General features: G+C 46.7%; 1 protein-coding gene across 3 annotated transcripts; it reads left to right on the top strand.

The window, feature by feature from the left end:
• The first annotated feature begins 38,458 nt into the window (after positions 1 to 38,458).
• LOC141074135 (uncharacterized) lies at positions 38,459 to 54,891 on the top strand. Of its 3 annotated transcripts, XM_073561664.1 has the most exons (4): positions 38,459 to 38,728; positions 44,248 to 44,354; positions 45,103 to 45,250; positions 51,564 to 54,891. In XM_073561664.1, the coding sequence occupies exons 3-4, from the start codon at positions 45,226 to 45,228 to the stop codon at positions 53,603 to 53,605; spliced, it is 2,067 nt and encodes a 688-aa protein (XP_073417765.1). In that variant the 5' UTR covers positions 38,459 to 38,728; positions 44,248 to 44,354; positions 45,103 to 45,225; the 3' UTR covers positions 53,606 to 54,891. The 3 variants fall into 3 exon arrangements, with proteins under 3 accessions (XP_073417765.1, XP_073417767.1, XP_073417766.1); XM_073561666.1 differs by lacking the exon at positions 45,103 to 45,250 and having other exon boundaries at positions 38,460 to 38,728; XM_073561665.1 differs by lacking the exons at positions 38,459 to 38,728; positions 44,248 to 44,354; positions 45,103 to 45,250 and adding an exon at positions 45,715 to 45,837.
• The last annotated feature ends 17,198 nt before the right edge of the window (positions 54,892 to 72,089 follow it).

Here is a 72,089-nt window from a genome sequence, read left to right as displayed (position 1 = left end):
ATAGGATTGCATAGCATCATGTTCGGGTACTGATAAGTTGAAAAGCCGACCCTTGGGAAATTTACACCCAGGCATAAACTCAATTGAACAGTCATAACTCCTATGAGGAGGCAAATATGCAGACTTACTCTCACTAAATACATCAGAAAAATCGGCCAGATAATCAGGAATATCATGAGACTGAGGAGAGGTGGAGAAGTCAGGAGCATCCCTAAGAACACAATGACAACCCCAACTCACCACAGTCCCAGATTTCCAATCCAAAACTGGATTATGAGTTTGCAACCAGGGAAAACCCAGAACAATAGTATCATGCAAATTATGCAGCACCAAAAATTTACAATTTTCTTGGTGGTCTGGCGCAACTCGCATTATCACCTGGGTCCAAAACTGAGGTTTATTCTCTGCCAAAGGAGTAGCATCAATACCCCTCAAAGGAATAGGCGTCCACAGAGGCATCATAGAAAAACCTCAACTTTTAGCAAAGTCCAAATCCATCAGATTCAATGCTGCTCTTGAATCCACAAAAGCCTTAGTGGAAAATGTGGACAAGGAGCAGATCAGAGTAATTGCCAAAAGAAACTTAGTTTGTACACTGCCCACAGCAAATGTGTGTGCAAAACGTTTCTCTCGTTCAGGGCAGACAGAAATAGTATGAGAGGCGTCTCCACAGAAAAAACACAGCTTATTACGCCTTCTAAACTCCTGACGCTGCGCCCTAGACAAAACCCCATCACATTGCATAGGTTCAGACGTTTGTTCAAAAGGTGGCAGCGCCTCCTGTGTAGTTTTACGTTCACGTAAACGCCGATCAACTTGAATGGCTGGCATAGAATCATCCAGACCAGAGGGAACAGGAAATCCCACCATAACATCTTTTACGGTCTCTGATAAACCCTTCCGAAAGAGAGCTGCCAATGCACTATCATTCCATGTAGTAAGGACCGCCCACTTTTGGAATTTTTGACAGTATAACTCTGAAGAATCCTGACTCTGGTTTAATGCCAACAGGGTTCTCTCAGCTTGATCAACAGCATTAGGTTCATCATACAAGAATCCTGAGCTGCTTCCAAGCTAGCCTGCTCTGGTACCATCTGTAATCAGGACCCTGGACTGCATTTATCAAGTAAAGGTACAGAAATTGCACCCTGCTGTGTCTTTGTCTGCTTCCTACCCTTCCGGCACTGCTACATCCCCGTGCCAACCACATCTACACTGCCCTGGGACTACAGCTCCACCTGTGGGGAGCTTCACGATCTTGGCTGCAACACACCACCAGTCCCAGAGGATCTGCATGCAGCATTGGCTTAACATGTCATTTGTCGAATACCACAGGTGGCGTCACGAACTATTCATTTAATCAACTACATTCCACCATTTCAATTCCCCCATTACTTGGGTGCCCAGGGCCACGGACCGGGTCACTGCTGCTGTGACACATCTCGCTGACACCGGCCCAGTACCGAGTACCCCACAGCCCTGGGAGGGCGACCCAACTTGGCGTCACGAACAGAATTACGGATCCCGGTACCCCCCCGGGTCCTGTGTGCCATAGTCTGTGTTTGTGAAAAAGACTGTGTTGGCACCAATTGCCGCCATTTCCGCGCTGCTGCGCGCGCGCGGGAACCGAAAGAGGCGGACCTTCGTGGGCGGAGCCTGCCAGAGAGCGCAAAGAAGTGAAGTGCTGCGTGGGAAGAGAGGACAGCGTGTGAGAAGTGGGAGGAGCTGAGGCCTACAGCCCGGAGCATCGGGCTGCCGGTAAGCTCACTCAACCCCCGGCCCTGGCTAACGTTAACTGGGGGGGAAGAGAATGTCTGTGCCACGCAGCAATGCAGCGGCGGACGCCAGGGAGTAGCGCCCGCCGCAGCGGTCCCCATAATGCCGCTGTCTATGCCCTACCTTCTGGGAGCAGCCTGGCTACCGCAGTACTTAGGTGAGTCACATACCCTGAGTGAATTTAAAGAGAGTTTGTGCAGTTTGTTTAAAGTATAACCTCTGTCTGAAAGCCAGAAAGTGAACATCCTTATTGGACAGCTAACGGGTGCAGCACAGAGAGAGGTGAAAGCCTGGCAGGACACTGACAAAGAGACTTAAAAAGATTCTAGCCAAGCTGAGAAGCACCTTTGACACCCGCACTGCAGCTGAAATCAAGATGCGATTCTTTGCATGTAAGCAGAGAACACAGGACAGTATAAGGGACTATGCTCTTAACCTGCAGGAGGCGCTGCGAGCAGCTAAGCAAGTTGATCCTGACAGTGTGAAGGAGGAAGATAAACTGTTAAAGGAGCAGTTCATTGAAGGACTCTTATCCAGTACCCACAGAGGACAGTTGCACATCATAACCCTGCAAAACCCTGATCTGGACTTTGCTGATTTTAAGGACAGGGCTATTCGGGTCCTGCAGGAATCAACTGACAGCCGTCCAGCGCCCCCTAGGCAGCCAGCTATCACCTACCATCAGGAAGCAATATCTTTTCCTTCCATCCCTGTGGAGGCTGATGCACAGACTCTGGATAAAGATACAACTGAGGAGCTGCGTCTTCAGGTCCAGGAGTTGACCAGGGGTATGGCTGCACTTACTACAACCGTGCAGTCCCTGCAGGTGTCCTCCAAAGAGAAGATCAAGCTTGCTTCCAGTCCAGAGGATGTCCTGTGGCTCCGGAAGAGGAGAACCCCGCCACTCCGAGGAAGTAACAACGACCTCTATGACCAGGACGGACGTCCCATCTGCCGTCGCTGCTACAAGGCAGGTCATCTTGCAAGATTTTGTCCTTTAAACGAGCGACCCCTGGGGCAGAGGGCCAACCCCGAGGAGTAGGACCACCAGGCCCAAGGAACTGGCGAGCGAAGTATGTTGGAGGGAGACCGGTCCTTCCTGTGGTGATTGACAGCATCCCCATGAATGCTTTGCTGGACACTGGCTCCCAGGTGACCACTATGCCCTATATCCTCTACAAGCGGTATTGGGCTGACTCTGAACTCACCCGTGGCCCAAATGATGAACTAACAGTACTAGCCAGTAATGGTTAGTCTTTACCACAAGTGGGATGTAAAGAAATTACTGTTAAAGTGGGGAGGGTGGAGTTAAAATCTCAAGGTCTGATAGTTGTGGATATTGATCGACGAGAATGTAATCCCATGATGACTCTTGGTACAAATGTAATTGAAAATTGTCTTTCCGAGGTTATTGTCTTGTTACAACAGGTGGCTGAGACTGCTGGTTCCAGTGAACAACGAGTCCTGCAGAAGGAGATCAAGGCCCTGATGCAAAGACAGAAGGTAGAACTCTCTGGCGGAGAAATTGGTAGTGTCAGAGTGAGTGATGCTTTCCCCATTGCAATACCCCCCAGATGTTAAATGTTGATTTGGTGTCGGGCAGCCATAGGCCTCAGAGGGAAGGATTACCAGGCATTGGTGGAACCAGTGTATTCTGATAGCAGGCCCACTGTCCTGACAGCCAGAGGGGTGGTTGATGTACGTAAAGGGAGAGTACCTGTACGCCTTTTGAAATGTGGAGAGGAGGAGGTCACAATACCTCGGTATGCCACAATTGCTAAGCTGCTCACTGTTAATAACAACTCTTTGCAGGCAGCAGAGCCCTTGGTCTCATCCGATCAGGTGAAGGACAATGGCTCTGTGAAGCAGATGGAGGAGTGGTGCCAGCAACTGCAGGTGGGGACTGACTCTACACCTTCATACCAGAAAAATGGGGTTTACAGAGTGACACAATAATATGAGCGGGTATTCAGTAAGCACCCACTAGATTTTGGACAGGCAAAAGGGGTTCAACATCATATCCCCACTGGAGATCATCCACCCATTAAAGAAAGGTACCGGCCTATACCCCCAACACAATACCAATGTGCTAAAGGGATGTTGAGAGAGATGAAGGAAGCTGGGGTTATCAGAGACAGTTGTAGCCCCAGGGCAGCTCCAATAGTTTTTGTAAAGAAAAAGGATGGTACCATGAGAATGTGTGTTTATTACAGAAAAATTAACAGCATTACACATAAAGATGCCTACCCATTACCCAGAATTGAAGAGTCATTAGCTACACTTAAAACTGCTAACTACTTTTCCACCTTGGATCTCATCAGTGGGTATTGGCAGGTTCCCGTGGCAGAGGCAAACAAGGAGAAAACCGCATTTACCACCCCAATGGGTCTCTGTGAGTTCAATTATATGCCATTTGGGCTCTGCACCGCCCCAGGAACATTTCAACGGCTGATGGAGTGCTGCCTGGGACACATGAACTTTGAGACAGTCCTGTTGTACCTTGATGATGTCATTGTTTTCTCCAAGACTTATGAAGACCATCTGGAGCACCTGGCTGAGGTGTTTGAAGCCTTGTCCAATTCTGGCCTAAAGGTGAAGCCTTCCAAATGCCACCTCCTGAAGCCCAAGGTACAGTACCTCGGTCATGTAGTGAGTGCAGAAGGTGTGGCACCAGATCCTGACAAAGTCACAGTCATCCGGGACTGGCCAAAGCCCAGCAACCTCCATAAAGTACGTCAATTCCTCGGGTTGGTAGGCTACTACCGAAGGTTCATCAAAGGCTTCACTGAAATAGCCACTCCTATGCAAAATCTTCTGGTGGGGCAGTCCAAGAAAGCCAAACAGAAGAATTCCACATTTGACTGAGGAGTTGGAGAGGTCCTTCACCGGACTGAAGATGGCTCTCACAGGAGATGAAGTTCTGGCCTATCCAGATTATGACAAACCCTTTGTGTTGTATACTGATGCCAGCAACGTGGGACTGGGAGCAGTACTGTCACAGGTACAGAATGGCAAAGAAAGGGTGATCTCCTATGCCAGCAGGAAGCTTCGCCCCACTGAAAGGAACCCAGACAACTATAGTTCCTTCAAGCTGGAGTTCCTCGCCATAGTCTGGGCTATGACTGAAAGATTCAAGCATTACCTAGCTTCAGCCAAGTTTACCATTTTCACGGACAACAACCCGTTTACTCACTTGGACACTGCAAAACTAGGTGCACTGGAGCAGCGATGGATGGCTCGGCTGTCTAACTATGAGTTTACCATCAAGTACCGAGCCGGGCACAAGAATGCCAATGCTGATGCGCTGTCCAGAATGCCTAATCTGCCAGATGCAGGAGAAGACCCTGAGGCTCTTGAAGAAATAGAGTTACCTCCCTTCCACCGGCCACTTGCGGCCCAGCGTGCGCAAGGAGTGAGAAACAGACGGTCTGGCTTGAAAGAGGTCACCCTAAATCCATTGCCCCATCATGACTGGGCAGAAACTCAGGATAATGACCCCGTAGTCTGCCTGGTGAAGGAGCTACTGTCACAAGCTGATTCACACCCAGAGTCGAATGCTCCGGAGGAAACCCAGCAGTTGTGGAAGGAGAGAGGCCGGCTGTTCACTTATGAAGGAAAGCTGTGTCGGAGGAGTATCAATGCCCGCACTCATGAGCTGGTTTGTCAGGTGATAGTCCCAAAGAGAGAGGCATCAATGGTCCTGGAGGCATACCACAATGGAGCTGGCCACTTCGGATGGAAGAAGTTGGAAGTATTGTTCCGGGAGAGATTCTACTGGGCTGGTATGAGGAAAGCCATTGAAAAGTGGTGCCGGGAGTGTGGACAATGTAACCTGCGCAGAAAGGATCGAGACAGCCCGAGAGCTCCTCTGCAGCCAATAGTGACCAAGCAGCCACTCGAGTTGGTTGCCCTGGACCATGTGAAGTTGGTCCCAAGCCGGTGGGGCTACATCTATGCTCTTACCATCGTGGATCACTACTCAAAATTCCTGGTAGTTGTGCCTGTCAAAGATCAAACAGCCAGGACAGCAGCCAGAGCCTTTCAACAGCACTTCTGTAGACCACATGGGTATCCTGAGCGAGTGCTTACAGATCAAGGTCCCGCTTTTGAGGCCGAAGTGTTCCAGCAATTCTGATTGTAAGAAGATCCGGACAACACCGTACCACCCACAGACCAATGGCATGTGTGAGAAGATGAACCAGGTGGTGATCGACCTGCTGAAGACCTTGCCTTTGGAGGAGAGGAATCTGTGGCCAGAAAAGTTGCCAGATCTGGTGGACCTCTACATTCACATTCCTGTGAATTCCACCAACTGCACTCCAGCCTACCTAATGAGAGCAAGGCCTGGTAAGCTGCCTATTGATTTGGATATCGGAGTCCTGACACCTGAAGTGACATCACCAGATGCTGAGTGGGATACAGAGAGGCAGCAACAGTACAGAAGAGTACAAGAATGTGTGGAAAAGAATACTAGCTCAGGCAAGACAAAAGCAAGAAAGGCACTACAATCAGCATGCACCTGCAGTTCCCTTGTCACCAGGAGAACAAGTCCTCAAGAGAAAAAGAAGACTGTATAAATTGGATGACCAATGGGAAGCTGAACCCTACACCATTCTACCCTCAAACTTTGACAATACCAAGGTGTGCCTTATTAGTAAAGATGGAGGAGAAACCTCAGCAGCAGTATCAAGGGATCATTTGAAATTATGCCCTGATCAGTTAAAAGAAAGAATGGAAGAACAAGATAACATCCAACCCATAGAAGAAGAAAAGGTCAGCACCATACTTGGAGAATTCCCTGCAAATTGGACTAAAGTAAATGATGCAATAGTGGTGCCAGTGTTGACATTTCCCCACCTGGTAGCACAGGAAGAAGTGACTCAAGAAAATCCTGAAGATTAGAAAAATCAGGCAGCAGATGCCACACCAGCAGTGGAGCCAGAGAGTCCTCGCCCTGCCAGTGGTGAACCTGTTATACCCATGGTGAGTCTAAGAGTTCGCAGACAATCTAGTATCCCTGTGCCATGCAGAACCACCAGTAGTGTATCCAGTACATTACACACTACACCAGTAGTTAGCCCCAGACAACCAGTGTTACGCAGGTCTACCCGTACTACACAAGGTATACCACCCATCAGATATCGTATATAGCTAAGTTTATGTAAATGTTGAAATTGTATATATCTATGTAACTGTTCTCAAGTTTTGTGCCTACAGGTAATCTGTAAGAGTTTCCTTTGAATTTTCCAGTTTTTACCTTGTTTTATGGACACTGAACCACAGGACTGTGTGTGGTCAAAAACTTTCTTTGTAATTAGTTCACAATTTGCCCAGGAATGGACCATGGACATTGATGCTTGGACTTGTCATCATAGGACTGTTTTTGGAGCTTTTGGATTTTGTACATTTTTCATTTTTTCAAATCTTGTAACCTTCATATTGTTTACATGTTTATATGTTTTTCATCAGCCCAGGAGTGTTGACTTGCACTAGGGGGAATGTGGCGCCCCCAGGAGTATGGCCGCCACAGTGGCTTTGCCTTCCTCCAAGGAGGGTAATGCCAGGCTTGGAAGCAGTGAAGGGTTTCTCTCGCAGTTAACCTATACATGCAACACAGTTCCACTCCAGGCCAGCAGGGGGGACTCTGAACCGGAATTGAAGGGAGGAGTGCTCTCTGAGGGCCAAGAGGAAGGAGTGGTCAGTTAGTGTGAGGAGGGTGAAGTGTGCAGACATGAGGGAGAAGCGCAGAGATCGAGCGGAGAGAAAGGCTCATTTCCAGTGAGAGCGCATGAACTGGAGCCTGATCTCCATGGTTGTATGGATACTAATGGTCCTGCAATAGACACCAGAGGAGTAGGAGGCTGTAAATGCCCTACCGCCATCTAAGACTAGGAGGCACAACAGCACGGAGTGAGCCAAGAGAGGAATAGCAGCTACAGCTGTCTGCCATACGAGGAGTGCTAGTAGAAGAGAATTAGGAGGAACTTCAGTGTAACTCAGTACTAGGAGTGCTTCACTCAAATAAGCGCTAAGGAGACTGTACAGCCCATCTGCTGAGAGAGAATCCTGAGCTGCTTCCAAGCTAGCCTGCTCCGTTACCATCTGCAATCAGGACCCTGGACTGCATTTATCAAGTAAAGGTACAGAAATTGCACCCTGCTGTGTATTTGTCTGCTTCCTACCCTTCCGGCACTGCTACATCCCCGTGCCAACCACATCTACACTGCCCTGGGACTACAGCTCCACCTGTGGGGAGCTTCACCATCTTGGCTGCAACACACCACCAGCCCCAGAGGATCTACATGCAGCGTCGGCTTAACATCTCACTTGCCGAATACCACAGGTGGCGTCACGAACTATTCATTTAATCAACTACATTCCACCATTTCAATTCCCCCATTACTTGGGCGCCCAGGGCCACGGACCGGGTCACTGCTGCTGTGACACATCCCGCTGACACCGGCCCAGTACCGAGTACCCCACAGCCCTGGGATGGCGACCCACAAGCATCTTTGGTTTTTGAGATAGGTTACGGGAAGTACCGCTCACCCGACCCTTACAAAAACTGTAAGATGTCAGTGAATAGTAAAGTTGTTACAGGAATGGTAAACACTGCAGTGTCCCTAAAAAGATCCAGATCAGGGATCCTTGAGGTCGTCAGATCCTTCTAGTCACACCTCTTGGGGAAGAGGGAGCTGGATCAGGATGAGATATTGGATTTCCTGGCTGAAGCCGTCCCCAATCCATGGGTAGATCCCTCTCTTGATGTTTTAATAGAGATGATCAGGGAAGAGGAAGTTAAGTTGGCGATGATGGGCTTGCCCTTAAGAAATCGCCCGCTCCAGATGGCTTAACATCTTAATTCTATAAGACCTTTAAGGACACCATGGTTCCCCCCATAACTGAGGTATTCAATGAGTGTCTTTCCTTGGGCACTCTGCCAATGAGGAGGTCTGCCCTGATCATCTTGCAAAAAGGTAAGGAGTAAGGACCCGTCTTGCATTGAGAATTGGCATCCCATTGCGCTTCCCAATGCAGACAGGGAGGTTCTGGCAGCGGTGTGTTTAATTGGATGGTGAAAGTTGCACTTTTAGAGACCTCTGCTCCAGGTTGCAGCACATTTAGTGTTGTGCTCTGTGTCCAAGAGGCAGCAAAGCAGGGTAGGGCTGATTAATGGAAGGGATACATGATGTGGATGTGAAAATTAGTGTGGGTGCTGGTGTTGTGGAATGTGAAATGGAGATGGGTAACAATAATGTTGAAATGAGGAAACTCCATTAATACAAATTCACATGATTAACGGTGCGCACACACCTGAAACGTGTTGATGCATGTCATGTGAATTTGTATCTCTGTCTGTGTATGTCCTCCAAATCTCTTATGTGAATGAAAGAATCACAGTTCGTGGAGCTGGAGTTTCCACATTTCTGCATTTTCTACACCTTGACAAGGCACTTCCGAGCTCTGAACACCCTCAAGATGCAATCACGGTGAGCTGGTTTTAAAGTGGCTCGTAGTCCGAAGAGAAGGACAATAAAGGAAAACAGTATGTGACACCAAATCTGAGGGGAAGGAGAAGAAGGGAAGTAGGAAGAAGAAAGCTGTCTAACTCAATCACCAAGGATGGAGGTACCCACTCTGTTGACGCTGACGTCCATTAACCCCTTAATGACCAATGACGGGCAGAGTCCGTCATTGAACGCCTCCTTCCTGTTTGGTGTACGCTCTGGCAATGAGCCTGAACCTTTTCCAGCACATGTGCGCCTAACAGCCGCAGGTGGAATCGCGATCTACCCATGGCTGTTAAGATGTTAAACGCCGCTGTCAAACTCTGACACCAAAATGATACCAATAAAAACGTCAGATCGGCATGCAAAAAATAAGTCCTCACCCGGTCCCAGATCCCGAAAAATGGAGACACTACGGGTCTCGGAAAATGGCAACATTTTTTTTTTAAAAACTTTGAAATTTTTTTCACCACTTAAGTAAAAAAAAACCTAGACATGTTCGGTGTCTATGAACTTGTAATGACCTGGAGAATTATATGGCTGTGTGCACACGCTGCGGATTTTGCTGCGGTGTACAGTACCATGATTCCCTATGGGAATCAAAAACCGCAATGCAGACAGTGCGGAATTTTCAGCGCGGATTATCTGCGGTTTTCAATCCGCAGAAAGAATTGACATGTCAATTCTTTCTGCGGATTCTGCTGCGGTTTGCCATCTCCTCCATTGAGGAGATGAAAAACCGCAGGGCAAAACCGCAGAGCAATCCGCAGGTAAAACCGCAGGTCTTTTGACCTGCGGTTTCATCTGCGGATTTTACAAAATCCGCGCGGATGAATCCGCACATAATCTGCAGCGTGTGCACACAGCCTATTGGTATGCCAGGTTTAGCATTTAGTGATCATGGTTAAAAAAAATTCAAAAAAACAATTGTGGAATTGCACTTTTTTTTTTGCAATTTCACCACATTTCACCACTTTTTCAGTACATGATATGGTACAACCAATGGTGCTATTCAAAAGTACAACTTGTCACGCAAAAAACAAGCCCTCACATGGTCATATTGATGAAAAAATAAAAAAGTTATGGCTCTGGGAAGAAGGGGAGTAAAAAATGGAAACGCAAAAGCGGAAATATCCCTGGTCCTTAAGGGGTTAGTGTAGCCAGCATAAAGTAAAATATGGTGGGATTTGTGGACTTTGATCATATCAGCCGGGTGCTGAGATCAGGCTGCCAGATTCAGCAGCTGTGTTTAAAGCTAAAAGGGAGTGGAGACTTGGGCCCTTCTATTGGTCTCTTGCGGCAGAGCCATATACCGGTGTGGCGGTCCTTTTTACAGCACCTGTGGAATGTCGACAAGTTATTAAGAAAAGGGTGGTGCCTGATCTTAGATGTCCTCTTGAAGGGACAAGAGATTCAGCTCATCAACATTCATGGTCCCAAATCTAAATGGGATGGCAGGTCATCTTTGGAGAGGACTTCAACACTGTCATGAGGACACGAGATAGAAGAGGTTCCATAGACACATAGACGTCGCCCTTAATAGTATAGCTAGGGAGGCTCGCCTGGTGGTTGCCCACATTCTGCATACTCCAGGCCACGAGGGTTCACCTATCATAGAGGGAACTGTAGGTCTACAAAAGATAGGTTATATTTAAAGTAGGAAGCCGTCTCTTCAGCAGTGTCTGTTGTTGAGATGGATTTCTCTGACCACTGTTTAATTTTGCTCTCTGTGAATGTTACAGAGACCCTCCGGATGGGAAGAGGCTTTTGGAGGCTAAATTTGTCTCTCTTGGGAGAAGTGGAGATAAAACAGTCCTTTTCTTCACAGCAAGGTGCCCTTACTGGATCTTTGTAGTAGTAGGGCAGAGTGATTGGAGATGTTCAGGAAAAGGGTGGCAAGATACTTCCGCCAGTTCTCAAGCCTCAGAAGTCTGGATAGCTACAGCTTGTATCAGAGCACAAGGAGAAAACTGGAGTATCTTGTCTAGATTGGTGTCAGGAAGGTGTCACGTCCCCCTGGAAGACTTAGAATTAGACGGTAACATCGGGTAATGAATCGCAGTCCTCTTTAGAGACTGTCTGATTCATGTCCTAATTTAAATGGATTTCCCTTTCACTGACACTATATACAGAGCTCCTCTGTATAATGTCACTGATGATCACTGTATTGAACTCTGACTCTATATACAGAGCTCCTATGTACAGTATAATGTCATTGGTGATGACTGTATTACCTGTACACTATATACAGAGCTCCTGTGTATAATGTCACCGGTGATCACTGTATTATCTGTACACTGACACTATATACAGAGCTCCTGTGTATAATGTCACCGGTGATCACTGTATTTTCTGTACACTGACACTATATACAGAGCTCCTGTGTATAATGTCACCGGTGATCACTGTATTATCTGTACACTATACACTATATACAGAGCTCCTGTGTATAATGTCACTCATGATCCCTGTATTACCTGTACGCTATACACTATATACAGAGCTCCTGTGTATAATGTCACTCATGATCCCTGTATTACCTGTACACTATACACAGAGCTCCTGTGTATAATGTCACTGCTGTTCACTGTATTATCTGTACACTATATACAGAGCTCCTGTGTATAATGTCACTGCTGATCACTGTATTACCTGTACACTGACACTATATACAGAGCTCCTGTGTACAATGTCACCAGTGATCACTGTATTAGGCCGGTTTCACATTTGCGCTTCAGGGCGCAGCGACGGCCTGCGCACGGCCACTGCTAAGCCCCGCCCCCTGCTGCGCCTCCACCAGTAACTCCGCCTCCGGGCGCATGACGCTGCATGCGTCATGCGTCCCCTATCTTTATCACTGAGGACGCAGGCCGTGCGCAGTATGCGTTTGGCGGCGCCTGCGTCCTTCTGATGGTGCGCCGACCAGCGCCAAACGCAACCTGTTGCAATTTGGTTGCGCTCGGCGCACCGTCAAAAGGACGCAGGTGCCGCCTAACGCATACTGCGCACGGCCTGTGTCCTCAGTGATAAAAATAGGTGACACATGACGCATGCAGCGTCATGTGCCCAGAGGCGGAGCTACTGGCGGAGGCGCGGCAGGGGGTGGGGCTTAGCGGCGGCCGTGCGCAGGCCGTCGCTGCACCCTGAAGAGCAAATGTGAAACCGGCCTTACCTGTACACTGGCACTATATACAGAGGTCCTGTGCATAATCTCACCAGTGATCACTGTATTACCTGTACACTGACACTATATACAGAGCTCCTGTGTATAATATCACTGGTGGTCACTGTATTACCTTTACACTTTCATTATATACTGTATGCTATGTACAGCAATCCTATGTATAATGGAACTTATGGTGCATTTTTTATTAGTATTTGGCTCCTTCCCTGTCCCTAATGCTAGGGGTACCATAGCTCACCTTGTTCCCTGGATTACTTCTCATGGCGAAGACGCGGGGCCACATACTTTGCCTTAGCTGCTGAAACTGCCCTGAGTTTGAACTCTTCACACAACCAGGGAAGAGGGGCGTAGTAGTGTACCATAATACACAAACCAGACTAATAATGTAATACAAATAGAGATAAAGGAAAATACCAATTATACAACTATACTCACACAAACAAAAAAAGTAAACACCGAGGAGTGGAGGATGGGGAATAACCAAAGTAGGAGAAGGAATTAGCATACAACCAAAACCTTGCAACAGTGTCAGATAAATCCACCAAACACCTTCTCAAACAAGAAAAACAAACCACCATCTCCTAACCATGCAGAATGAAGCTAACCCTCGCAATGAGTGCCTGCTAGGGCCCAGAATACATAGGATAAGGGAGTGGCTAACAGTGAATAGCAGAGCCTTAATGCAGGAAAGCTTCCAAGAGCTCTCAACTGAGCAGATTAATCCCTGCACTGCTAAAAGAAACCTGCACCATTTAATATGAAGAAGTGCTTCTAAACAGTGCAGGAGTAGGAGAAATCAAATGCTGCAGTCTTCTGGATCCTTTCTATCGCAGTAAACCTGTGACACCTAGGATGCAAACCCAGATTTCTAACTCTGGGTACTATATTGAGACCCAAAGTCCTTTGGTAATCTTCAGATTTCATGATGCCTTCCACACAGTCAAAGCACCCAGTGCCAGAGGCAGCAAAACAACCCCAAAACATTTGAACCTTCATCATGTTTGATTGTAGGTACTGTGTTCTTTTCTTTGTAGGCTTCATTCCATTTTCAGTAAACAGCAGAATGATGTGCTTCACCAAAAAGCTCTATCTTGGTCTCATCTGTCCACAATAAGCTTTCCCTTAAGGATTTTGGCTTACTCACATACATTTTGACAGTCTAGCTGCTTTATGTCTCTGCATCAACAATGGGGACCTCCTGGGTGTCCTGCACTGGCATCAATGCACCCTGAGCCTGCAGGACAGCTTGAATTTCTTTGGAGCTTGATTGAGGTTGTGTATCCACCATCCGGACAATCCTGTGTTGCAACTTGTCATCAATTCTTCTCTGCAGTCCACATCCAGGGAAATTAGATATAGTGCCTTGGGTTGGAAACTTCTTGATTATGTTGTGCACCGTGGACAAAGGAACATCAAGATATCTGGAGAATGACTAAAGCCTTAAGATTGTTGATATTTTTCAACAATTTTGGTTCTCAAGTTCTCTTTTCTTCTCATCCTACATGCTTAGTGTGGCACATACAGACACACAATGCAAAGACTGAGTCAACTTCTCCCCTTTTTATCTGGTTTCAGGTGTGATTTCCATATTGTGCACACATGTGTTACTTGCCACAGGTGAGTTTTAACAAGCATCACATACTTGAATCAAAGTTTACCCACAATTTTGGAAAGGTGCAAACAATTTTGTTCGGCTCATTTTTGCTTATTTTTTGTGTAACATTATGTCCAATTTGCCTTTTTTCTTTTTTTTTGTGTTGTTCCAGTACATACAAAGGAAATAAACATGTGTATAAATAAAACATGTAATTGCAATATTTTTTTGTGAGAAATACTTAATTTTCTGGAACAATTCCATGGGTGCCAATACTTTCAGCCATTGTTATTGTTATGTTTTTCATTTTTATAATAACAGATCTGCAGGATGTAACTCAATGATACAAGATAAGTCATGTAATATATTTACAAAGTGATGAAACTTTTCATATGGAGCATGCTTGGAGTTGTAGTCTCACCACAGCTGGAGAGATACAGGCTGGAAACCACTAATCTGTCTCCGGATGACTAAGACCAAGGAGCGTTTCATCCTGCACAGGTCGAGATGACACAATGACTATTCTACTTTCACAGTCCCTCGTTATCTAGATGTTTTGTTCTGATGCTTTCTTCCACCACGGAACCTGAATGTAGAGCAGCCTGGAGAGGTTTCCTGATGGGATTTGATATTTAGATCATGTTCCGCTCCGGAGTCTGTCTCTCAATTGTTTTCATCCCGCTAATGTGTAACACAAGATTCAAGGTCAATCCTCCAGTGATAACATAAACGTGTCAGTAAGTCAACAGAAGCTCCTGAACATATGTGCCAAGACATCTGTGTCTCCGTTAGCACATCATCCAGTAGGGTCATTGACCCAGCACAGTATCATTGTCCTTGTGAGAACATGGAAGTCTATGAACCTTGTCTTGTGCGGCTAAACTCACAATCTAAGGTGAAGAACAATGGTGCTGTGATTGATGCAAGGCAGGGACTACTGGAGGGGACTAACCATAGGGGACTACTGGAGTGGACTACGGGAGGGGACTACAGAAGAGGATTACCGAAGGGGACTGCTGGAGGGGACTACCAGAGAGGACTACTGGTTGGGACTACTGGAGGGGGCTCCCGGAGGGCAATAACAGACGGGACTACTGGCGGGTGTAGTGTCTGTCTAATGAAGGAAACCGTGTATTATGTCCTATTTGTTACAGTGGTTTATGAGTGGATAATAAACCGCATGGACTTTGTGAAGAAATCGTTCCTGTGAGACTGAATCCTGTTTCCAAATGAGTGGCCTCCAACAAACTCAGTAAGCGCTGTCATACACCATGCACCCCATGTTTTTACTGCACCCCCTCTGTGTCATCTTCTTCATGGACCAGACATGATTGAGGAGGACTCTACCGTGCCCTCTTCTGTCCATGCACCCCATGTTTTCACTATGCCCCCTCTGTGCCATCTTCTTCATGGATGAGACATGATTGAGGAGGACTCTACCATGCCCTCTTCTGTCCATGCACCCCATGTTTTCACTATGCCCCCCTCTGTGCCATCTTCTTCATGGATGAGACATGATTGAGGAGGACTCTACCGTGCCCTCTTCTGTCCATGCACCCCATGTTTTCACTATGCCCCCTCTGTGCCATCTTCTTCATGGATGAGACATGATTGAGGAGGACTCTACCATGCCCTCTTCTGTCCATGCACCCCATGTTTTCACTATGCCCCCTCTGTGCCATCTTCTCCACGTATCAGACATGATTGAGGAGGACTCTACCATGCCCACTTCAGTCCATGCACCCCTTGTTTTCACTGCGCCCCCTCTGTGCCATCTTCTCCACGTATCAGACATGATTGAGGAGAACTCTACCATGGCCACTTCTGTCCATGCACCCCATATTTTCCTTGCGCCCCCTCTGTGCCATCTTCACAGATCGGACATGATTGAAGAGGACTCTACCATGTCCACTTCTGTCCATGCACCCCTTGTTTTCCTTGCGCCCCCTCTGTGCCATCTTCTTTACGGATCAGACATGATTGAGGAGGGCTCTACCATGCCCACTTCTGTCCATGCACCCCATATTTTCCTTGCGCCCCCTCTGTGCCATCTTCACAGATCGGACATGATTGAAGAGGACTCTACCATGTCCACTTCTGTCCATGCACCCCTTGTTTTCCTTGCGCCCCCTCTGTGCCATCTTCTTTACGGATCAGACATGATTGAGGAGGGCTCTACCATGTTCACTTCTGTCCATGCACCGCATGTTTTCACTGTGCCCCCTCTGTGCCATCTTCTTCACAGATTGGACATGATTGAGGAGGACTCTACCATGTCCACTTCTGTCCATGTGCTCCATGTTTTCCATGTGCCCCCTCTGTGCCATCTTCTTTACAGATCAGACATGATTGAGGAGGACTCTACCATGACCACTTCTGTCCATGCACCCCATGTTTTCCTTGCGCCCCCTCTGTGCCATCTTCTTCACAGATCGGACATGATTGAAGAGGACTCTACCATGTCCACTTCTGTCCATGCACCCCATGTTTTCACTGTGCCCCCTCTGTGCCATCTTCTTCACAGATTGGACATGATTGAGGAGGACTCTACCATGTCCACTTCTGTCCATGTGCTCCATGTTTTCCATGTGCCCCCTCTGTGCCATCTTCTTTACAGATCAGACATGATTGAGGAGGACTCTACCATGACCACTTCTGTCCATGCACCCCATGTTTTCCTTGCGCCCCCTCTGTGCCATCTTCTTCACAGATCGGACATGATTGAAGAGGACTCTACCATGTCCACTTCTGTCCATGCACCCTCACTGTGACATCTTCTCCATATATCAGACATGATATAAAAAAAACCAGGGGAAGAGTCTTGAGGAGATCATTTGCATATTCCCAGTGCCTTCTGGGATAATTGAAGAGTCTCCGCGAGCTCAACGATCACTGGGTTTTGGCGGTTGCAGCTGAAAAGAGGAAATCGGAAAACCAGGGGAAGAGTCTTGAGGAGATCATTTGCATATTCCCAGTGCCTTCTGGGATAATTGAAGAGTCTCCGCGAGCTCAACGATCACTGGGTTTTGGCGGTTGCAGCTGAAAAGAGGAAATCGGAAAACCAGGGGAAGAGTCTTGAGGAGATCATTTGCATATTCCCAGTGCCTTCTGGGATAATTGAAGAGTCTCCGCGAGCTCAACGATCACTGGGTTTTGGCGGTTGCAGCTGAAAAGAGGAAATCGGAAAACCAGGGGAAGAGTCTTGAGGAGATCATTTGCATATTCCCAGTGCCTTCTGGGATAATTGAAGAGTCTCCGCGAGCTCAACGATCACTGGGTTTTGGCGGTTGCAGCTGAAAAGAGGAAATCGGAAAACCAGGGGAAGAGTCTTGAGGAGATCATTTGCATATTCCCAGTGCCTTCTGGGATAATTGAAGAGTCTCCGCGAGCTCAACGATCACTGGGTTTTGGCGGTTGCAGCTGAAAAGAGGAAATCGGAAAACCAGGGGAAGAGTCTTGAGGAGATCATTTGCATATTCCCAGTGCCTTCTGGGATAATTGAAGAGTCTCCGCGAGCTCAACGATCACTGGGTTTTGGCGGTTGCAGCTGAAAAGAGGAAATCGGAAAACCAGGGGAAGAGTCTTGAGGAGATCATTTGCATATTCCCAGTGCCTTCTGGGATAAGTGAAGAGTCTCCGCGAGCTCAACGATCACTGGGTTTTGGCGGTTGCAGCTGAAAAGAGGAAATCGGAAAACCAGGGGAAGAGTCTTGAGGAGATCATTTGCATATTCCCAGTGCCTTCTATCGGCGCGCGAAGTTTGGCTCATCTTTCATCGTTTTTAAGAAATCTCAAGATGGAAGAGGCCAGGAGCCATTTGGTGAGCTGCATTTCTTGCTACATGTTCACAGACTTACCAGTGGAAAAGCCAAACTTCACATGCCACAAATGCAAGCTTGTGTCCCTGTTGGAGGAAAAGTTGCAAAATCTCGAAGAGAGGTTAGCTACGTTGAAGATCATTAAGGAAGGTGAAGAGTTCTTGGACAGAGCAGAATTATCTCTTCATGTTACAGAAAGAGAAGAAATTCGAAGTGCACCTGAAGAAACAGAGGAATGGAGACATGTGACCCAGAGAAGCAGGAGGATCAGGAGGCAGTCAGCACCCATACTGCTCAGAAACCAGTACCAGGCTCTCACGCAGGAAAATGATGAAGAAATACATCAGGATAAGACTTTGCCAACAAACAGCAACCTTGTACGCCCTCAGAGTCCTCCTGGATGGAGAAAGAAAAATGTTGTGAAGAAGAAACGGAGAGTGGTGGTCATGGGGGATTCCCTGCTGAGAGGAACAGAGGCCGCTATCTGCAGACCGGATATAACTTCAAGAGAAATGTGCTGTCTTCCAGGTGCAAAAATTAAAGATGTGTCTGACAGGATATCAGGACTCTTCAGACCTACAGATGACTACCCATTCCTGCTACTACATGTGGGGACAAATGACACCGCAAGAAACGACCTGGAAACCATCTGCAGAGACTTTGAAGACTTAGGCAAGAAAGTGAAAGAACTGGGAGCGCAGGTGGTCTTCTCTTCCATCCTCCCAGTGGATGGCCATGGAACCAGGAGGTGGAATAAGATTCTGCAGGTGAACAAGTGGCTACGTCGATGGTGCCGTCAGCAACGATTTGGATTTCTGGATCACGGAGTGAACTACTTATACGATGGACTACTTGCTAGAGATGGGGTGCACCTTACGAAGACTGGAAAGCATGTATTTGGAAGTCGCCTTGCTACACTTGTAAGGAGAGCTTTAAACTAGAACAACATGGGAAGGGAAGCAAAAGACCAGAAAAAGCCATACACCTGACAAATGCTATTGAGAACTCTGCTATTAGAAGTGGAAAGGAAGAACAAAGACGAAAGAATCTAATTAATAAAAATATTGGAGAAAGAGAAACCAATCACAAACTAAAATGTTTCTATACTAATGCACAAAGCATGGGCAACAAACAAGGAGAATTGGAACTACTAACACAGGAAAAGAAATATGATGTAATTGGAATCACTGAAACTTGGTGGGACAATACACATGATTGGAATACAAGACTAGAAGGATACAACTTATTTGCAAGAAACAGACTTGATAAACGAGGAGGGGGTGTCGCATTGTATGTTCGAAACGCGTATATCTGCACAGAGATTGAAGCTTCAGAGACTGGGAGTTCTGTGGAAACTGTTTGGGTAAGAATACAAGGACGGAACAATGGAAAGGACACCATTGTAGGCATTTACTACAGGCCGCCTGTGCAAGCCGAAGATATAGATGAACTCTTTATGCATCAGATGGCCAAGTTCTCCAAAAAATATGACATAGTTGTCATGGGAGATTTCAACTATCCAGACATTTGTTGGGAATCTCTCTCAGGCAAAACTAACAGGTCAAGGAAATTCTTATCCTCTCTTGCTGACAACTTTATCTTCCAAAAAGTAGGGGAGAAAACAAGGGGAACTGCTACCTTGGATCTAATCCTTATAAACAGGGAGGAAATGGTTGAGGAGGTAAAAGTGGCTGGGACCCTAGGAGGTAGCGACCATGCTATTTTAGAATTTTGGATAACTAGAGGTGGAAGACCTGTGAAGACTCAGACGTCAAGGTTAGATTTCAGAAAGGCAGATTTTAAGGGATTCAGAAAGAGAATTGGAGGGATCCAATGGCTGGATATCCTTAAAGACAAAAATGTCCAGGAAGGATGGGAAATCTTGAAAAATGAAATTCTCAAAGCACAGTTGTTAACAATTCCGAAAAGAGGGAAGAATAGGAAGCATTTAAGGAAACCAGGATGGATGAACACAGAACTTAAGCACATGCTAAAAAGGAAGAAAAAAATGTTTATAAAATGGAAAGAGGGAGGCATATCTAAAGAAGAATATAATGCTGTCTGCAGAACCTGCAGGGCACAAATCAGATTAGCTAAAGCTGAAAATGAACTGAGGCTTGCAAGAGATGTCAAAAGCAATAATAAAGGATTTTGGGGATATGTCAAAAGTAAAAGAAAAGTCAAAGATGCTATAGGATTTTTACAGGATGAAAATGATGAAATGGTAAGACAGGATGTTGAGAAGGCTGAACTTTTAAATTCCTATTTTGCATCTGTTTTCTCTCAGAAAGGAAATGCAACATCAACTGTTATTCACTGTCCTATTAAGGGAATAGAAGAATCCAGGATATCTATAAACAGAAAGATAGTGAGGAAACACTTAGCTAACCTAAATGAATTCAAGTCTCCAGGTCCAGATGAATTACACCCCAGAGTACTGAAGGAGATAGCAGAAGAAATTTTTGAACCCCTCTCCATAATCTTTGAAAATTCTTGGAGAACAGGAGAAGTGCCAGAAGACTGGAGAAGAGCAAATGTTGTTCCTATCTTCAAAAAGGGGAAGAAGGTGGACCCAGGCAACTATAGGCCGGTGAGTCTGACTTCTATACCAGGAAAGATCTTTGAACAAATTATTAAACAACATGTATGTCAATACCTGGATAAGAATGAAGTGATCAAACAGAGTCAGCATGGGTTTCTAACTAATAAGTCATGTCAGACTAACTTAATTTCCTTCTATGACGGTATCACTGATTGGGTGGATCAAGGAAATGCTGTAGATATAGTATATCTTGACTTCAGCAAAGCATTTGACAAAGTCTCTCATACAATCCTTATTGAAAAAATGACTAAGTATGGAATGGACAAGGCAACTGTTAGGTGGATTCATAACTGGCTTAGTGATCGGACCCAAAGAGTGGTCGTAAATGGCTGCACATCCAGTTGGAAGAATGTCTCAAGTGGGGTACCACAGGGCTCTGTCCTGGGCCCTGTATTGTTCAACATCTTTATCAACGATTTAGATGAAGGAATTGAGGGTAAACTGATTAAATTTGCTGATGACACAAAGCTAGGAGGGATAGCTAATACTAGAGAAGAGAGAGAGAGGATTCAAAAAGATTTAAATAAACTGGAGAAGTGGGCAGCAACTAACAGAATGGTTTTTAACAGGGAGAAATGCAAAGTACTACATCTGGGCAATAAAAATGAAAAAAGCATATATAGAATGGGAGGAATAGGGCTAAGTGACAGCACATGTGAAAAAGACTTGGGTATACTAATAGATCACAGACTGAATATGAGTCAACAGTGTGATGCAGCAGCAAAAAAGGCAAATGCAATTCTAGGATGTATTAACAGAAGCATACAGTCTAGATCACGTGAAGTCATTATTTCCCTCTACTCCTCTTTGGTCAGACCTCATCTGGAATATTGTGTCCAGTTTTGGGCACCACATTTTAAAAAAGACATCAACAAACTGGAGCAAGTTCAGAAAAGAGCGACCAGAATGGTGACCGGTCTGCAAACCCTGTCTTATGAGGAAAGGTTGCAGGATTTGGGAATGTTTAGTTTGCAAAAGAGAAGACTGAGAGGAGACTTAATAGCTGTCTACAAATATCTAAAGGGCTGTCACATTGTAGAAGGATCAACTTTATTCTCATTTGCACAAGGAAAGACTAGAAGCAATGGGATGAAACTGAATGGGAAGAGACACAGATTAGATATTAGAAAAAACTTTTTGACAGTTAGAGTGATCAATGAGTGGAACAGGCTGCCACGAGAAGTGGTGAGTTCTCCTTCAATGGAAGTCTTCAAACAGAGGCTGGACAGACATCTGACTGGGATGATTTAGCGAATCCTGCTTTGAGCAGGGGGTTGGACCAGATGGCCCAGGAGGTCCCTTCCAACTCTACGATTCTATGATTCTATGATTGAGGAGGACTCTACCATGATCCCCTTGTCTCCAATTTCAGGAATGGGAACCTCTTACTGAGCCGTCCTCGCCAGCAATCTCAACCCAACATTAAAAACTGAATCCCTCCGCACACCAGAGCTTTCCCGACTGTCTCCTCCGTGTTTCGGAGGACCACCATCTCTTCACACCAGCTGCGTTTTATTTCTAGAAAACTCTCATCTCCTATCATGCAAATGCAGAAAAGAGGATGAGGAGGGCTGTGTTCCAGCGAGATAGGTCCACATCTACGTATGACGCACGTCCCTGTATTTATTAGGATGGGGTCCTGCGATGGTGCCGGGGGGGGAGGAGGAGGATGAGGACGATATCATTAGCCATAAATGGATTTTAAATCACATCTTTGCCTCGTCTGTTCTTGGAGGGGACCTCTGATGTCAATACCGCCCTCTCCGTAAACGCTGGGGCGCACACGCCCTGTGAAGTCGCCCTAATCGCACACCAGAAAATATTCGCTGTGTAGTGTCTGTTTCCCGCAGATACGGCACACCATTTCACAGCGCAGTGCACCGGGTGCGTAATCATGACACACATTATCTCCTCATTACACGCTTGTTACCCCGGGATTATACAATGCTAATTGCATGACATTCATTCGGGTCCCGAGACGAACCGCGAAAGCGTTGTCCAAATCGCCAACCCGCGTGCGACGCTGCCGAGCGATGACTTAGCAGAGCTGGTTGTGCACAGACCAAGGTGATATCTGGGCAAACGACCAGCTCGTCTCTGCTACGTCCGTACGACACGTCCAGGCTATGACTAAAAGGGGGCATGAGGTGAAGTATGAAATGGCAGCTTGGACACACGTGTAAAGTTAACCACTGCCTCCCACACACACACAAAGTGCGGCGAGCACAACCCACGCACACTGCGGCACAACCACCGCACTGCGGCAAACGCTGAGACGTACGTGCGAGTCACCGCGAGCCCACACCCGACAAACTCTGATATTCTGCAAAACTCGAAAAAAGGAGAAAAGTGCGACGATCTGCAGGAAAAGGGGACAAAGGCGAAATGCTCTGCTGAGAGACAATCAAACGCGGCCGCACAATATGGTGGCTGGAAACTAAGGGTTAAGTGATTGTCTGCAGCGTTGCAAGAGAGAAAAAGATGAATCCGGAAAGTAAATATTCACAATTATCATCCCCCGGGATGGGCGCGAAGCCCCCCGTGGACATCGCCGATATAACGGCTGCAATGGGTTAAGTGTCCGATGCTCTGCAGACCTCCGATGCTCTGCAGACCTCCGATGCTCTGCAGCTGGCGCGCTCTGCGGTACTCAAGGTTACGAGGAAACAAAGGAGGCAATTTTGCTCTTATCGCCAAAGAGGCTGCGTCTGCAGGACACGGCAAAGTCACAAAGGGATAACAGGGTGCGACGCTCTGCAGAGCCAGGGAATAACTCTACAGGGAGGGACGCTCTGCAGAGCTTATGTGGGGCCGGGTGTAAAAAGACGGTGCCAAAATCGGAATGGAGTCATAGAAAGAGGCTCCGCAGGTTGGTAATCGGGAGACAGGAGGGATGCCGGCACGGGGTAATGGTGCCGGCAAAGGACTGGAGGCACAAGGTGAAGGTAGCAATTCTCTGCAGAACCATGCAGGTGCCAGGAGTGGAAGAGTAGAGGCGGTGCTCTGCAGTGGTAATTATAGGACTGTAGTGACGATGTTCTGCAGGGGTCATTATAGGACTGTAGTGATGATGATCTGCAGGGGCCATTATAGGGGTGTAGTGACGATGCTCTGCAGGGATCATTATAGGGGTGTAGTTACGATGCTCTGCAGGGGTCATTATAGGACTGTAGTGATGATTTTTTTCAGGGGTCATTACAGGACTGTAGTGATGATGATCTGCAGGGGTCATTATAGGACTGTAGTGATGATGATCTGCAGGGGTCATTATAGGGGTGTAGTGACGATGCTCTGCAGGGATCATTATAGGGGTGTAGTTACGATGCTCTGCAGGGGTCATTATAGGACTGTAGTGATGATTTTTTTCAGGGGTCATTACAGGACTGTAGTGATGATGCTCTGCAGGGGTCGTTATAGGACTGTAGTGATGATTTTTTTCAGGGGTCATTACAGGACTGTAGTGATGATGATCTGCAGGGGTCATTATAGGACTGTAGTGATGATGCTCTGCAGGGGTCATTATAGGACTGTAGTGATGATGTTCTGCAGGAGTCATTACAGGACTGTAGTGATGATGATCTGCAGGGGTCATTATAGGACTGTAGTGATGATGTTCTGCAGGGGTCATTATAGGACTATAGTGATGATGATCTGCAGGGGTCATTATAGGACTGTAGTGGTGATGATCTGCAGGGGTCATTATAGGGGTGTAGTGATGATGCTCTGCAGGGGTCGTTATAGGACTGTAGTGATGATGCTCTGCAGGGGTCATTATAGGACTGTAGTGACGATGATCTGCAGGGGTCATTATAGGACTGTAGTGATGATGCTCTGCAGTGGTCATTATAGGGGTGTAGTGATGATGTTCTGCAGGGGTCATTATAGGACTGTAGTGATGATGTTCTGCAGGGGTCATTATAGGACTGTAGTGATGATGATCTGCAGGGGTCATTATAGGACTGTAGTGATGATGCTCTGCAGGGGTCATTACAGGACTGTAGTGATGATGCTCTGCAGGGGTCATTATAGTGGTGTAGTGATGATGATCTGCAGGGGTCATTATAGGGGTGTAGTTACGATGCTCTGCAGGGGTCATTATAGGGGTGTAGTGGTGATGCTCTGCAGGGGTCATTATAGGACTGTAGTGATGATTTTTTTCAGGGGTCATTACAGGACTGTAGTGATGATGATCTGCAGGGGTCATTACAGGACTGTAGTGATGATGATCTGCAGGGGTCATTATAGGACTGTAGTGATGATGTTCTGCAGGGGTCATTATAGGACTGTAGTGATGATGATCTGCAGGGGTCATTATAGGACTGTAGTGATGATGCTCTGCAGGGGTCATTACAGGACTGTAGTGATGATGCTCTGCAGGGGTCATTATAGTGGTGTAGTGATGATGATCTGCAGGGGTCATTATAGGGGTGTAGTTACGATGCTCTGCAGGGGTCATTATAGGGGTGTAGTGGTGATGCTCTGCAGGGGTCATTATAGGACTGTAGTGATGATTTTTTTCAGGGGTCATTACAGGACTGTAGTGATGATGATCTGCAGGGGTCATTATAGGACTGTAGTGATGATGCTCTGCAGGGGTCATTACAGGACTGTAGTGATGATGATCTGCAGGGGTCATTATAGGACTGTAGTGATGATGTTCTGCAGGGGTCATTATAGGACTGTAGTGATGATGATCTGCAGGGGTCATTAAAGGACTGTAGTGGTGATGATCTGCAGGGGTCATTATAGGGGTGTAGTGATGATGCTCTGCAGGGGTCATTATAGGGGTGTAGTGATGATGCTCTGCAGGGGTCGTTATAGGACTGTAGTGATGATGCTCTGCAGGGGTCATTATAGGGGTGTAGTGATGATGATCTGCAGGGGTCATTATAGGACTGTAGTGATGATGTTCTGCAGGGGTCATTATAGGACTGTAGTGATGATGATCTGCAGGGGTCATTAAAGGACTGTAGTGGTGATGATCTGCAGGGGTCATTATAGGGGTGTAGTTACGATGCTCTGCAGGGGTCATTATAGGGGTGTAGTGATGATGCTCTGCAGGGGTCGTTATAGGACTGTAGTGATGATGCTCTGCAGGGGTCATTATAGGGGTGTAGTGGTGATGCTCTGCAGGGGTCATTATAGGACTGTAGTGACGATGATCTGCAGGGGTCATTATAGGACTGTAGTGATGATGTTCTGCAGGGGTCATTATAGGACTGTAGTGACGATGCTCTGCAGGGGTCATTATAGGGGTGTAGTGATGATGTTCTGCAGGGGTCATTACAGGACTGTAGTGATGATGATCTGCAGGGGTCATTATAGGACTGTAGTGATGATGTTCTGCAGGGGTCATTATAGGACTGTAGTGACGATGATCTGCAGGGGTCATTATAGGACTGTAGTGATGATGCTCTACAGGGGTCATTATAGGACTGTAGTGATGATGTTCTGCAGGGGTCATTACAGGACTGTAGTGATGATGATCTGCAGGGGTCATTATAGGACTGTAGTGATGATGCTCTGCAGGGGTCATTATAGGACTGTAGTGATGATGATCTACAGGGGTCATTATAGGACTGTAGTGATGATGATCTGCAGGGGTCATTATAGGGGTGTAGTTACGATGCTCTGCAGGGGTCATTATAGGGGTGTAGTGATGATGCTCTGCAGGTGTCGTTATAGGACTGTAGTGATGATGCTCTGCAGGGGTCATTATAGGGGTGGTGATGCTCTGCAGGGGTCATTATAGGACTGTAGTGACGATGATCTGCAGGGGTCATTATAGGGGTGTAGTAACGATGCTCTGCAGGGGTCATTATAGGGGTGTAGTGATGATGTTCTGCAGGGGTCATTATAGGACTGTAGTGATGATGCTCTGCAGGGGTCATTATAGGGGTGTAGTGACGATGCTCTGCAGGGGTCATTATAGGACTGTAGTAATGATGCTCTGCAGGGGTCATTATAGGATTGTAGTGATGATGCTCTGCAGGGGTCATTATAGGACTGTAGTGACGATGCTCTGCAGGGGTCATTATAGGGGTGTAGTGATGATGTTCTGCAGTGGTCATTATAGGGGTGTAGTGATGATGCTCTGCAGGGGTCATTATAGGGGTGTAGTGATGATGCTCTGCAGTGGTCATTATAGGGGTGTAGTGACGATGCTCTGCAGGGGTCATTATAGGGGTGCAGTGAGGATGCTCTGCAGGGGTCATTATAGGGGTGTAGTGACGATGCTCTGCAGGGGTCATTATAGGGGTGTAGTGACGATGCTCTGCAGGGGTCATTATAGGACTGTAGTGACGATGCTCTGTAGGGGTCATTATAGGACTGTAGTGATGATGCTCTGCAGGGGTCATTATAGGACTGTAGTGACGATGCTCTGCAGGGATCATTATAGGACTGTAGTAATGATGCTCTGCAGGGGTCATTACAGGACTGTAGTGATGATGCTCTGCAGGGGTCATTATAGGACTGTAGTGACGATGCTCTGCAGGGGTCATTATAGGGGTGTAGTGACGATGCTCTGCAGAGGTCATTATAGGACTGTAGTAATGATGCTCTGTAGGGGTCATTATAGGACTGTAGTGATGATGCTCTGCAGGGGTCATTATAGGACTGTAGTAATGATGCTCTGTAGGGGTCATTATAGGACTGTAGTGATGATGCTCTGCAGGGGTCATTATAGGACTGTAGTGACGATGCTCTGCAGGGATCATTATAGGACTGTAGTAATGATGCTCTGCAGGGGTCATTACAGGACTGTAGTGATGATGCTCTGCAGGGGTCATTATAGGACTGTAGTGACGATGCTCTGCAGGGGTCATTATAGGGGTGTAGTGACGATGCTCTGCAGAGGTCATTATAGGACTGTAGTGACGATGATCTGCAGGGGTCATTATAGGGGTGTAGCGATGCTCTGCAGGGGTCATTATAGGACTGTAGTGATGATGATCTGCAGGGGTCATTATAGGGGTGTAGTGATGATGCTCTGCAGGGGTCATTATAGGACTGTAGTGATGATGCTCTGCAGGGGTCAATATAGGGGTGTAGTGATGATGCTCTGCAGGGGTCATTATTGGGGTGTAGTGACGATGCTCTGCAGGGGTCATTATAGGGGTGTAGTGATGATGCTCTGCAGGGGTCATTATTGGGGTGTAGTGACGATGCTCTGCAGGGGTCATTATTGGGGTGTAGTGATGATGCTCTGCAGGGGTCATTATAGGACTGTAGTGATGATGCTCTGCAGGGGTTATTATTGGGGTGTAGTGGCGATGCTCTGCAGGGGTCATTATAGGACTGTAGTAATGATGCTCTGCAGGGGTCATTACAGGACTGTAGTGATGATGCTCTGCAGGGGTCATTATAGGACTGTAGTAATGATGCTCTGCAGGGGTCATTACAGGACTGTAGTAATGATGCTCTGCAGGGGTCATTACAGGACTGTAGTGATGATGCTCTGCAGGGGTCATTATAGGACTGTAGTGATGATGATCTGCAGGGGTCATTATAGGGGTGTAGTGATGATGCTCTGCAGGGGTCATTATAGGACTGTAGTGACGATGCTCTGCAGGGGTCATTATAGGGGTGTAGTGATGATGCTCTGCAGGGGTCATTATTGGGGTGTAGTGACGATGCTCTGCAGGGGTCATTATAGGACTGTAGTGATGATGCTCTGCAGGGGTCATTATAGGACTGTAGTGATGATGCTCTGCAGGGGTCATTATAGGACTGTAGTGACGATGCTCTGCAGGGGTCAATATAGGACTGTAGTAATGATGCTCTGCAGGGGTCATTATAGGACTGTAGTGACGATGCTCTGCAGGGGTCATTATAGGACTGTAGTAATGATGCTTTGCAGGGGTCATTACAGGACTGTAGTGATGATGCTCTGCAGGGGTCATTATAGGACTGTAGTGACGATGCTCTGCAGGGGTCATTATAGGGGTGTAGTGATGCTCTGCAGGGGTCATTATAGGACTGTAGTGATGATGATCTGCAGGGGTCATTATAGGGGTGTAGTGACGATGCTCTGCAGAGGTCATTATAGGACTGTAGTGACGATGCTCTGCAGGGGTCATTATAGGGGTGTAGTGATGCTCTGCAGGGGTCATTATAGGACTGTAGTGACGATGCTCTGCAGGGGTCATTATAGGGGTGTAGTGATGATGCTCTGCAGGGGTCATTATTGGGGTGTAGTGACGATGCTCTGCAGGGGTCATTATAGGGGTGTAGTGATGATGCTCTGCAGGGGTCATTATTGGGGTGTAATGATGATGCTCTGCAGGGGTCATTATAGGACTGTAGTGATGATGCTCTGCAGGGGTCATTATAGGACTGTAGTGATGATGATCTGCAGTGGTCATTATAGGACTGTAGTGATGATGCTCTGCAGGGGTCATTATAGGACTGTAGTGATGATGCTCTGCAGGGGTCATTATAGGGGTGTAGTGATGATGCTCTGCAGGGGTCATTATTGGGGTGTAGTGACGATACTCTGCAGAGGTCATTATAGGACTGTAGTGATGATGCTCTGCAGGGGTCATTATAGGACTGTAGTGATGATGCTCTGCAGGGGTCATTATAGTGGTGTAGTGATGATGCTCTGCAGGGGTCATTATAGGACTGTAGTGATGATGCTCTGCAGGGGTCATTATAGGACTGTAGTGATGATGCTCTGCAGGGGTCATTATAGGGGTGTAGTGACGATGCTCTGCAGGGGTCATTACAGGACTGTAGTGATGATGCTCTGCAGGGGTCATTATAGGGGTGTAGTGGTGATGATCTGCAGGGGTCATTATAGGACTGTAGTGACGATGCTCTGCAGGGGTTATTATTGGGGTGTAGTGGCGATGCTATGCAGGGGTCATTATAGGACTGTAGTAATGATGCTCTGCAGGGGTCATTACAGGACTGTAGTGATGATGCTCTGCAGGGGTCATTATAGGACAGTAGTAATGATGCTCTGCAGGGGTCATTACAGGACTGTAGTAATGATGCTCTGCAGGGGTCATTACAGGACTGTAGTGATGATGCTCTGCAGGGGTCATTATAGGACTGTAGTGATGATGATCTGCAGGGGTCATTATAGGGGTGTAGTGATGATGCTCTGCAGGGGTCATTATAGGACTGTAGTGACGATGCTCTGCAGGGGTCATTATAGGGGTGTAGTGATGATGCTCTGCAGGGGTCATTATTGGGGTGTAGTGACGATGCTCTGCAGGGGTCATTATAGGACTGTAGTGATGATGTTCTGCAGGGGTCATTAGAGGACTGTAGTGACGATGCTCTGCAGGGGTCAATATAGGACTGTAGTAATGATGCTCTGCAGAGGTCATTATAGGACTGTAGTGATGATGCTCTGCAGGGGTCATTATAGGACTGTAGTGACGATGCTCTGCAGGGGTCATTATAGGACTGTAGTAATGATGCTCTGCAGGGGTCATTATAGGACTGTAGTGATGATGCTCTGCAGGGGTCATTATAGGACTGTAGTGATGATGCTCTGCAGGGGTCATTATAGGACTGTAGTGACAATGCTCTGCAGGGGTCATTATAGGGGTGTAGTGATGATGCTCTGCAGGGGTCATTATTGGGGTGTAGTGACGATGCTCTGCAGGGGTCATTATAGGGGTGTAGTGATGATGCTCTGCAGGGGTCATTATTTGGGTGTAATGATGATGCTCTGCAGGGGTCATTATAGGACTGTAGTGATGATGCTCTGCAGGGGTCATTATAGGACTGTAGTGATGATGATCTTCAGTGGTCATTATAGGACTGTAGTGATGATGCTCTGCAGGGGTCATTATAGGACTGTAGTGACGATGCTCTGCAGGGGTCATTATAGGGGTGTAGTGATGATGATCTGCAGGGGTCATTATAGGGGTGTAGTGATGATGCTCTGCAGGGGTCAATATAGGGGTGTAGTGATGATGCTCTGCAGTGGTCATTATAGGGGTGTAGTGACGATGCTCTGCAGGGGTCATTATAGGGGTGCAGTGAGGATGCTCTGCAGGGGTCATTATAGGGGTGTAGTGACGATGCTCTGCAGGGGTCATTATAGGGGTGTAGTGACGATGCTCTGCAGGGGTCATTATAGGACTGTAGTGACAATGCTCTGCAGGGGTCATTATAGGACTGTAGTAATGATGCTCTGTAGGGGTCATTATAGGACTGTAGTGATGATGCTCTGCAGGGGTCATTATAGGACTGTAGTGACGATGCTCTGCAGGGATCATTATAGGACTGTAGTAATGATGCTCTGCAGGGGTCATTACAGGACTGTAGTGATGATGCTCTGCAGGGGTCATTATAGGACTGTAGTGACGATGCTCTGCAGGGGTCATTATAGGGGTGTAGTGACGATGCTCTGCAGGGGTCATTATAGGACTGTAGTGACGAAGATCTGCAGGGGTCATTATAGGGGTGTAGCGATGCTCTGCAGGTGTCATTATAGGACTGTAGTGATGATGATCTGCAGGGGTCATTATAGGGGTGTAGTGATGATGCTCTGCAGGGGTCATTATAGGACTGTAGTGACGATGCTCTGCAGGGGTCATTATAGGGGTGTAGTGACGATGCTCTGCAGGGGTCATTATATGGGTGTAGTGATGATGCTCTGCAGGGGTCATTATTGGGGTGTAGTGACGATGCTCTGCAGGGGTTATTATTGGGGTGTAGTGATGATGCTCTGCAGGGGTCATTATAGGACTGTAGTGATGATGCTCTGCAGGGGTTATTATTGGGGTGTAGTGGCGATGCTCTGCAGGGGTCATTATAGGACTGTAGTAATGATGCTCTGCAGGGGTCATTACAGGACTGTAGTGATGATGCTCTGCAGGGGTCATTATAGGACTGTAGTAATGATGCTCTGCAGGGGTCATTACAGGACTGTAGTAATGATGCTCTGCAGGGGTCATTACAGGACTGTAGTGATGATGCTCTGCAGGGGTCATTATAGGACTGTAGTGATGATGATCTGCAGGGGTCATTATAGGGGTGTAGTGATGATGCTCTGCAGGGGTCATTATAGGACTGTAGTGACGATGCTCTGCAGGGGTCATTATAGGGGTGTAGTGATGATGCTCTGCAGGGGTCATTATTGGGGTGTAGTGACGATGCTCTGCAGGGGTCATTATAGGACTGTAGTGATGATGCTCTGCAGGGGTCATTATAGGACTGTAGTGACGATGCTCTGCAGGGGTCAATATAGGACTGTAGTAATGATGCTCTGCAGGGGTCATTATAGGACTGTAGTGATGATGCTCTGCAGGGGTCATTATAGGACTGTAGTGACGATGCTCTGCAGGGGTCATTATAGGACTGTAGTAATGATGCTCTGCAGGGGTCATTACAGGACTGTAGTGATGATGCTCTGCAGGGGTCATTATAGGACTGTAGTGACGATGCTCTGCAGGGGTCATTATAAGGGTGTAGTGATGCTCTGCAGGGGTCATTATAGGACTGTAGTGATGATGATCTGCAGGGGTCATTATAGGGTTGTAGTGATGATGCTCTGCAGGGGTCATTATAGGACTGTAGTGACGATGCTCTGCAGGGGTCATTATAGGGGTGTAGTGATGCTCTGCAGGGGTCATTATAGGACTGTAGTGACGATGCTCTGCAGGGGTCATTATAGGGGTGTAGTGATGATGCTCTGCAGGGGTCATTATTGGGGTGTAATGATGATGCTCTGCAGGGGTCATTATAGGACTGTAGTGATGATGCTCTGCAGGGGTCATTATAGGACTGTAGTGATGATGATCTGCAGTGGTCATTATAGGACTGTAGTGATGATGCTCTGCAGGGGTCATTATAGGACTGTAGTGATGATGCTCTGCAGGGGTCATTATAGGGGTGTAGTGATGATGCTCTGCAGGGGTCATTATTGGGGTGTAGTGACGATGCTCTGCAGGGGTCATTATAGGACTGTAGTGATGATGCTCTGCAGGGGTCATTATAGGACTGTAGTGATGATGCTCTGCAGGGGTCATTATAGGGGTGTAGTGATGATGCTCTGCAGGGGTCATTATAGGACTGTAGTGATGATGCTCTGCAGGGGTCATTATAGGACTGTAGTGATGATGCTCTGCAGGGGTCATTATAGGGGTGTAGTGACGATGCTCTGCAGGGGTCATTATAGGACTGTAGTGATGATGCTCTGCAGGGGTCATTATAGGGGTGTAGTTGTGATGATCTGCAGGGGTCATTATAGGACTGTAGTGACGATGCTCTGCAGGGGTTATTATTGGGGTGTAGTGGCGATGCTCTGCAGGGGTCATTATAGGACTGTAGTAATGATGCCCTGCAGGGGTCATTACAGGACTGTAGTGATGATGCTCTGCAGGGGTCATTATAGGACTGTAGTAATGATGCTCTGCAGGGGTCATTACAGGACTGTAGTAATGATGCTCTGCAGGGGTCATTACAGGACTGTAGTGATGATGCTCTGCAGGGGTCATTATAGGACTGTAGTGATGATGATCTGCAGGGGTCATTATAGGGGTGTAGTGATGATGCTCTGCAGGGGTCATTATAGGACTGTAGTGACGATGCTCTGCAGGGGTCATTATAGGGGTGTAGTGATGATGCTCTGCAGGGGTCATTATTGGGGTGTAGTGACGATGCTCTGCAGGGGTCATTATAGGACTGTAGTGATGATGCTCTGCAGGGGTCATTATAGGACTGTAGTGACGATGCTCTGCAGGGGTCAATATAGGACTGTAGTAATGATGCTCTGCAGGGGTCATTATAGGACTGTAGTGATGATGCTCTGCAGGGGTCATTATAGGACTGTAGTGACGATGCTCTGCAGGGGTCATTATAGGACTGTAGTAATGATGCTCTGCAGGGGTCATTATAGGACTGTAGTGATGATGATCTGCAGGGGTCATTATAGGGGTGTAGTGATGATGCTCTGCAGGGGTCATTATAGGACTGTAGTGACAATGCTCTGCAGGGGTCATTATAGGGGTGTAGTGATGATGCTCTGCAGGGGTCATTATTGGGGTGTAGTGACGATGCTCTGCAGGGGTCATTATAGGGGTGTAGTGATGATGCTCTGCAGGGGTCATTATTGGGGTGTAATGATGATGCTCTGCAGGGGTCATTATAGGACTGTAGTGATGATGCTCTGCAGGGGTCATTACAGGACTGTAGTGATGATGATCTGCAGTGGTCATTATAGGACTGTAGTGATGATGCTCTGCAGGGGTCATTATAGGACTGTAGTGATGATGCTCTGCAGTGGTCATTATAGGACTGTAGTGACGATGCTCTGCAGGGGTCATTATAGGACTGTAGTAATGATGCTCTGCAGGGGTCATTACAGGACTGTAGTGATGATGCTCTGCAGGGGTCATTATAGGACTGTAGTGACGATGCTCTGCAGGGGTCATTATAGGACTGCAGTAATGATGCTCTGCAGGGGTCATTACAGGACTGTAGTGATGATGCTCTGCAGGGGTCATTATAGGACTGTAGTAATGATGCTCTGCAGGGGTTATTATAGGACTGTAGTGATGATGCTCTGCAGGGGTCATTATAGGACTGTAGTGACGATGCTCTGCAGGGGTCATTATAGGACTGTAGTAATGATGCTCTGCAGGGGTCATTACAGGACTGTAGTGATGATGCTCTGCAGGGGTCATTATAGGACTGTAGTGACGATGCTCTGCAGGGGTCATTATAGGGGTGTAGTGATGCTCTGCAGGGGTCATTATAGGACTGTAGTGATAATGATCTGCAGGGGTCATTATAGGGGTGTAGTGATGATGCTCTGCAGGGGTCATTATAGGACTGTAGTGACAATGCTCTGCAGGGGTCATTATAGGGGTGTAGTGATGATGCTCTGCAGGGGTCATTATAGGGGTGTAGTGATGATGCTCTGCAGGGGTCATTATTGGGGTGTAGTGATGATGCTCTGCAGGGGTCATTATAGGACTGTAGTGATGATGCTCTGCGGGGGTCATTATAGGGGTGTAGTGATGATGCTCTGCAGGGGTCATTATAGGACTGTAGTGATGATGCTCTGCAGGGGTCATTATAGGACTGTAGTGATGATGCTCTGCAGTGGTCATTATAGGGGTGTAGTGGTGATGATCTGCAGGGGTCATTATAGGACTGTAGTGATGATGCTCTGCAGGGGTCATTATAGGACTGTAGTGATGATGCTCTGCAGGGGTCATTATAGGGGTGTAGTGGTGATGATCTGCAGGGGTCATTATAGGACTGTAGTGGTGATGCTCTGCTGGGGTCATTATAGGGTGTAGTGATGATGCTCTGCAGGGGTCATTATAGGACTGTAGTGATGATGCTCTGCAGGGGTCATTATTGGGGTGTAATGATGATGCTCTGCAGGGGTCATTATAGGACTGTAGTGATGATGCTCTGCAGGGGTCATTATAGGACTGTAGTGATGATGATCTTCAGTGGTCATTATAGGACTGTAGTGATGATGCTCTGCAGGGGTCATTATAGGACTGTAGTGATGATGCTCTGCAGGGGTCATTATAGGGGTGTAGTGATGATGCTCTGCAGGGGTCATTATTGGGGTGTAATGATGATGCTCTGCAGGGGTCATTATAGGACTGTAGTGATGATGCTCTGCAGGGGTCTTTATAGGACTGTAGTGACGATGCTCTGCAGGGGTCATTATAGGACTGTAGTAATGATGCTCTGCAGGGGTCATTACAGGACTGTAGTGATGATGCTCTGCAGGGGTCATTATAGGACTGTAGTGACGATGCTCTGCAGGGGTCATTATAGGACTGTAGTAATGATGCTCTGCAGGGGTCATTACAGGACTGTAGTGACGATGCTCTGCAGGGGTCATTATAGGACTGTAGTAATGATGCTCTGCAGGGGTCATTATAGGACTGTAGTGATGATGCTCTGCAGGGGTCATTATAGGACTGTAGTGACGATGCTCTGCAGGGGTCATTATAGGACTGTAGTAATGATGCTCTGCAGGGGTCATTACAGGACTGTAGTGATGATGCTCTGCAGGTGTCATTATAGGACTGTAGTGACGATGCTCTGCAGGGGTTATTATAGGGGTGTAGTGATGCTCTGCAGGGGTCATTATAGGACTGTAGTGATGATGATCTGCAGGGGTCATTATAGGGGTGTAGTGATGATGCTCTGCAGGGGTCATTATAGGACTGTAGTGACAATGCTCTGCAGGGGTCATTATAGGGGTGTAGTGATGATGCTCTGCAGGGGTCATTATAGGACTGTAGTGATGATGATCTGCAGGGGTCATTATAGGGGTGTAGTGATGATGCTCTGCAGGGGTCATTATAGGACTGTAGTGACAATGCTCTGCAGGGGTCATTATAGGGGTGTAGTGATGATGCTCTGCAGGGGTCATTATAGGACTGTAGTGACAATGCTCTGCAGGGGTCATTATAGGGGTGTAGTGATGATGCTCTGCAGGGGTCATTATAGGACTGTAGTGATGATGATCTGCAGGGGTCATTATAGGGGTGTAGTGATGATGCTCTGCAGGGGTCATTATAGGACTGTAGTGACAATGCTCTGCAGGGGTCATTATAGGGGTGTAGTGATGATGCTCTGCAGGGGTCATTATAGGACTGTAGTGATGATGCTCTGCAGGGGTCATTATAGGACTGTAGTGACGATGCTCTGCAGGGGTCATTATAGGGGTGTAGTGATGATGCTCTGCAGGGGTCATTATTGGGGTGTAGTGACGATGCTCTGCAGGGGTCATTATAGGACTGTAGTGATGATGCTCTGCAGGGGTCATTATAGGACTGTAGTGACGATGCTCTGCAGGGGTCATTATAGGACTGTAGTGGTGATGCTCTGCAGGGGTCATTATAGGGGTGTAGTGATGATGCTCTGCAGGGGTCATTATAGGACTGTAGTGATGATGCTCTGCAGGGGTCATTATAGGGGTGTAGTGATGCTCTGCAGGGGTCATTATAGGACTGTAATGATGATGCTCTGCAGTGGTAATTATAGGACTGTAGTGGTGATGCTCTGCAGGGGTCATTATAGGACTGTAGTGATGATGCTCTGCAGGGGTCATTATAGGGGTGTAGTGATGCTCTGCAGGGGTCATTATAGGACTGTAATGATGATGCTCTGCAGTGGTAATTATAGGACTGTAGTGGTGATGCTCTGCAGGGGTCATTATAGGACTGTAGTGATGATGCTCTGCAGGGGTCATTATAGGGGTGTAGTGGTGATGCTCTGCAGGGGTCATTATAGGACTGTAGTGATGATGCTCTGCAGGGGTCATTATAGGGGTGTAGTGATGCTCTGCAGGGGTCATTATAGGGGTGTAATGATGATGCTCTGCAGGGGTCATTATAGGACTGTAGTGATGATGATCTGCAGGGGTCATTATAGGGGTGTAGTGGTGATGCTCTGCAGGGGTCATTATAGGACTGTAGTGATGATGCTCTGCAGGGGTCATTATAGGGGTGTAGTGATGATGCTCTGCAGGGGTCATTATAGGACTGTAGTGATGATGCTCTGCAGGGGTCATTATAGGACTGTAGTGATGATGCTCTGCAGGGGTCATTATAGGGGTGTAGTGGTGATGATCTGCAGGGGTCATTATAGGGGTGTAGTGATGATGTTCTGCAGGGGTCATTATAGGACTGTAGTGATGATGCTCTGCAGGGGTCATTATAGGGGTGTAGTGGTGATGATCTGCAGGGGTCATTATAGGGGTGTAGTGATGATGTTCTGCAGGGGTCATTATAGGACTGTAGTGATGATGCTCTGCATGGGTCATTATAGGACTGTAGTGATGATGCTCTGCAGGGGTCATTATAGGACTGTAGTGATGATGCTCTGCAGGGGTCATTATAGGACTGTAGTGATGATGCTCTGCAGGGGTCATTATAGGGGTGTAGTGGTGATGATCTGCAGGGGTCATTATAGGACTGTAGTGATGATGCTCTGCAGGGGTCATTATAGGACTGTAGTGGTGATGCTCTGCAGGGGTCATTATAGGGGTGTAGTGATGATGTTCTGCAGGGGTCATTATAGGACTGTAGTGATGATGCTCTGCAGGGGTCATTATAGGACTGTAGTGGTGATGCTCTGCAGGGGTCATTATAGGACTGTAGTGATGATGCTCTGCAGGGGTCATTATAGGACTGTAGTGATGATGTTCTGCAGGGGTCATTATAGGACTGTAGTGGTGATGCTCTGCAGAGGTCATTATAGGGGTGTAGTGGTGATGCTCTGCAGGGGTCATTATAGGACTGTAGTGATGATGCTCTGCAGAGGTCATTATAGGGGTGTAGTGGTGATGCTCTGCAGGGGTCATTATAGGACTGTAGTGGTGATGCTCTGCAGGGGTCATTATAGGACTGTAGTGATGATGTTCTGCAGGGGTCATTATAGGACTGTAGTGGTGATGCTCTGCAGAGGTCATTATAGGGGTGTAGTGGTGATGCTCTGCAGGGGTCATTATAGGACTGTAGTGGTGATGCTCTGCAGAGGTCATTATAGGGGTGTAGTGGTGATGCTCTGCAGGGGTCATTATAGGACTGTAGTGGTGATGCTCTGCAGGGGTCATTATAGGACTGTAGTGATGATGCTCTGCAGGGGTCATTATAGGACTGTAGTGATGATGCTCTGCAGGGGTCATTATAGGACTGTAGTGGTGATGCTCTGCAGGGGTCATTATAGGGGTGTAGTGATGATGCTCTGCAGGGGTCATTATAGGGGTGTAGTGGTGATGATCTGCAGGGGTCATTATAGGGGTGTAGTGGTGATGATCTGCAGGGTCCTCCCAGTAGGGGGTCGGTTCTGACACTGTGACGATGCTCTGCAGATGTGGAGGTGACGGTTGTATGGATGGGTGCAGGGCGCTGTGTGACCTGCAGGGGGCAGGGCAGGCTCCGTGTGGACAGCGGGCAGGCAGGGGCAGTGTGGACACATCTCCACGTCCCGCGGGCAGGAGGAGGCTCCACAGGTGTCCGACACGCGGGGAGACAGAGGACACAGCCACCCTGACCCCCGGGACACCAGAAGACGCAGACTTACCGCACAGCCGGGAGCTGCGGCAGAGGAGAGCGCAGGGCAGGAGTCAGAAAGTTGTAGGGAAGAGGCTGCAGATTGTGCCGGTGACAGTGAGGATGAGGAGGAATGGCGCAGGAGGGAGAGCGGACGGGAGTGCAGAGGAGTGACTCATCCTGACTCACACACCGGGGGCAGGAGACGCAGTGCTGCCGGACTCACCGGAGTAATGTAGTGACTGAGCAGGTGTATATGTGCCCTCACCCCTGTGTATAACATAGTGACTGAGCAGGTGTATATGTGCCCTCACCCCTGTGTATAACATAGTGACTGAGCAGGTGTATATGTGCCCTCACCCCTGTGTATAACATAGTGACTGAGCAGGTGTATATGTGCCCTCACCCCTGTGTATAACATAGTGACTGAGCAGGTGTATATGTGCCCTCACCCCTGTGTATAACATAGTGACTGAGCAGGTGTATATGTGCCCTCACCCTGTGTATATCATAGTGACTGAGCAGGTGTATATGTGCCCTCACCCTGTGTATAACATAGTGACTGAGCAGGTGTATATGTGCCCTCACCCCTGTGTATAACATAGTGACTGAGCAGGTGTATATGTGCCCTCACCCCTGTGTATAACATAGTGACTGAGCAGGTGTATATGTGCCCTCACCCCTGTGTATAACATAGTGACTGAGCAGGTGTATATGTGCCCTCACCCCTGTGTATAACATAGTGACTGAGTAGGTGTATATGTGCCCTCACCCTGTGTATAACATAGTGACTGAGCAGGTGTATATGTGCCCTCACCCCTGTGTATAACATAGTGACTGAGCAGGTGTATATGTGCCCTCACCCCTGTGTATAACATAGTGACTGAGCAGGTGTATATGTGCCCTCACCCTGTGTATAACATAGTGACTGAGCAGGTGTATATGTGCCCTCACCCCTGTGTATAACATAGTGACTGAGCAGGTGTATATGTGCCCTCACCCCTGTGTATAACATAGTGACTGAGCAGGTGTATATGTGCCCTCACCCCTGTGTATAACATAGTGACTGAGCAGGTGTATATGTGCCCTCACCCCTGTGTATAACATAGTGACTGAGCAGGTGTATATGTGCCCTCACCCTGTGTATATCATAGTGACTGAGCAGGTGTATATGTGCCCTCACCCTGTGTATAACATAGTGACTGAGCAGGTGTATATGTGCCCTCACCCCTGTGTATAACATAGTGACTGAGCAGGTGTATATGTGCCCTCACCCCTGTGTATAACATAGTGACTGAGCAGGTGTATATGTGCCCTCACCCTGTGTATAACATAGTGACTGAGCAGGTGTATATGTGCCCTCACCCTGTGTATAACATAGTGACTGAGCAGGTGTATATGTGCCCTCACCCCTATGTATAACATAGTGACTGAGCAGGTGTATATGTGCCCTCACCCCTATGTATAACATAGTGACTGAGCCGGTGTATATGTGACCTCAACCTGTGCAAAACATAGTGACTGAGCAGGTGTATATGTGCCCTCACCCCTGTGTATAACATAGTGACTGAGCAGGTGTATATGTGCCCTCACCCTGTGTATAACATAGTGACTGAGCAGGTGTATATGTGCCCTCACCCCTGTGTATAACATAGTGACTGAGCAGGTGTATATGTGCCCTCACCCCTGTGTATAACATAGTGACTGAGCAGGTGTATATGTGCCCCCACCCTGTGCATAACATAGTGACTGAGCAGGTGTATATGTGCCCTCACACCTGTGCATAACATAGTGACTGAGCAGGTGTATATGTGCCCTCACCCCTATGTATAACATAGTGACTGAGCAGGTGTATATGTGCCCTCACCCCTGTGTATAACATAGTGACTGAGCAGGTGTATATGTGCCCTTACACCTGTGTATAACATAGTGACTGAGCAGGTGTATATGTGCCCTCACCCTGTGTATAACATAGTGACTGAGCAGGTGTATATGTGCCCTTACACCTGTGTATAACATATTGACTGAGCAGGTGTATATGTGCTCTCACCCTGTGTATAACATAGTGACTGAGCAGGTGTATATATGCTCTCACCCTGTGTATAACATAGTGACTGAGCAGGTGTATATGTGCTCTCACCCTTGTGTATAACATAGTGACTGAGCAGGTGTATATGTGCCCTCACCCTGTGTATAACATAGTGACTGAGCAGGTGTATATGTGCCCTCACCCTGTGTATAACATAGTGACTGAGCAGGTGTATATGTGCCCTCACCCCTGTGTATAACATAGTGACTGAGCAGGTGTATATGTGCCCTCACCCTGTGTATAACATAGTGACTGAGCAGGTGTATATGTGCCCTCACCCTGTGTATAACACAGTGACTGAGCAGGTGTATATGTGCCCTCACCCCTATGTATAACATAGTGACTGAGCAGGTGTATATGTGCCCTCACCCCTGTGTATAACATTGTGACTGAGCAGGTGTATATGTGCCCTCACCCCTGTGTATAACATAGTGACTGAGCAGGTGTATATGTGCCCTCACCCTGTGTATAACACAGTGACTGAGCAGGTGTATATGTGCCCTCACCCTGTGTATAACATAGTGACTGAGCAGGTGTATATGTGCCCTCACCCCTGTGTATAACATAGTGACTGAGCAGGTGTATATGTGCCCTCACCCCTGTGTATAACATAGTGACTGAGCAGGTGTATATGTGCCCTCACCCTGTGTATAACATAGTGACTGAGCAGGTGTATATGTGCCCTCACCCTGTGTATAACACTGTGACTGAGCAGGTGTATATGTGCCCTCACCCCTATGTATAACATAGTGACTGAGCAGGTGTATATGTGCCCTCACCCCTGTGTATAACATTGTGACTGAGCAGGTGTATATGTGCCCTCACCCCTGTGTATAACATAGTGACTGAGCAGGTGTATATGTGCCCTCACCCTGTGTATAACATAGTGACTGAGCAGGTGTATATGTGCCCTCAACCTGTGTATAACATAGTGACTGAGCAGGTGTATATGTGCCCTCACCCTGTGTATAACATAGTGACTGAGCAGGTGTATATGTGCCCTCACCCCTGTGTATAACATAGTGACTGAGCAGGTGTATATGTGCCCTCACCCTGTGTATAACATAGTGACTGAGCAGGGCACATATACCCTCACCCTGTGTATAACACAGTGACTGAGCAGGTGTATATGTGCCCTCACCCCTATGTATAACATAGTGACTGAGCAGGTGTATATGTGCCCTCACCCCTGTGTATAACATAGTGACTGAGCAGGTGTATATGTGCCCTCACCCCTGTGTATAACATAGTGACTGAGCAGGTGTATATGTGCCCTCACCCTGTGTATAACATAGTGACTGAGCAGGTGTATATGTGCCCTCAACCTGTGTATAACATAGTGACTGAGCAGGTGTATATGTGCCCTCACTCCTGTGTATAACATAGTGACTGAGTAGGTGTATATGTGCCCTCACCCCTGTGTATAACATAGTGACTGAGCAGGTGTATATGTGCCCTTACCATGTACCTGACATAGTGACTGAACAGGTGTATATGTGCCCTCACCCCTGTGTATAACATAGTGACTGAGCAGGTGTATATGTGCCCTTACCATGTACCTGACATAGTGACTGAACAGGTGTATATGTGCCCTCACCCCTGTGTATAACATAGTGACTGATCAGGTGTATATGTGCCCTTACCATGTACCTGACATAGTGACTGAGTAGGTGTATATGTGCCCTCACCCCTGTGTATAACATAGTGACTGAGCAGGTGTATATGTGCCCTTACCATGTACCTGACATAGTGACTGAACAGGTGTATATGTGCCCTCACCCCTGTGTATAACATAGTGACTGAGTAGGTGTATATGTGCCCTCACCCCTGTGTATAACATAGTGACTGAGCAGGTGTATATGTGCCCTCACCCTGTGTATAACATAGTGACTGAGCAGGTGTATATGTGCCCTCACCCCTGTGTATAACATAGTGACTGAGTAGGTGTATATGTGCCCTCACCCCTGTGTATAACATAGTGACTGAGCAGGTGTATATGTGCCCTCACCCTGTGTATAACATAGTGACTGAGCAGGTGTATATGTGCCCTCACCCCTGTGTATAACATAGTGACTGAGTAGGTGTATATGTGCCCTCACCCCTGTCTATAACATAGTGACTGAGCAGGTGTATATGTGCCCTCACCCTGTGTATAACATAGTGACTGAGCAGGTGTATATGTGCCCTCACCCCTGTGTATAACATAGTGACTGAGTAGGTGTATATGTGCCCTCACCCCTGTGTATAACATAGTGACTGAGCAGGTGTATATGTGCCCTCACCCTGTGTATAACATAGTGACTGAGCAGGTGTATATGTGCCCTCACCCTGTGTATAACATAGTGACTGAGCAGGTGTATATGTGCCCTCACCCTGTGTATAACATAGTGACTGAGCAGGTGTATATGTGCCCTCACCCCTGTGTATAACATAGTGACTGAGTAGGTGTATATGTGCCCTCACCCCTGTGTATAACATAGTGACTGAGCAGGTGTATATGTCCCCTTACCCTGTGTATAACATAGTGACTGAGCAGGTGTATATGTGCCCTCACCCTGTGTATAACATAGTGACTGAGCAGGTGTATATGTGCCCTCACCCTGTGTATAACATAGTGACTGTGCAGGTGTATATGTGCCCTCACCCTGGGTATAACATAGTGACTGTGCAGGTGTATATGTGCCCTCACCCCTGTGTATAACATAGTGACTGTGCAGGTGTATATGTGCCCTCACCCTGTGTATAACAGCAATGAACGAGCAGGTGCCTATGTTCCCTCACTCCTGTGTATAACATAGTGACTGAGCAGGTGTATATGTGCCCTCACCCTGTGTATAACATAGTGACTGAGCAGGTGTATATGTGCCCTCACCCTGTGTATAACATAGTGACTGAGCAGGTGTATATGTGCCCTCACCCTGTGTATAACATAGTGACTGAGCAGGTGTATATGTGCCCTCACCCTGTGTATAACATAGTGACTGTGCAGGTGTATATGTGCCCTCACCCTGTGTATAACATAGTGACTGTGCAGGTGTATATTTGCCCTCACCCCTGTGTATAACATAGTGACTGTGCAGGTGTATATGTGCCCTCACCCTGTGTATAACAGCAATAAACGAGCAGGTGCCTATGTTCCCTCACTCCTGTGTATAACATAGTGACTGAGCAGGTGTATATGTGCCCTCACCCTGTGTATAACATAGTGACTGTGCAGGTGTATATGTGCCCTCACCCCTGTGTATAACATAGTGACTGTGCAGGTGTATATGTGCCCTCACCCTGTGTATAACAGCAATGAACGAGCAGGTGCCTATGTTCCCTCACCCTGTGTATAACATAGTGACTGAGCAGGTGTATATGTGCCCTCACCCTGTGTATAACATAGTGACTGAGCAGGTGTATATGTGCCCTCACCCTGTGTATAACATAGTGACTGTGCAGGTGTATATGTGCCCTCACCCCTGTGTATAACATAGTGACTGTGCAGGTGTATATGTGCCCTCACCCTGTGTATAACAGCAATGAACGAGCAGGTGCCTATGTTCCATCACTCCTGGCTGTTGCACACTGGAGACAGACGCAATGCTGACGTTAGAGCTTCATTGTTTCATGGCAATGAGGGAGAAAGAGATCAGTGATTCATGTACATCTGTATATATATGTGTGTGTGATTACAGGTTACAGCCGTCACTGCAGCGCTGCACCGACCACCGCTCCACACAGATAATTATCTGCCCTACCTATCTATGAGAACGGGATGGGCCTGGGTCTGCCCTCAACCTATGTATGTATAATTATCTATCTATCTATCATCTATCTATCTATTATCTATCATCTATCTATTATCTATCGATCTATCTATCATCTATCTATTGATCTATTATCTGTCTATCATCTATCTGTTATCTATCGATCTATCTATTATCTATCTATTATCTATCTAGCTTCCGGTATCTATCTATCCCATATTTATCTATCATCTATCTATCATCTATTATCTATCTATTATCTATCTATCGATCTATCTATTATCTACCTATCATCTATCTATCTATCTATTATGTATCTATCTATCATCTTTCATCTTTCTATCTATCTATCTATCTATCTATCTATTATGTATCTATCTATCATCTTTCATCTTTCTATCTATCTATCTATCTATCTATTATGTATCTATCTATCATCTATCATCTTTCTATTATCCATCTATTATCTATCTATCTATTATCTATCTATTATCTATCTATCTGTTATCTATATATTGTCTATTATCTATATATTGTCTATTATCTATCTATCTATTATCTATCTATCTATTATCTATCTATCTATCTGTTATCTATATATTGTCTATTATCTATCTATCTATCTATCTGTCTGTCTATCTTCCTCTTGTCTATTCTCCCTCTGTCCGGTGTCTCGCCCTGGCTGCGCGGCTGGGGAGGGGGTCAGCAGACCTGTCGCGCTCTCCCTCTCCTCCGTCCTGCAGGACATTGATAATACTAATATTGGGGTCTGGACATTTTCAGGACGGAGATGATTACCTTGCGGAGACACTGCGGAGGAGATCATTTGTATGGCGGCTCGCCTGTCGTGTGTGCTCTGACGTAGGACTGACAGTCACACTACATGTTTGATGGCTTGTCTGTCGCATGTGGCTCTTACATAGGACTGCAGGTAAACATTTCACCGCATAAGCTGTTGCTCAGAGCGTTCACAAAAAAACCGAGCCATTCATGGTAGGAAGCTGAGGAGTTAAACGAGAAGTGACAGCCCGCGCCGCGTGTGTGTCCGAATCTATAGGGGAACGGATGTAATTGAAGCGAACGGCTACACGTCCATCTCCCATAGGTGTCTGGGTCTCCTCCAGCCAATCAGCTCCGTCCTGCAGCCTGGAGTAAATCTGGAAACGTTCATTCATGATTTTTTTTTTCCTTCTCTCATCGTTGACTCATTCATGTTTTCCTCTCTCATTCACCCCTCCTTCCCTTATCCATTCACTCGCCAGTCTGCCAGCCCCGCGCATGCCCCGTGCCGATCCCCCTCACCCCCGGCTAGGGTAGGATTCTTATGAATGAACATTGACGTCAGAGAGGGCAGAACCACTAGAGCTTGGGGTAGGGACACGTGACCAGGGGCTGGGTGAGTATTTAAAGCGGCCGCCGCTGTCCCCGGTGCTGAAACTGCACAGAGACAACACACCGAAGACTACAAAGAGACAGAGAGGGAGGGAGAGAGACCAAACAAGAGACTGCCGAGAACAAGTGAGACATAAATGAATGCATGAGGATGGCAGGGTGGATGGGGTGGGGGGCCGTATAGCATGTTGTGATGACGAAATCGTAAGCCACTGTATATGTGCGTAGGATACACAGAAGTATATATGCAGACAGCAACTAAGCGCGAAGCTAACCGGCAGCCGTACAGTCCTCCCCGGTGGCTCGGTGTAGATTTTTCCGTACGTCCCTGATAGGGGTGCTTCCTCTTTTCTAAAGTCAACTTTTCATCTGTTGCCCTAACTCTCCCACGTGGGTATTTTCCCCCCTTCTTGTTTATACCGCTAGCTTTACGTCAGTTAATCCTGCCGGGAATCAGTATGAGGTCTCGACTCCGCATCTCAGACTGTATAGACTAAACCTGCCCGGTGCCAACGGAGGCTTGCCGAAGAACTCTGATGGATAGCCGGCCATTAGAGGAGGGTTTTACATGCAGGGAAAAAAAAAAGATGATTTAGGAAATATTGTGCATGAAATATTTTTTTTTTTTTTTTTTTTTTTTAGGAATTTTTCTTTTAATGTTCGGCGATTTTTATTTGTGATCATCATCGAAAAGTAAATCAAACAGTTTGTTTTTGTTTTTTTGAATAGAAGTGACACAAAGTCTTTAATCAGAGCAGAGAGGCTTAAATGCAACTAATGAATGAGGGGGCCAATGACGCATGAACTGACACATCTCATTAGAGCGAGAACATTACCCCCTCGCCTCCTCCCCTGGCTCGTGAAATATTCACATACTGATGGATACCGGGCTAGTGCCGAGCTAGAAAAGTTCCCAGATTGTACGTCATATCAAGCGTGAAAATGTATCGGCCGGCCGTGACTTATGTCGATAAATGTAAAAAAAATGAGATGATTTTATGTGTCCATTGGAAGGGGAGATAAACGTCAGGTGTAGACTTTCTAATAGAGACTGATGGGATCGGAGATGAGAAAAGGTGATTAGATGGGACCAATAGGGAAAAAAGCAAAATGACGATGGCCACTAATAATCAAGAGAGAAGTAGAGGAAGACTGGAAATGGAATAGCAACAGGTAGAAAATAGCAACTCGGAAGGAGGCAGTAGGTAGAAACCTATCAACAATAGCATTGACGTAGGTTAGATAAGATGGACACTCCGGGAGGGGAAGGAAAATATGGGAAGAAAAAAAAAGGGACAGAGAACTTTTGGATAGTGTGAGATGAAGATGAATAATGTATGACAAAGAGTGCCGGAAGCGATAGGAGTCATGGACCAAGTGGAGAACATAGGATGAAAAGGGGGCAAAGAATTGGAGGTCAGTAAAGGGGGAAAAGAATTGGCGGGCAATAAAGGGGACAAAGAATTAGCAGGCAATAAAGGGGACAAATAATTGGCAGGCAATAAAGGGGCAAAGAAGGGGACAAAGAATTGGCGGGCATTAAAGGGGACAAAGTATTGGCAGGCAATAAAGGGGACAAATAATTGGCAGGCAATAAAGGGGGCAAAGAATTGATGGGCAATAAAGGGGACAAAGAATTAGCAGGCAATAAAGGGGACAAATAATTGGCAGGCAATAAAGGGGCAAAGAAGGGGACAAAGAATTGGCGGGCATTAAAGGGGACAAAGTATTGGCAGGCAATAAAGGGGACAAATAATTGGCAGGCAATAAAGGGGGCAAAGAATTGACGGGCAATAAAGGGGGCAAAGAATTGGCAGGCAATAAAGGGGCAAAGAATTGGCGGGCAATAAAGGGGGCAAAGAATTGGCAGACAATAAAGGGGGCAAAGAATTGGAGGGCAATACAGAATTTGAGTCTATAGTGGACCAAGAAGACCAGAGATAGAGGGTAGATCAAAGTTGACGATGGTCGTAGATGAAGAGCAAAAGATGAACGTAGCGTAGAACATGTGAAGATACACGACAAGACATAGACCAGGAGATGGGGGACATGGCAATGAGAGAGTTCGATACACTGTAAAATTACAATTGCGTAGAGGAATTCCTATACAAACCTGCGGATAGACTAAGGGGTTAAATAAAAAAAAGACATAACAGAGGGTGGTGAACGAGAATGGAAGAATGTGGAGAAGATGATGGAAAATGTAGGGATGGACCTAGCAGTGAGGAACTCGGAGAAAGAAGTAGCGTAGGAGAAAGGTTTGATAAATTATTGGGGGAAGGGAATAAAGCAAAACATATACCCTGAGAAATATAAGATAAATTTTGGGGACACCACTTGTGAAGCTTTTGGTGGTTCAGGCTGTTGACACAATATTGACATGTGCAGTTTTATGATGACTACGTCTGGCTGCAATCTGCTGCAGGCGGTGTATGCGGACATCTTCCACCCACACTAATAGACTCTAATGTTTTAGTAGTTAATTACATTCCTGTGCATGGACGGGAAGAGCAGTGATATCTGTACATGTAGCTGTAGATTTGGATATCTGTAGAATACAGAAAGAGCTGGAAATGCAGAACATAGACTGGACAATGATGGATAAAATAAGGATCCGAGAATGGTACGAGAGAGTAGGAATCAATATAGAACATGCAACTGAAGGTGAACACTGCGCGGAGAGAAAGAAGAGATCCCAGGAATAGATGAGATATGTGACAGATTTATCTGAAATACTAAAGAAGAAGTATGTAAGGATAGGGAGGTAGCGGTGGTGGCAACAAACGGAAGGCATGTCATGAGTTGCACACATACAAGTCAATATGGTGTTGGGATCAAAGATTGATGGCACCAACACAGCTGGGGGTGGAGAATACCGAGGTGGATGGAGGTGGAGAATACCGAGGTAGCGATAGCACAGGAGAATGTGGATGACATATAGCAACAGGGGAAAAGCGGACAAGTGAAAAATAACAAGACAGTGTAAAGGAGATGTAAAACAGGGAAATAACTAAGTGATGGAGAACACATAGAATGAGCAAGAGATGGAGAACACATACGTAGGATGGACCCTGGATGGAGAAGACGTAGTACAGATAGGAGATGGAGAAACGTGGAAGATAAGCAGAAGATGAAGTACACGTAAATAGGCAATGGATGGAGAATTCATAGGATGGGTAGGAGATGGAGGACACTCATGATGAGCTAGGGATGAAGAATGCATCAGATGGGTAGGAGATGAAGGACACCCAGGATGAGCAGGGGATGAAGAATTTATCGGGGATGGGTAGGATATGGACGACACCCAGGATGAGTTGGGGATGAAGAATGCATCAGATGGGTAGGTTTTGGGGAACATCTAGGATGCAGAATGCATGACAGGTAGAATGGGCAGGGGATGGAAAATGCAGGAGATGAAGAACACATAGGATGGGCACGAGATGAAAAACATGCATGATGGGCAAGGGATTAAAATTGCAGAATGGGCATAGGATAAAAAGCAAGAAGATAAGCAAGGAATATAGAACACAGATTGGCAGGAGATGGAGATCACATGGGCAAGAGAAGAGAGAGGCAGTATAAGGTGAGCACATAGGATGGCAAGATGATAGAGAATACCTACAAAGTTAGGATATGCAGAACACATTCAATGGTAGAAGATGTGGAAAACATAGGTGGACATGGGATAAACATATAGATAGAAAATGGAGTACATATAGGTAGGCTAGAGAGATATGTGTGTAGGCAGGATAAAGTGACCAGGCAGAAGAGCAGCAGAGGCTCAAGATGGAGAACACGTAAGATGAAAAGGAGATGAAGAACACAGATGAGCAAGAGATGGAGAGTATGTAGATATGTGGGGATATTGAGAAGACAGAAGGACATGATATAGAGAACATATAAAGGGGTAAGATATGGAGAACGTAGATAGGTAGAAGATGGAGAACATGTAATACAGGTAGAGGAGCAGAAGACAAGGAGAATATAGAGCAGATGTAAAGATAGAAGATGGAGCACAAAGATATGGAGGAGATACAGAGCACGTAGATTGGCAAGTGATGGGGAATACGTAGAAAGAGAAGAAGAAGGAAAAAAATGTTCAGGGGCAGGTGCTAAAGAACTTGTAGACAGGAAGGATACAGAGAGCACGTAGACGGAAGTGAGAGAGAAGATACACAGGTGGACCGGAAATGGACAACAAAGATAGAGATAAAGATAAGACAATCAACAAGTCATATAAAGTTACAATATGATAAACCAAAAGAAAAACTTGAAGATGACGTCATAAGACAGAACATAAAATATGTAGGTGGAAAATCTAAGACCAGACAAGGTATGAAGGGAAAGGCCACATGAGGTAAGGCGAGACAGGAGAAGACAACCACACAGCAACAAACGACTGATATACTGTATATAATGAGGAGAGTGTAGACGGTAGGTGAGACGTTGTCTATAAAAATCTAATCTTCATGCATTAGGTGTGACATCTTTATCATTCCAGAGAAGGTAGCTAGCTATCGTCAGCAAATAGTTAATCCTCCGCTGGTGATGGGTTTGAACGTGTTCCTTCCCCCTCCAGATATTTATTGAATGCAGCAGGGCATCCCCACTGAGAGTAGTAGGAGAGGGGGAATCCTTCGTTCCAAGAGGTGGGCAAGGATTCGATATTGGTGGTTGGGGAATGGGGGAAAACCTCCCACTCACACACATAATGATTCCTCCGCAGTGTCTGGTGCAGCATCCCCGCGTGTACAGAGGATGGGGGAAGGAAAGGGAGGAGCGCCGCCAGCATCTTTATCCAAGGTTCCTATAGAAACTGCACACGGTGCAGATAAATTGTCTTTAGGGTCAATAGATTAGCCCCCGATTTGCTCTATAATGGCGTATTTGTACAGAATGTAAGGCACAATCTGGAGCTAAAGAGGTTGATTCAGATCAACAGTTAAAAGGATTGGAAGAAAGGGAGGAGGCAGAGGTTCTTTCAGGGAATCCCAGATTGTCAGACAGCGCTCAGTCCGTGACACCGATCCAGAGGGATATTGTCTGAGAAGGTATCAGCCAGGCATACCAGAGCAATATATTCCAAAAGGGTTTCCCTAAATTCATAAAGATAAAAATAAAATGGAAAGAACGTGATCGGCTTGGAGAAAGCCACCTACACTACGAGCGAAAGAAACCTCTGATGTATAGTATAGGGCTAAATTGTATCCATGTATTGACCCCAGAGGGATAGCAAGAGGAAGAAAAATTGCCACTAGATATGAAACATAGGTCTAAGGTAAGCCCAAGTCTATTGCACGGTCAACGATAATCCTAATGTGAAGCTAGTAGAGAGAGGATGGTGTTAACGTACAGAGACCTGCAGTATTTCTTGAAGGGAGGGAGCCAGAGGGACCTGCAGAATTTTGTATCGGGAGGAGACACCTGCATGATTCTAGAAAGGGGGGTTTGGGAAAGACCTAAAGGATTTCCACAATGGAACTCCCTATTCTTTCCCCACCCCCGCACTCCCACTCTCTCCCATGCAGACACGTTCTGTCTCCTCCATCTTCTTCTGTCTGCTCCTCTCTAACTCTCCCTCCAAAGCCAGCATTGATGCTTCCAGGAAGAGGTTGATCTCGACAGTAAGCAAAAATGGTGTAATTCTGTGATGACTTCACTAACCAATAAACAATCTATCTCTTTTTCTCTCCCTCCTTTCCATCTTCCATGCCCATCTTTTTTTTTTGGTTTGCTTCCATCTCCGTTATTTGTCTGATTTAATTATTAATTATATTCATATTTGTGTCAATTATGTTGCCTTTCTTCTGATTAAACACATTGCCTACTTTGCCTTTCCTCTGTTCATACAGAAATGTTCCCCGCACCCCCCTTCCTTCTCATCCTGACCCTTACCCTAACACATGCCCTCCTCTTTCATGCCATTCCTGTGACAGAAGAACAGAGACACCAGACCACCCATCGAACATTGAACAGTGAGGTTGCACACCCTATAGAACTTGAGGACCATCAAGATGCCCAACCACCAGTTCAAAGCCAACATGTAAAAAGTGAAGCTACCCAAGAGAGATCAACCAGTGATATTCAGTCTCCATCCAGTTCTGATGATGAGGATGAGCTATTTAAGGACATTAGTCCCAAAGCACTAGCCGCTGTACTCCTAAAGGCACTAAACCCAGATGATGGAGAGTTATCTCCCTCTACTGTAGCCGAAAAAGTACCCCCTACTGGTCAAGAGCTTGTACAAGAAGAAACAAGTAAGGTGGATGAGGAACACCAGACCGAAAAAGTAAGGAGTCGAACAAGAAGCTCTGACAAAGAAGAAACAATTAAAGAAGATGACAAGATGGATGATGGAGGAGATATGGAAAGTGTAAAGTCATTGTTGCAGGAACTTGAAGCTTTTGAGCCTCCATCTAAAAAAGAACTGGATCCGCTGCAAGATAGCAGCCTCGAGAGGGAGGATCTGGAAAAGCTAAGAGAACTATTAGGGTTCGATGAACAAACAGAGGAGGAAAAAAGAAGCCCTCAAAATTCTGTTTCACACACTTCTCAACACTTGGACAAAGAACAAGAAGAGGAAGAGGATGAAAAACTTGCAAATGTTGCCCAAGACCTTCTACTCCAATACTTATTAAATGGAAGCGAAAATGATGATGAAGAAGCAGAGGAGGATGAAAAGGAGAATGAACAAGATGATCTAGTAGATGATTTTTTTGGTGGTCAACGACCATTGTTCGAAGACGAGGAAGAGGGAAACACCCAAAGTAAAAGGTCAAATGATGATGATATAGAAGAAGTAGATCCACAAACTATTGATAAATTAATCGAGCTTTCCAGTCGCTTACATCTGCCAGCTGATGATGTAGTTGATATAATTAATGATGTGGAAAAGAGGAAGAGGAGAAGGATGAAGAAAAAGAAAGCAAGAGATGATTTTCTGGGACGAAGGGAAAGAATAAGGAACCCCCCACAATCATGGCCAGATACTGCTTACTACCCCAGAAGAAAGCTTGACCAACAATCTAGTTGGAATAAAGTAGACACAAACTGGAAAAAGTCTTCTATACCATCCTGGAATAGGAACAGATTATCAGAGTCTACCTGGAAGAAGTTGTCAAACCCAATTTGGACTAAGCCTTCTAAATCCAACTGGAATAAGATTTCTGATCCAAGCTCGAACAGAGTATCAGAGCCAAGCTGGAATAAGGTATCTCAGCCAAGCTGGAATAAGGTATCGGAGCCAAGCTGGAATAAATTGTCAGAGCCAAGCTGGAATAAGGTATCCTCACCAAGCTGGAATAAAGTGTCAGAGCCAAACTGGAATAAGATGTCCCAGTCAAACTGGAATAAAGTGTCCCAGCCAAGCTGGAATAAAATATCTGAGCCGAGCTGGAATAAAGTGTCCGATCCAAGCTGGAATAAGGTCTCAGAGCCAAGTTGGAATGAGAATCCTAAGTCTGGCTGGAATAAGGTACCTGAGTCAAGTTGGAATGAAGTGTCAAAGCCAAGCTGGGATAAAGTATCTGAGCCAAGCTGGAAAGTATCAGAACCAAGCTGGAATAAGGTGTCAGAGACAAATTGGAATAAAGTTTCTGAGCCAAACTGGCTGCCAGATACAAAGTGGAACAAGATGCAGGAACCAAGCTGGAATAAGGCATCGCAGCCAAGATGGATGAAAGCTATGGATCCATACACACGTAGATATCGTGCACGTCCAGCCCCTTACACTAACTACATCCGGCCTAGAACCTTCCAGAACCCTCCTAGATACTATTATAAACCTCCTATCCCCCAGCCGAATGATTACTTTGACGATGACCAAGATAAGCAGGAGGAAATGGAGAACTATATTGAAAGGATCCTGCTGAACCATCCTGAGGTGTTCCAGTGATATGATCCCAGACCTAATCCCAGTCAAATATAATTTAACAAATTTGACCCAGTAAGAAACTCCAGTCCAGTTCCATTATATACAGCTGAGAAAATAAATGGAAATACGAATCATTCACCTTCACTAATGTCAGTAGGATCCATTGAGGCCAACTTTAGTAAACTCAGCACACATCTAGCAAGCTCTCCATTTGAGTGCCTAAAAGTGTCAGTGTAATAACTGAATCCACAATCGCACCTTTGCTCTCCAGTATTGTTAGAAGACTATATATAACTAAAGATAACCCCACAAACTAGTTTACTAGTCCAATGCTCAACACGTTAACTTACGAGTATGCCTAAAGTCTGGTAGTATCCAAGCAGACTTTAGGATCTGGTTTTGGTTAGTTCCACAATCCCAAGTCAAAACGTGGATTTTCCCAGCCTTACAAATCCAGATTCAATAGAGTCTGTATTTCAACAAAAAAAAATTAACTATTGCACTATACAAAAGTTTCCTAATCTTGGAATTCATTAATATGTCCAAGAACAGGTAACACCAAGTCTTTAACCCTTAGGATGATCTAAAGGAGGCACATACATAAAATATAGAAGGTCTGTGATCTCCGCACAGTGAAAGCAGCTATCTTCAGGCACGTTCTGCCTCATGAACAACACATATTTCCATAAAAGAGATCAGTTATAAGGACTGTTTTGACAAATGGTGCTGTCCCAGGGGCTGAAATAAATTATCAACCTGTTGTCACACTCTACCCACCACCGCTCCTTACCGATAAGTTTAAGGAGTTGGCAGGTGATCCCATAGAATCAAAAGAATCCTATGTAAATATATCAAAACCTGGGATGATGGTTGAACCCATGATAGACCTGTCTCCACTGTCCGTAGGTGACAAAAATGCACTGAAAAGGTTCCGCTATCAACCTAAGGGTTAAACATTTATACCATAGAAATTGGGAGGTAAAATACATCTCTCGTTATTGAGCACAATATTTGTAGTCCCATTAACCCCACAATACAGAAAAAAAGTTAAAAAAAAAAAAAAAACTCGAACATATGGGGTACATTGGCCCTTCCCCCTCCGCTCCCGTCACAGTTCCCCCGTCTTCTCCTGGACTAACTCTGGTTGCATGCCTTCTCTCCTCTCCATCCAGTGTCTTGGCTGCTGTAGCCTGTTCTGTGATGCTGTTGGTGTTCCTTGCTAATAAACGAGCTTTCTCTCTGCTCCACTTTGTACATATCATATGAATACTTTTGCTAAGGAAATAAAGCTAACTATTTTATTATGAGTTATGGTTGTTATTTGGCCCATGCAAACGTTGTGGGCCTGGGGATGCAGAAAACATTTTGGGGTGGCCTCTAAATGCAAACGTTCCTGTGTTATTACGATAAGACGGAACTAATTGTTCCAACAAGAAATAATGAGAAATTGGACAAAAAAGTCTCCAGTTTGTGATTCAACCATATTACGTATCTGTAGTCTCCTCAACCTAATGTAGACAAGTCTATCAATGGAGTGATACTGACTTCCATGAACTGTGTTCTTCACCTTAAAGTCAATAGAGTTTTCTTAAGGACCCATATATTTAGACTCCATTGATTGTTGTGATTTGTATTCTTCAGACAGAAATCAATAGAATTCCCTTGAGAATCCATTTGTTTAAGACTCTGTTGACTTCTGTGATCCAGGCTTTTTTACACAGAAGTCAATAGAGTTGCCTTAAATTGACTTCTATGGATAGTCGATAAATAATTGATAGATCAGTATTCACCACATTTGTAATGGAAGGATTTGCATTTTTTTTAGACTCCGTTATCTTCAATGGAAAGACTTGGATTAGGGATTAAAACTTTTTAATTTTCAGTGTCTTTGCCCATAATTACCTATGAGTATGAATAACAATGGTACAAACAAAAGGGAGCAATAAGGTCCCAGTAACACGAAGACTAAAGGGTGCTAAGATCTGGCATCTTCTCTTGGCACAGTTATGCGGTTAGAATGAGCTACTTGGTTATCCCTGTTTCTACAGAAGGACCACAAATGACATAGACATAACCGAGCTTTCCATTTGCCTCACCTCCTCAGAAGATAAAGTTGAGGCAGATATAAGGGGGTAATAACTTGAGTTTTGACCTTATGCGATGACATACCATAGAAAGTCTACACTAGAAGCTGAATGACCCCTTGATCTTAATAGGATTAACAAGCACTTTAGATACTCAAGCGGCAATTGGTTATTAATATAACCACACATTGGTAGCAAAATTTAAGTGCTTAATAGAGTCAGTGAAATAACCAATTAGCCAGTTATGTAGGTATCATCTTCAATGGTTCAACATGAAGACACAAACTTCCTCCTACTCTACGCCTACACGTTCTCCTACTAGGAATGTTCCAAAAAGGTTTCCGAGTTGAGTTTTCTTTTACAATAAGTAGTCCTCCTCACGCTGCCCTTTGGTCTTTCATTGCTAACTCCTTACTACATAGAGTCATTGATACATAAACGACTATGGATTCCTTCTTATAGTAAGTCTTTCTCCAATATGTGCATCATAAAAAGTAACACCATAGTGTCCTTCAAAGGACTTTTATCTTCTGAGAAACGTTTGGCAAATAGCATCCGTCTGGTAGAGTTATTGAAATCCAGGGTGTGGTAGAAATCCAGGGTCTTGTGGAGTTATTGGCTAGGTTCGTTAACCATTGGGAGATTGTCCAAAGATTTCTCTTGGGAAAAAAGCGGGAAATGTTCTTGTAGGACATTATTGTGATCATGAAGTACACAGCTAATCTATGAATTATGTAGGCCCATTCAAATAACAGATCATTTCTATTAGGAGGACAAGAGTGTACCTGGGTGATGGCTTTCAACACCTCAGGTGACTATTAGTGGCTGTGGGTTTACGGTATGTTTGTGTGATTAAACTCGCCTATTTATTTCTACTGATGAGATCCAAAAATGCTAATTCATTGTCATTAATTTCTGACAAATCTCATACCAGTACCTTTGCCATTAAGGCATTAAATGAAAAGATGGAACTCATCAATAGACCCAGATCAAAGCAAAAACACATCATGAATAAACCTAGCCCAAGGAAGACTATTGGAACTCCACCAGGTGCCCTCTTGGAAGACAGTGGTCTCCTACCACCAGCCCAGGAAGAGGTTGACAGGCGCGGGGGCACAGGGACTCACCATCGCAGTCATCCTGAACAGGTGGTACATCTTTCCATTTAAAAAGAAGTAATTATGGGTGAGAATGGGGACAAGAGGAGTGTAACATGAAAACATAGTCTACACATCACTAGAGATCGCTTTTCTGTGATCAACCCGAACCTCTACCTGAACCATCCAGAACAGAACTTCTTAAAAGCTTCCAAGTGTAGATTTACTTTAATCTATTGGCAACTTGTACATTTGTATGTTTTGAAAAAAAAAAACAAAACAAAAAGATTTCTCTTGACACTAGGTAGCATGTGAAATTTAAGGGTTTGTCCAATACTCAGCGAACCCCTTCTCAATAGTTCTCCAATATAAAATAACAGCAGCCATACTCCCGTCCGATGTGGACACAGTTCCAGCTATGTCACTGCCCGTTCTCCCAGGGCTCTCGTGACATTTTTGTGCTATGTGAGCCCTGCTGGCAATCAGCGGCTGCATCACTCCCACTTTCGTAGGAGATCAGAAAGCAGCAGAAGTTCTCACATCCGAGAGTCACTTTCGTCCAAAGGAAGTAAGAGGGAATTGGCCGCTGATTCTCTGCAGAGCCGCGGGAGAGCCGATGCAGACATTGCTCGAAGGGACCTGCGCTGGAGGTGATTACAGCTATTGCCACTTTATATGAGTGAACTATGGTGATTGAGAAAAGGTTGTCTAAGAAATGGAAAATCCCTTAAAGGAGGATGATGATTTGAAGCTAGATAGAGTCGAACGAGGACATTCTTGTTTACATCTAGAAGCTGAAAACATGACATGCCATAACATTTGTCAGAGCTGAGGTGCATACTCTAAGCAATCTGCGTATACCAAGAGTAGAGAATCCAAATGAAGCTGCCCGGATGAACGAGCACCATGACTCTCACTTATCCACATTGTCTATTGCAGTCCCAGGTGGTCTTAGAGACAAAGTCTGCTACCCAGCAGTACTATCCTTTGTAGGACTGGAAAACCAAGGGCCATTTGGATATTTATTACTAGAGTTGAGCGACTTTTGGTTTTTTATGGTCGAGTTTCGTTTCGTGAAACCCGACTTTTCCAAAAGTCGGGTCGAGCAAGATCGGCCGATTATAGGGAAAAGTCGGGGTCGTCCCGAAACACGAAACCCAGTATAAGTCAATGGGGAATAAAAGTCGGCAGTGAGAGGAGGACAGGAAACACACCTACAGTGCTCATTTGAATGCCAAAAGCATCAATTCTTCTTACTTAAGCTTGTCAACCTTAATTAACTTCATAATACAAGTTACGCACTGAAAAATGGGGGTTATTTGGCTAAAGTTGTGGGGGGGTAGGGCTGGCTCCAGGTTTTCATGTGCCCTGGGCGAAAGAGCGCCCCTTTAACACATAATACCACAACTCATCATGCTCCGATACGGCAGAGAAATAGCGGTATAGTACAATGAAAAATACTTCACTTTTTACATTTCATGACGAGGCCCATCTATTTCTCCATACAGAATCATTGGTCCCATATAATGTTTGAAACAGTATATGATGAGCTCCACATAATGCTACAGTATATTTTGGTCCCCATGGATGAAGCTCCACTGTCTTATGGGCCCAAATAATGCTCCAAACATAATGGGCCCCCTTTCTACTGCTCTAGTGTATAATGGGCCCTGTAAATGCTGCTCCAGTGTCTGATGTCCACCTTTGGAATGTTCCAGTGTATGGTGGGCCCCATCTATCATTCTCCAGAGTATAGTGCTCACCAAAAATTGCTGTCCCAACATTGAAAACAATGAAATAAGTCTCCTCGCTAGGGAATCCCTGTACTTGTCTGGACTCCTCGTCGTCCCCATCTTCCATCTCACTGCACAGTATTTCAACCTTGCAAGTGCTGTGATCCTGAGCAAGCTGGGGGGGCCCACTCGTTGGCGACGGCACTGGCACAGGGCCCCTGATAGTACGGTGGTGTGTCTGATGGCGGGTGGGCCGAACCTGCACTTTCATCTGCAGCTTCCTCTTTGTCACCGTGTAAGATGGAACTGTATATGGGAAGGGTAACCTGAGTTTCATCAGGGTCAGATTCAGGCCGTGTAGCGTGCGAGGGGAATGTAGTGGTCTGGGTCAATGTACCAGCAGATTCATCGAGCAGTGGCTGGGCATCAGTGCACTTGTGTCGCCCCCAGGAGTACGGTCGCCACAGTGGCATTACCTTCCTCCTAGGGAGTGTGATGTCATGCTTGGGAGCAACAAAGGATCTCTCTAGCAGGTTAACTGATTGGGCGGCGTTATTCCCACGAGTCATGACCCTCCAAACAGCGTTCATGAAGGCAAAGTGTTTGTTTTACGTGGGCAGTATGGTTGCAAAGCTGAACCTTAAAGGAATGTCCAGAAGGGCACCACCAGGAGTGGAGCCTACGGCGTAATTTGACTCAACACGGGCAACCTCAACCATGCCAGCTACAGAACAGATGCACACATTGCAAGCTTAATTCCGTTAACGAACGAGACTCCGTCATGCCCCGCGGTCCGAGTCGGGCTTACTAGAGGGACACGTGAGGCTCTGGCACATGAGTTTGGCCAATAACTGGTGTGTCATGCCCTTACATGTCCGTGGCTGCATGTGCGCTACACTGAAATGGCCAGCGTTTGTCGCTTACAGGTGCAGATAACCCGCTGAACAACGTTAGTGATGGGGATCACTGATTACAATTATTACTCGTGAACGATGATTTCCCAGTAAGTGCAGGTCAACCGCAGTTCTGGAATTAGGCCTAACCGTCATTCCTAAAAACTTGCGTGTGCAAACCACAGGTGCTGTAGCTTGCATAACAGCTCGCCAGCCGTTCTCACGCCCAGTATGGATTACACGTGATTGCACAAAGGTGAGAAAGGGTACCGTATCCCCGGATAACATGTATGGATAGCGAACACATTCAAAATATATGTCTATACATCAGGAGGCAGGCTCAGACGGTGTTAGGCCCAGTATGGATTGCACGTGATTGCACAAAGGTGAGAAAGGGTACCGTATCCCCGGATAACATGTATGGATAGCGTACACATTCAAAATATATGTCTATACATCAGGAGGCAGGCTCAGACGGTGTTAGGCCCAGTATGGCTTGCACGTGATTGCACAAAGGTGAGAAAGGGTACCGTATCCCCGGATAACATGTATGGATAGCGTACACATTCAAAAGATATGTCTATACATCAGGAGGCAGGCTCAGATGGTGTTAGGCCCAGTATGGCTTGCACGTGATTGCACAAAGGTGAGAAAGGGTACCGTATCCCCGGATAACGTGTGGATAGAGTACACATTCAAAAGATATGTCTATACATCAGGAGGCAGGCTCAGACGGTGTTAGGCCCAGTATGGCTTGCACGTGATTGCACAAAGGTGAGAAAGGGTACCGTATCCCCGGATAACATGTATGGATAGCGTACACATTCAAAAGATATGTCTATACATCAGGAGGCAGGCTCAGACGGTGTAAGGCCCAGTATGTCTTGCAAGTGATTGCACAAAGGTGAGAAAGGGTACCGTATCCCCAGATAACATGTATGGATAGCGTACACATTCAAAAGATATGTCTATACATCAGGAGGCAGGCTCAGACGGTGTTAGGCCCAGTATGGCTTGCACGTGATTGCACAAAGGTGAGAAAGGGTACCGTATCCCCGGATAACATGTATGGATAGCGTAAACATTCAAAAGATATGTCTATACATCAGGAGGCAGGCTCAGACGGTGTCAGGCACAGTATGGATTTGACGGCCCAGACTACACAGCAGAGGAGCAGGGAGAGGTAAAGATTGCAAATGCTGGGGCCCTGCCCAAGCAAGGGGGGCCCACTCGTGGGCGTCGGTACTGGCACTGGGCCCCTCATAGTACGGCGGTGTGTCTGACGGCGGGTGTGCACCACCACCGTCAGAGACACTTGATTGCACTATGAGGGACCCTGTGCCAGTGCCCGCGCCCAAGAGTCGGCCTACCCACCTGTCCAGGGTAACGGCACTCGCACGGTGTCGTGCGCTAGGTGGTGACCCCGGCCATGGGGGGGGGAGGCAGCACAGTTAGGGAGTTTTAGAAAGTGGCATATGTTGATGTTGGACATTCAGCTGATGCAAAAGGCGAAATAGGTCAAGTCCCAGGAAGAGGTGGACCAAAGCAAGCCATTTTTCTGTCACCCTATGTATCATCAGGGGAAGGTGGGACAAAATCCTTGGAAACCCATGCATGGTTCATTTTAATGAAGGTTAGATCATCCACATTTTGGGTTGACAGACGGGTCCTTTTTTCTGTCAGGATTGATCCAGCTGCACTGAAGACTCTTTCCGATAGCACACTTGCAGCTGGGCAAGCGAGCTCCTGTAAGGCATATTGGGCCAATTCAGGCCAGGTGTCCAGTTTAGCAGCCCAATAGTCAAAGGGGAATGACCTGTGTGGGAGAACATCGATATGGGAGGAAAAGTATTTTGTAACCATAGTTGACAACTGCTGTCTCCTGTCACTTTCCATCGATGCTGTATTACCAGTTGTGTGAGCGGTACTTGAAAAATCAGTCCACAACATTGTCATGAAACCCCTGTCTCCAACGCCACTTCTGCTGTGTGCACCATGAACACCTCTGCCAAGCTGCCCCCGGCCCGTACGGCTCGTGTGAGAACCATCACCGCTGCTGTGTGCTGGGAATGCCTCAAGCAACCGATTTACCAAAGTTGCTTGTTTATTAGCCAATATTAGGTCAAGGTTCTCCTGTGGCATGATGTTTTGTAATTTGCCTTTATAGCGTGGATCCAGGATGCTGGCCAACCAGTAGTCGTCATCGTTCATCATTTTGGCAATGCGGGGGTCCCTTTTTAGGATCCGCAAGGCATAATCTGACATGTGGGCCAATGTTCCCGGTGTCAATGATGCACTGCGAGTGCTGGTTGGAGGAGCACTTTCTGGCAAATCCACATCCCTCCAGTCACGCACAAACCCTGTACCAGACCTTGCCACGCCAACATTTTCACTTGCCCCACGAGATGCATCCTCCTCCCCTAAGTAATCATCCCCATCATCATCCTCCTCCTCCTCCTCTTCTTCCTCCAACTCGTCCAGGAGAGGTCCCTGAGCAGACAATGGCTGAATGTCATCAAGGATTCCCTCCACCTCTTCCTCCTCGTCAACATTGGCTGCAGACGCCTGCTCCTTAAGGTGCGTCAAAGTTTGCATGAGCAGACGCATAAGTGGGATGCTCATGCTTAGGATGGCGCCGTCTGCGCTTACCAGCCGTGTGCATTCCTCAAAACACTGAAGGACTTTACAGAGGTCTTTCAGCTTCGACCACTGCACACCTGCCAACTCCATGTCTGCTCTCAAAGTGCCTGGCCGTGTATCCTCCCACAAATGCATTATGGCCTGCCTCTGCTCGCACAGCCGCTCCACCATGTGCAGGGTGGAGTTCCACCTTGTTGCAATGTCGATAATGAGGCGGTGGTTGGGAAGGTGGAGCAATCGCTGCAGCTTCTGCATACGAACAGAGTGTACAGGCGACCGGCGGATGTGCGCACACAGTCTTCGCACCTTATGGAGCAGGGCTGTTAACTCCGGATAATTTTTGAGGAAGCACTGCACCACCAGGTTCAAGGTGTGAGCCAAGCAAGGTATGTGGCTGAGTTTTGAAAGGGCTATGGCTGCCACAAAATTATGGCCATTATCACTAACTACCTTGCCTGCCTCAAGATGTACACTGCCCAGCCATGACTCAGTTTGTCGCTTCAAGTACTCGGCCAGCACCTCGGTGGTGTGTCTGTCGCCCAAACACATCATCTGCAACACAGCCTGCTGACGCTTTCCACTAGCTGCTCGATAGGGGGACACCTCGTGTGCAACAGTGGCAGCTGCAGATGGAGTGCTCGTACGACTGCGCTCTGTGGACGAGCTTTCGCTTCTGGAGGAGGAGGAGGAGGGTGGAACGCCTACAGCCAACTGTTTCCTATACCGTGGGCTAGGCAGCACTGTCCCACCACCGCTGTCCCCTGTGGACCCTGCTTCCACCACATTAACCCAGTGCGCAGTGATGGACACGTAACGGCCCTGGCCATGCCGACTGGACCATGCATCAGTTGTGAGGTGCACCTTTCCACTCACTGACTGCTTGAGTGCATGGACAATGCGGTCTTTCACATGATGGTGGAGGGCTGGGATGGCTTTGCGAGAGAAGAAGTGGCGACTGGGTAGGTCATAGCTTGGTACTGCATAGGCCATGAGTTCGCGGAAAGCTGCGCTTTCCACCAACCGATAGGGCATCATCTCAAACGAGATTAGTTTGGCAATGTGGGCGTTCAAACCCAGTGTACGCGGATGAGAGACTGAGTACTTTCTTGACCTACTCATAGTGTCTGGGAGGGTGAGCTGGACTTGAGAGCTGCATATGGTGGAAGTAGCGGTGGACAGGGCGGACTGAGAGAGGGTTGATGATGGTGATGGAGTTGGTGTTCTTTCTGATGGCCTAGATTCAGTATTTTGTTGATATAACAGTGGGATTCCCTGACTGCTGTGGCCTTGCAACGACACCTCAACATTTGCTGCTGTGCTAACCGGTGGGCTTACAGTGGGGGAAACAATGTAGCGTTGCTGACTACCTTCTTTGTGATCAGTTGCACATGTGGCACTTGAGGTTTGGTGTTGTGTCCACGTTTGCAAGTGCATGCTGGTTAAATGTCTAAGCATGCAACTGGTATTCAAATTTTTCAGATTTTTCCCTCGGCTAAAGGTCTTTGCGCACTTCTTACAGATAACCTTGGCCTGATCATGAGGATTTTGTTCAAAAAAGTGCCACACTGCACTCTTCCTACTTTGGCAGACATTTTGCGGCCTAGCACGCTGTGATGTTTTGACCCTCTGGATAAGCTGTCCAGCAACTCTTTTGATTTTTGGAACCTGTCTTTGGAGTGCTCCGGGCCTGCCAGATAACAGCTGTTGCGATGTTGATGTCTGCTGTGGATGCTCCTCATCTGAGCTATTGGAAGCAGCACCCTCTTCCCCCAAAGGATGCCAATCTGGGTCAACAACTGGGTCATCCATCACCTCCTCTTCAATGTCATGTGCACCTTCCTCTGTGTCACCGTGTATGGTAGTATAGTGTGCGGGAAGGGGCACCTGAGTCTCATCAGGGTCAGAATCTGGCTCTGTACACTGCGAGGACAATGGAGTGCTCTGAGTGAATGTACCAGCAGAATCATCTATCAGCGGCTGTGCATCAGTGCACTCCATGTCAGATTCATCTTGGCCTGGGTAATTCACCATTTCACTTGATAATCCAGGCATGGTATGTGAAAACAGCTCCATGGAGTAATCAGTAGTATGGCCTGCGTCATCCTTCAATCTTGGTTGTGGTGGAGGACACAAGGAAAGGTGTGTTTCATGAACATGAGCCTCCAATGACGACTCAGTGCTTTTACTTTTTACAACTTCAGAAGAGGAGGCGATAGAGCTGGAGGCTGAGTCAGCAATGTAAGACAAAACTTTTTCCTGATGCTCTGGCGTTAAAAGCGGTTTGCCAACTCCTAGAAAACTAAGCCTTCGAAGCCTTATGGAGCCAGACGATGACGCAGGCTCAACACCTCCTGCATTCGGTCCTATTTTGCTTTTGCCACTACCATCAGATCCACCACCAACACCATCATTACCAGCTGCCAACCCCCGCCCAATTCCACGGCCTCTTCCACCAGCCTTCCTCATTTTTGGTAGAAATGTAGACAAAATCCTACAAACTATATAGTAATGTAAAACAAGGTACAAGGTGTCTATAGGACAGGGGAGATTTAGATTTTCTGCAGACACTTGTGGACACTGGACACTTGGATTGTGTGAGGCCCACTGAATATCACAGCGCTATGTCACAGGCTCGATGGCACAGGTGTGAAAAAAGTGACTACAGGATAAGGGAGATTTTGAATTTCTGGGAGATTTTTTAACTTCTGCAGACACTTGTGGACACTGGACACTTGGATTGTGTGAGGCCCACTGAATATCACAGTGCTATGTCACAGGCTCGATGGCACAGGTGTCAAAAAAGTGACTACAGGATAAGGGAGATTTTGAATTTCTGCAGACACTTGTGGACACTGGACACTTGGATTGTGTGAGGCCCACTGAATATCACAGTGCTATGTCACAGGCTCGATGGCACAGGTGTGAAAAAAGTGACTACAGGATAAGGGAGATTTTGAATTTCTGCAGACACTTGTGGACACTGGACACTTGGATTGTGTGAGGCCCACTGAATATCACAGTGCTATGTCACAGGCTCGATGGCACAGGTGTGAAAAAAGTGACTACAGGATAAGGGAGATTTTGAATTTCTGGGAGATTTTGAATTTCTGCAGACACTTGTGGACACTGGACACTTGGATTGTGTGAGGCCCACTGAATATCACAGCGCTATGTCACAGGCTCGATGGCACAGGTGTGAAAAAAGTGACTACAGGATAAGGGAGATTTTGAATTTCTGGGAGATTTTGAATTTCTGCAGACACTTGTGGACACTGGACACTTGGATTGTGTGAGGCCCACTGAATATCACAGCGCTATGTCACAGGCTCGATGGCACAGGTGTGAAAAAAGTGACTACAGGATAAGGGAGATTTTGAATTTCTGGGAGATTTTGAATTTCTGCAGACACTTGTGGACACTGGACACTTGGATTGTGTGATGCCCACTGAATATCACAGCGCTATGTCACAGGCTCGTTGGCACAGGTGTGAAAAAAGTGACTACTGGATAAGGGAGATTTTGAATTTCTGCAGACACTTGTGGACACTGGACACTTGAATTGTGTGAGGCCCACTGAATATCACAGTGCTATGTCACAGGCTCGATGGCACAGGTGTGAAAAAAGTGACTACAGGATAAGGGAGATTTTGAATTTCTGCAGACACTTGTGGACACTGGACACTTGGATTGTGTGAGGCCCACTGAATATCACAGTGCTATGTCACAGGCTCGATGGCACAGGTGTGAAAAAAGTGACTACAGGATAAGGGAGATTTTGAATTTCTGCAGACACCTGTGGACACTGGACACTTGGATTGTGTGAGGCCCACTGAATATCACAGTGCTATGTCACAGGCTCGATGGCACAGGTGTGAAAAAAGTGACTACAGGATAAGGGAGATTTTGAATTTCTGGGAGATTTTGAATTTCTGCAGACACTTGTGGACACTGGACACTTGGATTGTGTGAGGCCCACTGAATATCAGAGCTCTATGTCACAGGCTCGATGGCACAGGTGTGAAAAAAGTGACTACAGGATAAGGGAGATTTTAAATTTCTGCAGACACTTGTGGACACTGGACACTTGGATTGTGTGAGGCCCACTGAATATCACAGCGCTATGTCACAGGCTCGATGGCACAGGTGTGAAAAAAGTGACTACAGGATAAGGGAGATTTTGAATTTCTGCAGACACTTGTGGACACTGGACACTTTTGGATTGTGTGAGGCCCACTGAATATCACAGCGCTATGTCACAGGCTCGATGCAGCAGGTGTGAAAAAAGTGACTACAGGATAAGGGAGATTTTGAATTTCTGCAGACACTGGACACTTTTGGATTGTGTGAGGCCCAATGAATATCAGAGCGCTATGTCACAGGCTCGATGCAGCAGGTGTGAAAAAAGTGACTACAGGATAAGGGAGATTTTGAATTTCTGCAGACACTTGTGGACACTGGACACTTTTGGATTGTGTGAGGCCCACTGAATATCAGAGCGCTATGTCACAGGCTCGATGGCACAGGTGTGAAAAAATTGAATTGTAGAATTGGGCAGAATAGGAATCTCCCTAGAGTGTAGGTCTGTAAGAACGGAACAAGTCCTCCACTTATCCTTCCACAGTGACACACAGATAGCTTCACTGTGGCTGTGATAACAGCCGTTATACGGTACTGTGTGAGGAGCGTACACCGCTGTATGGTGTGAATAAATGCACGCTCAGTACCTTAGCAGGACAAAAAAAAAATTGGGATTGCTTTTAAAAAAGCAGTTTGCAGAGCAGTGGGGAAACAGCAATGCAGCTGTCAGGAAGCCTTAGAAGGCAGCCTAACAACCAACACCGCTGATCCACCACAATATAGCCTCCCCTTGCACTGCACACACAGTGACTGGTGTGTTGCACAGGCAAAATCGCTAGCAGCAGAAGCAGTTTTTTTGTCTTCTTCCCTGCCTAACGCTCTCCCTACAGAATCTGCAGCAACCTCTCCCTATGCTAAGATCGGCAGAAGTAAGATGGCGGTCGGCGTGCACGCCCTTTTATAACCCCTGTGACGCCCACCAAAGCAAGCCAATCACTTGCATGCCCTTCTGAAAGATGGTGGCGACCCCTGCCTATGTCATCACGTTGCCCACAGTGTCCGTGGATCCTGATTGGCTGAAAAAGAGCGCTAAACAAACTTTTGAAACGCGACTTTGGCGCGTAAGTCGCCGACCTCGTGGCCGACCTCATCCTTGGGTCGGGTTTCGTTTCATGAAACCCGACTTTGCCAAAAGTCGGCGACTTTTGAAATTGTTCGACCCGTTTCGCTCAACTCTATTTATTACATCATTCGGGGAGTGAAAAAAATTATCAACTTAAACAATGTGCTGTAGACCTAAGGCTTGGTGTCACGTAGGTATACAGCACATAGGGTACAGTGAGCCTGAGGTATACAGCACATATGGGGGACACAGCATGAAGTCTACAGCATATATGGGACACAGCCTGAGGTATACAGCACATAGGGGACACCGCCTGAGGTATACAGCACATAGGGGACACCGCCTGAGGTATACAGCACATATGGGAAACAGCCTGAGGTATACAGCACATATGGGACACAGCCTGAGGTATATAGCACATAGGGGACACCGCCTGAGGTATACAGCACATAGGGGACACCGCCTGAGGTATACAGCACATATGGGAAACAGCCTGAGGTATACAGCACATATGGGACACAGCCTGAGGTATACAGCACATATGAGAAACAGCCGGAGGTATACTGCACATAGGGGACACAGTCTGAGGTATACAGCACATATGGGACACAGCATGAAGTATACAGCACATATGGGAAACAGCGTGAGGTATACAGCACATAGGGGACACAGCCTGAGGTATACAGCACATATGAGAAACAGCCTGAGGTATACAGCACATAGGGGACACAGTCTGAGGTATACAGCACATATGGGACACAGCATGAAGTATACAGCACATATGGGAAACAGCCTGAGGTATACAGCACATAGGGGACACAGCCTGAGGTATACAGCACATATGGGACACAGCCTGAGGTATGCAGCACATAGGGGACACCGCCTGAGGTATACAGCACATATGGGACACAGCCTGAGGTATACAGCACATATGAGAAACAGCCTGAGGTATACAGCACATATGGGAAACAGCCTGAGGTATACAGCACATATGGGAAACAGCCTGAGGTATACAGCACATAGGGGACACAGCCTGAGGTATACAGCACTTATGGGACACAGCCTGAGGTATACAGCACATATGGAACACAGCATGAAGTATACAGCACATATGGGAAACAGCCTGAGGTATACAGCACATAGGGGACACCGCCTGAGGTATACAGCACATATGGGACACAGCATGAAGTATACAGCACATATGGGAAACAGTCTGAGGTATACAGCACATATGGGACACAGCCTGAGGTATACAGCACATATGGGGCACTTCATGAAGTCTACAGCACATAGGGAACACAGCCTGAGGTATACAGCACATATGGGGCACAGTCTGAGGTATACAGCACATATAGGACACTTCATGAAGTCTACAGCACATATGGGACAGAGCCTGAGGTATACAGCACATAGGGTACAATGAGCCTGAGGTATACAGCACATATGGGACACTTCATGAAGTCTACAGCACATAGGGAACACAGCCTGAGGTATACAGCACATATGGGGCACAGTCTGAGGTATACAGCACATATAGGACACTTCATGAAGTCTACAGCACATATGGGACAGAGCCTGAGGTATACAGCACATAGGGAACACAGCCTGAGGTATACAGCACATATGGAGCACAGTCTGAGGTATGCAGCACATATGGGACACAGCCTGAGGTATATGGGTCTCCCACCCAGGGCTGTGGGATACTCGGTACCAGGCCGGTCCTTCAGAGGGGAATGTCACAGCAGCAGTGACCCAGTCCATGGCCCTGGGCATCCATGTAAAAAGGGGTTTGAGTGGTGAAATAAAGTTTATGAGTGATTCGTGACGCCACCTGTGGTGTTCGGCAATGAAGGTGTTAAGCCGACACTGCGGACAGATCCTCTGGGACAGATGGTGTAGTGCAGCAGAGATGTTGTAGCCCTCCACAGGCAGGGCTATTGGTCCCAGGGCAGTATAGATCGGTGTTGGGGAAGAGGGTGCAGTGTCTGGCACAGAGATGTAGCAGTGCTGAAGAAGTTGTAGGATGAAGGCAAGGACACAGCGGAATGTAGTTTCTTTACCTTTACTTTGTAAGTGCAGTCCAGGGTCCAGATTACAGATGGCACAGGAGCTGATTAGCCTGGAAGCAACTCAGGGATCTCTCTATCAGATGGGTTGTGTAGTCTCCTCTCTAGCGCTTACTTGAGGTACATACAGTACAGTTTACACTGAAGTTCCTCCTTCTTCCCTTTTGGATCTACCTCGTATGGCAGACAGCTGAAGCCTTCTATCTCTCTTGGCTCATCCTTCGCTGTTGTGCTTCCGAGTCTTAGTTGGGAATAGAGCATTTACAGCTTCCTATTCCTCTGGTTTCTGTTGCAGGACCTTCAGTATCCTTACAACCGTGGAGACCAGACTCCAGATCATGCGCTATCACTGGGAGGGAGCTCTCTATCCTCAGCTCAACCTCCAGCTTCTCTCCTCACGTCTACACTCGTTGCTCTCCTCACACTAACTGACTAATTTCCCTTCCTGGCCCTCAGAGAGCACTCCTCCCCCAATTCTGGTTCAGAGCTCCCTCTGCTTACCTGGAGTGGGAACTGTGTTGCATGTTATGGTTAACTGCCAGAGAGACCCGTCATCGCTTCCAGGCCTGACATCACCCTCCCTGGAGGAAGGCAATTCCAGTGTGGCGACCATACTCCTGGGGGCGCCTCATACACAGCACATATGGGGACACAGCCTGAGGTATACGGCACTTAGGGGACACAGCCTGAGATATACAGCACATATGGGAAACAGCCTGAGGTATACAGCACATATGGGACACAGCCTGAGGTATACAGCACATATGGGACTCAGCATGAAGTATACAGCATATGGGAAACAACCTGAGTTATACAACACATATGGGGCACAGCCTGAGGTATACAGCACATAGGGGACACAGCCTGAGGTATGCAGCACATATGAAACACAGCATGAAGTATACAGCACATAGGAGGCACAGCCTGAGGTATGCAGCACATATGGGACACAACCTGATGTATACAGCATATATGGGGCACAAGATGAAGTATACAGCACATAGGGGACACAGCCTGAGGTATACAGCTGATATGGGACACAGCCTGAGACATACAGCACATATGGGACACAGCCTGAGGTATACAGCATATATGGGGCACAATATGAAGTACACAGCACATAGGGGACACAGCCTGAGGTATACAGCACATATGGGACACAGCCTGAGGTATACAGCACATATGGGACACAGCCTGAGGCATACAGCACATATGGGACACAGCCTGAGGTATACAGCACATATAGGGCACAGCCTGAGGTATACAGCATATATGGGACACAGCATGAAGTATACAGCACATATGGGACACAGCCTGAGATATACAGCATATATGGGACACAGCCTGAGGTATACAGCATATATGTGGCACAATATGAAGTATACAACACATATGGGACACAGCATGAAGTATACAGCATATATGGGAAACAGCCTGAGGTATACAGCACATATGGGGCACAGCCTGAGGTATACAGCACATATGGGGCACAGCCTGAGGTATACAGCACATATGGGACACATCATGAAGTATACAGCACATATGAGACACAGCAGGAAGTATACAGCACATATGGGACACAGCCTGAGGTATACAGCACATATGGGACACAACATGAAGTATACTGCACATATGAGGCACAACATGAAGTATACAGCACATAGGGGACACAGCCTGAGGTATACAGCACATATGGGACACAGCCTGAGGTGTATAGCACATATGGGACACAGCCTGAGGTATACAGCATGTATAGGGCACAACATGAAGTATACAGCACATATGGGACACAGCCTGAAGTATACAGCATGTATAGGGCACAACATGAAGTATACAGCACATATGGGACACAGCATGAACTATACAGCACATATGGGACACAGCATGAAGTATACTGCACATAAGAGACACAACATAAAGTATACAGCGCATAGGGGACACAGCCTGAGGTATACAGCACATATGGGACACAGCCTGAGGTATACAGCACATATGGGACACAGCATGAACTATACAGCACATATGGGACACAGCATGAAGTATACTGCACATAAGAGACACAACATAAAGTATACAGCGCATAGGGGACACAGACTGAGGTACACAACACATATGGGACATTGTTGTGAGCTCATTTTCTCGTTCACTTTTGATGTCTCCGCCCCCCAGCACCTCCTCCCTCCCCACTCATCTCAGCTGAAGACTTTGCCTCATTTTTCAAGCAGAAAATTGATAACATCAGGGACAGTTTTGGTCAACAACCCCCAGAGCCCTTCCTCCCGACTTCCCAGCCCTCCACCTTCAAAACCAACTTCTCCACCATTACAGAAGATCGACTCTCCACTCTACTCTCAAGATCACATCTCACCACCTGTGCACTCGACCCGATCCCATCCCACTTCATCCCAAACCTCACCACAGTCTTCATCCCAACCCTAACCCATCTCTTCAACCTATCACTAACAACTGGTGTTTTCCCCTCAAGCTTTAAACATGCCTCCATCACACCTATCCTCAAAAAGCCCTCTCTTGACCCATCCTCTGTATCTAGCTATCGCCCTATATCACTTCTCCCATACGCCTCCAAGCTACTGGAACAACACGTCTACCTTGAACTGTCCTCCCATCTCTCTTCTTGCTCCCTCTTCGACCGCTTACAATCTGGCTTCCGGTCACACCACTCCACTGAAACTTCCCTTACTAAGGTCACCAATGACCTCTTAACTGCCAAGAGCAAGCGACACTACTCTGTCCTCCTCCTCCTGGACCTGTCGGCTGCCTTTGACACAGTG

The sequence above is a fragment of the Dendrobates tinctorius genome, unplaced genomic scaffold (assembly GCF_039654945.1).
Source record: "Dendrobates tinctorius isolate UK_male_01 unplaced genomic scaffold, ASM3965494v1 ptg000324l, whole genome shotgun sequence".
NCBI classification, from domain to species: domain Eukaryota; kingdom Metazoa; phylum Chordata; class Amphibia; order Anura; family Dendrobatidae; genus Dendrobates; species Dendrobates tinctorius.
Note: the sequence above shows the minus strand (reverse complement) of the source record. Positions and strands in the feature narration are given on the sequence as shown.

Excerpts from the sequence above, each read along its gene's own strand:
- LOC141074135 (XM_073561664.1), top strand. The coding sequence starts at position 45,226 with ATGTGGCTCTTACATAGGACTGCAG. Across the intron at positions 45,251-51,563 it reads GCTCTTACATAGGACTGCAG|AAATGTTCCCCGCACCCCCC; the intron begins GTAAACATTTCA and ends CTGTTCATACAG.